Source organism: Pholcus phalangioides, unplaced genomic scaffold (genome assembly GCF_987345545.1).
Source record: "Pholcus phalangioides strain wild (caught in Gottingen) unplaced genomic scaffold, Ppha-v1.0 ptg000014l_1, whole genome shotgun sequence".
Taxonomy (NCBI): domain Eukaryota; kingdom Metazoa; phylum Arthropoda; class Arachnida; order Araneae; family Pholcidae; genus Pholcus; species Pholcus phalangioides.
In genome coordinates, this window is record NW_028301607.1 from 25243014 (window position 1) to 25305523 (window position 62510).

The following is a 62510-nucleotide window of genomic DNA, read 5'->3' on the forward strand; positions in this document are numbered from 1 at the left end:
GTCACAGGGTGAAGGAATGAATGAATGAGGTACATTCATTCTTTCTTTATTTATTTATTTCTCTCTCTCTCTCTCTCTCTCTCTCTGAGTATCAGAGGATAATCCATCCCAATGTGTCATCATTTTCAGGCCCGTGGCCAGAAATCTTGGCCGGAGGAGGAACCAAAGTAATAGACTATAGATTTGGCCAACTTTTTCCCTTTATTCAGTCATTTTTTCACATTTCGGAAATCCCCCGTGCGTCCGTCCCTCGCTACGATCCTGATCATATTTAAAATAAGACATTTTCGACATAGGACATGATGTTAAACATAATATTGTAGGGGAAAGAAAGGGTGGATAAGAGTAAGTTTGTGTTTTAAACCTATTATCGATAACATCCTCGATGTCCCCAACTTATTACGTAAAATTTGATTTTGTCATGGTGGTATGCAATTTTTCTGCGAAAGAATCTTCATTTTTTTTTTTTTTTTGTGGATAAAAGATTGATGGAAACTTTCAAGGTGTAATTTAAGTTAAATTCTCTTCTGAACAATATGTGTATATATATGTGATGACGTTAGAAATAAACTTCAACTTAGTATGTTGCTATCTGTGAGTGACAGGGGCATGGCCCCCAGGGCTAGAGCCCTGTCAGCCCCCCCTATGTGGGGGGCCATGGACAGGGGCGTCGGAAGTGTTTCGAACCTGTGGGTGCTCTTGAGTTCCATGTAGGATATTTCGATTTCTGAATCAATTCTGCGGGTGCTCGCGGACCTGTTTTACAAACTTCCGTGGGTGCTAGAGCACCCATAGCACCCCCGGCTCCGACGCCACTGGTGAGTGATGTAGAAAAACAATACACCGGCGTCTAAGAGCTCCCGCACAACAGTGATGCGAGTTCTATCATTCAAAAGGAAGTGAAATCTGGAAGTAAAGATAGGAAAAACCTATTGAGCGTATAAAAGGGAAGAAATGGAGGTGATTACACATTGCAAAAAACCCTGAAATCACAGGAAAAAGACTTCAAAACTCCATCGAAGAAAGCGATTCTCTCTCAGGCTGGGGTTATAGTGGAGCGAAGAGATAAGCGGTATGAGAATTGTGACTAGGAAGAAAGAAATGCATAGAGGTAGAGAAAGAGATGTCCGCACATTGTAAAAGAAGAAGGGGGATAGAGAAAATGGCCGGAAGGGTTCTGAAATGTAAAGGCTGTGATGATAACGATGCCTCCACAAAAGAGGGAAAGAAAAAAAAGGGGGGGGGGACCAATCAGCAGATAGCGAAAATCAGCAGATCCAGGTGAAAACAAGCACACATATGTTTGTTGAACTCCCGCACCTCTCTGAGTGCTCTCTTTCTGTCTTTTGTCTAGCTCCTCTAGTATGTGCGGTGTGGAACAAAACAATACAATTGTTTTCGTCGCTAGTCTCTGTCATTTCACCCTCATACATCTTGGTTGCCTCACCAAGTGCACAGCATAAGTGACCTGAAACGGCACCCCAGGTCACTTAAGTGATCTGTAAATGTGCCTTGGATCACTTAAGTGATCTGGTTGAGGTCGCGGGCTACTCCAGATTACCCCAGATTAAGAGAGAGAGAGGAAAAAAGGACCAATCAACAGATAGTGAAAATCACCACCTCGAGGTGAAAACAAACATGGTTGTCCGAATCCCGCACCTCGTTGAGTGCCTCTTTCTTTTACTCTCGAGTATGTGCTAAACAAAACAACACAATTTGTTTCGTCACTAGTCTCCATTATGCACTCCCGTACCTCGTGGTTACCGAATATGTGTTCGGCCTCAAAGAGCTTCACCAAATCACTAGAACATTCTTTTGCACAACTAGTGTACTGCTTAAAATTCTTGCATGATTACTATTGATGTAACCCGAGAGAACACTCGCTGCTTGAGATTTCTCTTCCCGCTGAAAACTAAGAAAGGTCGGCGTTTCCGCTCTTGTCTAGCTGGTAGTGGGAGATAGGCCCGGTAGCTCAGGTCGATAAGATGCGACCAGTCACGAGTTCGACACCCGGCTCGTCCTTGTCAGAAACTTTCCTGACACAGAGGTACAACAGAAACGGTGATATGACCACAGAAAAATATTGCTACCGCGGGGTTAGTGCACCAGTCTCTCGGTGAGTAAAATATAGGCTGCCGTTCGGAATCGACAATAAATTGTAGATCCCGGTCTAATAAGCCTTCTTGCGCAGAAAATGACCGTGGTGCGGCACAAATGAACAAATGGTAGTGGGAAATAGTTGGAAGGGCCGGCACAGCCATCTTGATAATCAGTGTGCTTCAAGTGTAGGTAAGGATCTCACTAGCGAGTTCTCGTGTCTCGTGCACTAGCTAACCTATCGAGTTCTCTCAGGTTAATAAACCATGTTTCATAAAAGTTTTGGGACTTTATCTCTTCAAGTTCCGTTTTTATCGTAAAACATTTACCAAGTTCCTATCCTCCTCCCCGTCCCCATTATGAATAAGATCAGTAGAACTGCGATTATAATCAATAATTATTGATCGACATTCATAAAGACATCAGTACCAATCAAAACAGCTACAGTATGCTTATATTGATTTCATCAGTGTTGTTTATTTGCTCATGCGTACCAATTTCCGGATAATTGAGACCGCTGATACGACGACATTGCTGTAATAACTAAAAAGGAGAAGAAGAAGAAGAGGTAGGTGAGTTACAAACCTTTGGTTCACCAGGACCGACCATCACGACTTTGAGAGACGGATTGACAGATGCATGCCGAGCGGCTGCTGAACCGAACAAACCAGCACCCACGATACACAGATCGTACAACATTTTCTACCTACACAAATATCAATGAGAAAATTCTCCTCTCAATTAACAAGCACAACAAGTGTAAAATCCTCAAGTGTAAAAAATAGTTTTCTGAAACCTCTTTTCTTCTTCACCCGATGCTGAATATTCTAGATAAGAATCAAGACCAAAGTCTGAAAATAATCACTGAAATTTAAAATCTAAAGCGGCATGACACAAGTAAGAAGTGTATCAGAAGACCATTCTTCTCAAAAACAAAGACACGATAAAAGAAAAACAATAGAATTTTATGAAAACACCAAGAATTTACTGTATTACGCGATAAAGGGATAGGGCAATCCGCCTTTTACCGTACCTTCGTGCAACACAGTAGCTACAACTTATCCATGAGATGAAATCTTATCTATATGAAGTTCATGGAGAGAAGTATAGGCTCGACAGATTCTAAATACAGTGAAACACCGCTAGAACGATACTCGATACAACGATAAATCCCTCCACGACGATAAATCTATCGTCCAATCAACTTTGGAAGTATATGCCCACCAACTGACGTACGTAATCACTCACGCAGAGGCGGATTTATAGTTTCTCCACCTGTGCGCTAAACAAATTTTTCCACCTTTCTCGCATTCAGGCATAATTTTCCGTCGTGGCAAGAGCGGATCCGGAGGGGGGGAGGGGTGATCGCCCTCCCAAGAGCCGAATAAATGTGTTCGAAATTTGTCTGTCCCGTCAAGTAAGGGATGACAATGCACCTACACAATAAGTCGCTTCTCCGATACATCACCCCTGCCTTCATTCGCCGCTGAGGATGTTGGCCTTCTCTCCATTCGAAACTGAAGATATCTGCCTCGGCTTCATTCGCAGCTGAAGATGCCAATGGCAGAACTTCAACAAGCATTACACAGAGGCAAACTTCTCGTCAGGTTCACAACACGTACACGCACGCACATTCCAACATGTACCAATTCATTAGAAGTTCCGGAGAGGAATATAGACGAGGTCCATGTGTGTGGTTTAGTACTAGCTGAAAGTGCCTGCTTTCGCTGCTGAAGATGCTCGCCTCGGCTTCGTTCACAGCTGAAGATGTCTGCCTTCGCTTAGGCGCAGATCCAGAGGATGGTGATAGGAACGGTCGCCCCTCCCAAGAACCGGATGATGTAACGAACTTACACAATTCACTCCCTGCCATGTAGTCATGAATCCACACCTGCGCCTTGGACCGCTCAGCCCCAGCCCCTGTAAATACGGCTCTATCTCTACGTCACTCTTTTGGTCACTGTGCTCGCACACTTTCTTAGTTACGATTTTAGTCGCTCATTGAACTGGCTCCTCGCTCTCTAGGTCAGTCTTTTGGTCACTTATTGACATGGTCCCTCACCCTCTAAATCAGTTTTGGACAGTCACATGCTTGCGCACACTTCAAGTCACTCTTTTAATCGCTCACCGACTTGGTCCCTTGCTCTCTAGGTCACTCTTTTGACCACTCACTGACTTGGTCCCTCAATCTCTAGGTCACTGTTTTGGCCATTTACATGCTTGCAATTGCTATAGGCCACTCACCGACCTGGTCCTTCACTTATCCGGGTCTCATCACTCTCCTGCCTGCAAACGCTCTAGGCCACTCACTAGTCTTTTGCTCCTTACCGAGGGCTGGAACTGGAGGCGGGGTGGCAATTGTAAGCTTTAGTTGGAAACAAATACATCATAAAATCATCAAATTTCAGACAGCACACAGCTATCTTGACTCATGGGCTCATCCAGGTGCCTCATGAAAATGAGATCTGGTTAAAACTTCCGTGTAAGCATGTAGATTGGAAGGCACAAATTTATAACCATAAAATATTGTTCTCCCACACACACATACATACAAATCCTAGTTACGACCCTGCGGCTACCATCTTCAAATACTGTAAGTATACAGATAAGACTTGGTAGATAAACCCATCAAGAGTTTCCAAACCTTTTCGAAGTCAGGAGGACTGTTCATGCCCAGCTACAGAAGCGCCCCCAAATAGCAACTGACAAATATCTAAACTGAAATCAGCACGGTCCTTGAATGAGATGTTTAAATATGGTGCTGATAAAATCCCTCACGAGTTCAAAATTAAGTACTTTTTAGGGGAGCTCAGCGAGAACCAGAGCTCGCAAACAACAGGCTGAAGGTGCCTGACCTAAAATGTATAGTAACGGCACATTGAAAGTTGACTTATCTTTCCAGATTTAAAAAAAAATAAACAGAATAAATCTACATTTATATGATACTCATTTTTATTGATCAAAATGTGATGCGAACATGCCTCGTCCAGCATTTTGTGTAACTACAACAAAAGAACGGTACCGATTCCACACAAACATTTCAACTACAAAAAGTGTGACTGACGTACAAAATATGTAAATTAATTCTGCATGTCTCGCCCACCACATCAAAATAAACATTTTTATACTTTTCGAAAACAAGAACATTTAAAAACATGGAAAATAATCAACGGGTTTCTTCTTTTAGAATCATTCACATTGTTGAGAAAACATTTCTTCCTACCCACACAGAAAGCCTTGATGTATAAGTTACTCGACGAATGTTCTAGTGCAGCTTTTCTCAACCTGTGATCCGTAGGTAGACATTTATAAGGTTTGAGATGTCTCTCAGCCCAATAGATGAAGGAAAGACATTTATTTTCTGCATATCATGCGAGGTGAACTCTGAAAGAAAAGTCTACTTGTTTCCGCAGGCATCGAACCCAGTCCTTTTGCGAACCGGGCAAGTGGGCTATCCATATACACCACTGGAGAAGCAACCAATCCTTCCTCATTTATGGACTGTGGCGTAAGGTATGGTAGCCCCCCCCCCCCAGTGATTACAGCAGCATCGATAATGAGACATCTCTCAACCCAATAGATGAAGGAAAGACAACCCCCCCCCCCATGCCTACATCGTAGTGCGTAAATAAAAAAGGATTGGTCGCGTCTCCAGTGGTGTATATGGATAATGCACTTGCCCGGTTTGCAAGAGGACTGGATTCAATTCCTGCTGGAGACAAGTTGAATTATCTTTCCCATTTCACTTCAGCGTGATATCCAGAAAAAATTGTCACTCCTTCATCTATTGGGATGAGAGACATCATCTCAACCCTGCCGCCAACTGGGGGCCATTGCCAACGTTAAGGAAGCTACTGTGTTTCTACATCAATGTCTCACACCAGTGTGTGTAAGGAAGGATTGGTGGCTTCTCTAGTGGTGTATATGAACAGAGCGCTTGCAGGTTTGCAAAAGGACTGGGTTCAATTCCTGATGGAGTAATTTTTTTCTAAACAATCTTGCCCCCTCCTTAACATTTCCTTACTGACGAATGAAATTTGCAAATGCGATTGTATGATGAAAGTTGAATGAAGTTTGCATAGCTGGATTGTATGCAGGGGAAAGCAGTGATTAGTGTACAAAATGTAAAATGTATGAAATGTAACCTCGTAGATGCTTTTTTTCTCGATTTAAAAAAAAATTAGTTAGCCCAAGTTTACCATACGTATCTTGCACAATAACCCCTTTATCGCTTTCAATCTTGTAATCTTGGTGCAAAAATATCTACCATAATGAGCTACTGGAAGGCTGCCGAGTCTGTGAATTCTAGAGATAATTGAGCATTTTAAGAGTTTGAATTGATCAACAACATATAAATGTATATTAAAATTTTCAACTCGATACTCACGATTATAACAACACATATGCATGATCAGTTCTTAGTACAGTGGACTCTCTATAATCCAGCCCGTTAAATAAAATCTGGCATTTCCAAGCTGACTCCCTTCATGTATGGAAGAAGAAAATATGTTACTGTGTGTGTGTGTGTGTGCAGCGCCCAACTTTGATATGGAGGGGGGCTGTGACAAAAGTCTGAAATGTTTGGTTGGTCCATCAGAGTACGCAAAAGGAGGGTTTTAACTTCCCCCCCCCCAAGCCAAGATTTTAGTGTTATTTTCCAGGAAAATGCGTGCCCCTCCCTCAGAAGGGAAAAAATTTTGACCCACCTTCCTCGAGAAAATTCTGCTGTACACCTATGGGTTGGACAATGAATATATGTTCCTCCGTGACAGGTCCTGTCATGGAGGTCCTTTGCTTGTCCATATACACAGAAGTTTATGAAATTTAAATGGGTTTTTTTTTCAACTGCTTTCCAGTAAACTGGTCTGATATGTGCTGGATTAATGAGGGTCTACTGGATATGTAATAGAATCTAGCATTTATATGCTACAACAATATCCCCTCTAAGTTGCACCGTGAGTGGCCGTACACATTGAACTTGCTCCAGCGCATACAAAATTAACACACACATCATTGCTGAATACTGCGGCACTCCCCCCCCCCCCCCCACTATATTATCAATACCACGAAGAGCAAAAACAGGTTTGCACATGTAAAAAATTTTAAAGGAAACATTGCTCTTGAACATAAATTTTATCGATAATATAAACTTCTCATGAATTAATCTGAACATTGAAAAACTGCAGAGTTTACCGGGAATCAAAAATTCATGTTGCGAGTGACAATATATCAAGCATGATCTACATGGCCATTGTGAATATTCTAAGAAAAAATAAAACAATTTTGTAATGCCAAACACCAGTATGACTAGAGACCAAAAAAAATCTTCTGGTATTTGGACAGAAAATATCAACTTTTAAAATTAAGAAAAATATCATTCAAATGCAAGGTATTACAATGGTGATAACAGAACACATATTTGATCAACAGCAACTTATTCCACCAGGTTAGAAATCACAGGCTAATAGGAATGGCAACTATGATAATAATCAGAGCAATTTTCACACATATTTTCCATGAAACGTCCTCAGTCTCTTATGCCCCGAATATGTTCTTAGAACATGCATAAGGGGAAAAACTATATACTTTCTCTGTACTTTGATTAACAAAAGTACTTTGGATGATATTTCACACTCAAGAGCATAAAAAAATGCATTCGTTTGAAAATTGTGCACACAGAAGCGGTTCATCACAGATGCATAGAAAGTAAGAGAGCAACAAATCAGACGTTAACATGGAGATTTTGCATGGAGTTTTTCAAACGGAATCCTGAGCGTATTTCTTGTAGAAGCATTTCGTGAACAGATAACTGCTGTGGATCCTCCGGCCTCTGCATATCTTGATTTTGATGTGATTTGGAAGGCACCGACGTAGATGCTTCTATATCTGACAGGGGAAGAGTCTGTAACTGGGTGCAAAGCTGATCTGGTGTAGTTTCAGAAGATGATAAAGCACGTTTCTTCTTTTTCTTTACGCATTGGCTGGAAAGTATGAATACAAATATTTTGATTGTATATATCTGGATGTAGAGAACTATATGGGTTGCCAAAATGAAACATAGCGAGAGCTGACAAACAGAAATAACTGACAAGTAGCACAGCATTTGGTCAGTCTGAGACATTCACCCTCTTGGGAGAATATTTGCTAGGCAACAGTGGCAAATGCATTATAACAAGTACAGTTAAACCTCCCATAACATTCACCTCTGTACAACAACACCTCAGATGTCACCGTTGTACTGAATAGCGGTCATATTTTCTCGGATCAGAACATATTCCATTAGATTATCATTAAGTTTAACTTCTAAACAAAGATTTCACAATAACAGCCACTTTTGGACATGAAAATTAGTATGGATTCTTCTCTATGTTACATGGGTGGCTCAAGACATTGTTTTCAGCACCTCAGGCGTATAAGCAGCATCAGTAAAAATGATGATGGAAACCTCCCAGCTAGATAAAATGCATCAAATTCATAGTATGAATTTCACAAATAAAACATTTCTTTCCAATTTTCTCCGCAATTATTTTCCCCTTTCGGTAAAGAGAAAAGGAATAGCCAGTATGAGAAGGGGGGATGCCCTTCTTACAATGACACCCAGATTGCACAGACGTAGAACCACTCCTTGCTATGTTAGGGATTTGCAAAATGAGGTCCTCAGCCTCAGGATTTCACAAGTACCTGCAGATGCCAATGGGTATGCAAGATCTTTGTACTAAATTCAGGCATTTTCATTACACAACAAACATCAGGTAGGAGAGTAGAATGGTTTCTTGCAATTTTGCATGAAATCAAGATTTTTTTCCTTCAGAAATATTGAACATCTTAACAATGGCAACCTCCCAATAACCACCACATTTTCTTTGTCTTGCCAGTGGCCATAGTTAAGAGGTTTCACGGTACAACGTGTCACCTAGATTCAATTCTTGTGCTAGGGGGAAAAAAGTGTTTCCTAATCTTTTTGTCTCTATGGCTTCCTTAGGACCATATTTTCTTTTCATGCCTCTCCCCCCCCCACTCCCCAATCCAGAAGCGAGACCCACCCCTCTCCTTACTCATTGATTTGATTTTTTTGATATACTGACCAAAAGTTTCAAAATATGGTCAAGCAAGGATATCTCCAGTGCCCTGGGCTGGAGTGTAGTGAGCTTTCCCATAGGGGAAGGGGGATTTCTATGCAGGGCCATCTCGAAACCAATGTTTTTCAAATATTTTAGTCAGTATCAGCTTTGTCTATGTTTCATATGAGCAACATAAATATGTGGTTAATGGAAGCAGATAAAAGCTATCCTTTGGATAGGAATGCACTAAAAATAGAGCGATAAATACCTATTGCTCTCTAGGGAGTCTCTGCTGTCAACGGAAACAGTTTCTATGGTGGACATGGACTGTGAGCGTTTGTTTTTTCTAGAATTGAAGAAAATTAAAAGTTTCTCCTTAAGTCCTTTAGTTTAAAAAAAATTACAGCAAGATATGATAGCAAAGAAATCTATATTTATATTTTCAAAAAGTAGCTGTATAGCGGGAATAAAAATCCAAATACTTTTTAGGTCTTTGACTTCGTCTTATTTCCTTTAACAGGGACTTGGCTCGCTGACTCACATTTCCTCGGAAAACAGGCTAGAATCAAAAATCATATAGTGACTTAAATTGGAAAAAAAAAAGTAAAATGAAAATGTTGAAAACTGAAAAAATTCAGAGCAAATTCAGTGCCATTTAGTGAAACCTGTGTATAACAATATTTTCTATAACAATAAACTTGCCTATAATGATAAATCTGCTTATAACAATATTTCTTTGGTTCCCTCCCTTTGGACGGTATTCCTATTTACTCTATATTTTTTACTCTGTATTTTGAACCTACAGCGATAATCATTTTCCAGATTATCTTGAAAAATGACTCCCCATGTTTTAGAATATGAGATAACAAAAGATTACAAAACATGAGAGATAAGTAATGACTGTAGGGGAATCGAGGCAGGGGCTAGAACAGGCCTAGCAATTGGAATGTGCACAGGTGTTTGTTGTCAAACCAGTTGAAGCAAAGAAATCGGGAGGATAGGTTGCTTCTGTCTGCAAAGTGGGCACTTTCAAACCCAAAGCTGGTTGAAAGGTAAAGTGTTGTGAATTCTATGGAGACACCTGTGGTAAACTTGAGTGCCAAAGGGATTGAAACGGTGGGGGTTAAAACTATATTTGACTACCTTTTTTGCGTGGCTTCTGCCATTACTTTTGTCACTAGGCAGTCTGATTCCTGAATGCCCATATCGAGGAACAACTGCGCTCTGCATGTGCAGTATGAGCTGGTACCCAATGATGTTAAAACAGAATGGACCTTTGAAAAAAGTATTGATGCAGTGTGACCAGAACAGTGCTATCCACGGATGTCACAGTATGATGCTGCAGTCAAAGTGTCACACACAGAAATTGAAAGGCCAAGTTCAGAAACTGCTGCATAGTTACTGATCAGGTCCACTAAATTTTATGGGTTTCCGGATACTTCTTGGTCAGATAGAATGTATTTTACAACCTCCATGCCCATCTCAACCTCTTAAACAATAAATAACATATAATTGAACCCCAGCCAGTTGCTCTAATGAAATTTAGCAATAAAATTCTGTGAAATGTACCGTGAAATTGAAATTTAAAATGATTAACTTGTTATTTGATTAACTTGTTATATCAAATAACAAGTTGATAATTTTAATCCCTGTATCTGGAAAAATTGTTCATTGAAAATTTCTGGTGCTGAGCAGGACTGGTACTAAATTAGGATTTTATTCTATATTGTCAGCCATAGAATTGTCCATCCTATGCAGCTGAATATGCCTTTCATGATTATATATAGTTTTTCATTAACATCTACTGAGGTCAATTACAATTACTTTTGTACTATATTTTATCAATGCTTTTTCTACCCAACAAAAATTGTAATAAGTTATCATGGGAAAACTTTTTTTAGCAGACATCAGCAGGAAAAAATAAAATTGTCTGTAAAAGAGAGGTGACAGTTAAAAGAAAAAGGGGTTCTTATTGAAGCCATTAAAATAAAACTTAATTACTATTTGGCTGTAAAAGAGGGGTGACCGTTGAGAGGGGTTTTACTGTATATTTATGTCTCTCATTTTCTTATTCATAACATTTTATACTCAGCAAACATGATCAGAACAAAATACAAGTAGAAAAATAAAAACATCTTACTATTGGCATGTGTGACTGTAATTCTCTTAGATCGATGTGGCGGAAAAACTCCAGCCCCGCTACCTGAAATTATAGATTTATATTTTCATTGCAACTGAAATTGTTCATGTTCATATATATATAATTCATATCATTCTATATATAATTCATATCATATATAATTCATATCATTCTATATATAATTCATATCATTCTATATATAATTCATATCATTCTATATATAATTCATATCATTCTATATATAATTCATATCATTTTATTTATATTATGAATCCCCGGGCAAGGAGATGGAAAAAAAGATTGCAAGTACTGTAATAAGATTGTGAGAAAAATACTCAGTTCTGTAATACAGTGATCTCTCACTTATGTGTCAGTGCAAGGGAATGGGGGGGGGGGGGGAGAGGGATGCATAAATGAGAGAGGCATATAATTAAAAATAGATTTACCTCTATCTTTGACCAGGAGTGCAGAAAATCATCTTTTTAATGAGAGAAACGGAAAAGTGAGAGGGTGCATAAGTAAGAGATCACTGTACATTTGTCATGTCATTAATATTTTTAAATCAAACATTTTAGAACAATGCTCAATGATATGGAGTTAGATATGGCTGTGAACTGATCGCCCCTTTAAAAAGTCTTCCCACAGAGAGCAACAGGCCTACAGCAATAAAAATATTCAATTATTACACTTCACTCATAGTTCAAAAAATAGATGGCAGCACTATAACCATGCATTGCATAGAAACTAACTTAACATTAGGTTCACAACACAGACACATACATTCCAACATGCACCAATTCATTAGAAGTTCTGCAGAGGAATATGGACAAGTTGCATGTGTGGTTTAATAATAGTTGAATATGGTTGCTATATGTAACAGAAAGACCACAGCCAAATAGCGAGTAAGCCCTTATTTTCAATAATGCTCAATGATTATATTGATTGGCGATTGACAAAGTTATATTAATTGACAATGCTTGATGAACTAATTGGGCTGAATCACAAAAACCATTCAGGCAACAGACAAATATCTCAATTTCTTACTCATTTTTTACAGAAAAATAGGCTAGTATAATCTTTCTTTTGACTTTTAAAGGAACTAATGACCTTTTCCACCCTCCGCTGCCTTTTTCATGTAACTACTACACCTAAAATGCACATGCACCTCGTAAATATTTCTCTGAGGAACTTCTAATAAGCCGGGCATGTCTGAATGTGCTGTGTATCTGTACCTAATATGAAGTTGGTTTCTGTGAATGCCTGTTATGGGTTCAAGGAAATCTACATCTGGATTTCACGTTCAGAAGCAAACAACTCAGCAGACTATTTTTGCCTGATGTGTAATTGTGTGTATTTTCATTCATTTACCCCCTTTCCATGCTGGTAGATAGGCTGGCATAAGTTCCAAAAAAATTTCATTGTCCTTAAACTCTATATAGAAAATGTTTGGAAGCATTACCAATGTATTAATCATCATGGTAACCTAGCAACCAGGAGCAATCAAACCCAATTATAGATTACATTCATCTATGAATATTTCTTAGGTAATGCAAGAATATGTAACAGAAGAACATAAATGCTTTCAAGTCCAGCACAATTGTAGAAGGAATCGTGTTTAGCACTACTGTTAAAAGAAACAAACATAAGATACTCACTTGTCGTAATGATGGATACTTGTATTTTCCTTGATCAAAGATAAACTTCAAGACCTGTTAATTTTAATTGTGATAATTATCATAAGAAATATCTACAAAAATAAGATAGAGAGAGAGAGAGAGAGAGAATTAACACTAAAATAAAACTACTCAAGATTACTTATAATGCTGAACTTACAAATCGTCTTCCCCCCTTACATAGATGCGATATTCTTTGGAAGCTTCAGAGCAGGTTAATGGTCTTTAACCCAATCCGTGGTTTCATAAATTTTACTGATTTACATTATAAGTGGTGCAGTGGAGATAACCAAAACTCTCTGTAAAATGCCGGTTTTGTTTTTTAAGAACAAGACTTTTTTCAGATTTTGTGCAGGTGATAATGCCCACCCCCAACCAACTTTGAGAAAAACAAACAGTGGAAGTGAAATACTCTACATTCTACATACAACATTTCTATAATATCAATATTTAAAAAAATATTTTTTTTCTAGTATTTACATGTACGCATATTGCTATACAAAGGGAAGGGATAAAAGGTATATTTCAAACATAGTCTTTCTCCTTCTGTTTATCAAGATGGGAACAAAAGCTGTGGCCATGCCCGGAAGTTTATCTGACAGGATGTTCTTAGGAGAAGCAAAGTTACAAAGTATCTAGGATCGCCATTGACAAAATAAGAGGGCTTTAAGAATACAAAGCATCAAGTTAGGTGAGATATCACATATATGCAACTCTGACGATGTTAAGGCTTCTCCCATATACATAGCTGTTTGCTTTAATATTAATAAAAATTATGTGTCTCAGTTAGGTAAAGGAAAGAAATCGGGACTATGACGATGCTAAGGCAGGAATGTATTTCCATGATTTTTGCAAGCCACTTACATTTATAACTTGAGGATAATGCTCCAGTTCAGCATAGTTTTTATCACTTGGGTGGAAGGTATTGAGCTCATTTCCTGTAGATATCTCAAAAATCAAATGTCCTAAGAAAAAGTAACTATATTATTATTTTCAATACAAATTGATATTCTCATAATAGCAAACAAACAGCCAAATAAAAAATAAAACCCTTCAGTTGATGGGATCAATCAATCAATTTCAATCCTGTTGATTCAAAAAAAAACTGAGCATATTTTTTACCAAAACAAATTATTTCAGCAGATTCCTTGTCACAGTATACTTTTCTTGGTATCACCGAGGAACAGCATGAACTATACCCCAACAAAACATTCTCCAGTCCTGAAAGCCTATGATGAAAACACAAGTTTCATTTTATATTTAACTACATACTATTTTCAGGCAAGATAAAAAAAATCAGAATGAGATAGTAATAAATTTTTCAAAATAGTTTGTCAATCAATAATAATGGTTAGCTGAGAATCTGAAGTGGGAAGGGTTAAATTCTTCCCTCTCTTTGTCTAATCAGATTCAAATGTGATGAAAAAGTTGTACGGGTCTCTCTCGCTTCACACAATCAATTCCATGAAATAATCGCATCGATTAAGTTGAATTTAACATGGGTAAGATAGGGTTTTTCTAAAACAATAAAAGAAATCACTTTAACTCCTAGCAGTAAAATTAATTTTTCTGAATGAATTAATTATTAAAACTGATAGAGAGAGATAAATTAATCATATGAATTCGTGCTGTATAAATGAATTTAATTTATCATTTTTATCATCAATCGGATGATGGACTGGCTATAATAAGCATAAATCTTTTTTTTTAGTGAAAGGCCTGGTATGATAGACTGATAACTTTTGGTACTTTTCCCATTATAACCATACACTTGACACTTTTTTTTTTCCTGGCAACCACTTCTCAGACCAATTGGTGCTTTTTTGTTTAGGCAAATTTGCACCGCCAGTTTGGACACATGTACGACAATTTTCTTAGATTAAAACTCTGATGTCTTTGTCAATGTGTTAGTATAGTCCTCCTACCACGAGATGAGATTTGGCTATGGCACGTCATGTCACGTCAAACGATTCTATTTTATCCTAGAAGGACATGCCAATCGTGAAAGCTCAGTCACTGATGAACTTTTCTCGATGTGCCATCGTTTTACCAAAAAAAAAAATTGAATAAAATCACCCGACGTGACGTGACATGACGCAGCGAAAATTTATCTCGTGGTCGGAGGACTATAAAAGACGTTCATCAGAAAGTTGGATTTGAACATTTCATCCACAAATTCACATTATCTTCATCATTACATCTGATAGATTTTGTAACTTTTAAAATGAGCTATCAAATTAGACTCCTGGTAAAATTTTGCAGGTTGTTACATATGCCTTTGCGAGCTGGATTGAAGCTCTCTGTGGGCAAGAGGTTGTGTGCCTTTCCAATCATTGGAATGATTTAGTTTGTGATTCAGACAAAAGTTATAAATGAAAGTCATACCTGGCCACGCCATTCTGCAATATCACATTTCCTGAGTGGAGGTGCACAAATGGTGGAAACCTTTGATCCCTCAAGAATATTAGTGCTTCCAAGATCTGACATCCTAGTCGTTGTATCTGAGACAGCGGCAGTCCACATCCCTGGTGCCTGTATTTTCTCCCCCAATCATCTTGACAGTGGCTCTAGGAAAGTGAGTTTATTTTGGGCGATGGTTAACCTACAGAAAACTATTATATACTGGAAATATCCATATACACAACAAACTTACAAACTAGACTTAACATTTATCCCCTTATCCTCCACTGCTGTCACTAAAGCATCAATTGCTGAAGCTGTTTCATTCTGTAAACATTGTCATTGATAAAACAACAAGTGATTCAGCCTAACTGAAAATATATTTCTGTATCTTTACTTTGAAATGAACTATGCATAGAAAACATCTTGTACATGTTCTAATATATTCATACACAACATTAAAACCTGCCCCCTCCCCTACAGTCAAAATGGAAAACTTTCCAGAAAGTATATTTAGCACATGTATATAAAAGTGTTCACTCTGAAAATGTGTCCATACAATCAAGCGAACCTCAAAATTTTTAAGATAACACTTATGAAAGAATTATTTTCAAACAGAAAAACTGAAATTCACTGCATTAATTAATATTTTAAGTTCGGCCACTCGATTTTGTAACAACAAGCTAATGTATAAATAGGAAAAACCATTTAGAATGAAAAGAATTTTTTTTTACTCACATGATGGATGAGGTCCTTCAAAGTACCGCATTCATTATATGGTATAACAGATATCACATACTCTTTTTCCGAAATAAACTTCCTGTCTATGTCCAAAACAGGATAAATGTAAGGATGCTGGAGAGCAAGGAAAAGTTCTAACAAAACAGGTTGTGTGGCGGCATTGTATCTCACTTCACAGTTTTCTGCAACTGCAGTCATCGTCAACAGCCGCTCTGTTTTTGTTGCAGTGTCTCGCACCAAAAACCAATGCTTGTCGATTCTGCCACCTGAGAGAAAAATTCAAAGCGAAATAAAATTTGAGTCAATGTTACAAAGGAACAAAAAAAAAATCGCTATGGGAGATTCATCTTTATTGATAGAATCTAATTTGACATACATTATTCCAACAAGAAATCTCTCCAACCAAACAATAATACAACTAAAAAGATGATGATCAGTTTTCAACATCAAATGTTAATTGATACTTTACTGACCATTCCAAAACCATGATCTTAACTAACTATTGCCTTTGATGCAATTTGCTAATCGGTACTTAGCAGAAGAATAACATTTTCGGTAAGTCTCCATGAAGAGAAAATGTTATAAATCTCTATAACGTGTATATGTTATTGCAAATGTAATAAATCTGGTTATTAGGCCTATACATAAAACAGGATTGCATAATCCCTGATCATTTTGGTAACTTTGATAAATTTCCCTAAATTTATCACTTCTACCGGCAATTATGCATAGTACCAAAGCGGCTGTTGGTAAATTTGATAAATTTTCCTAAATTAATCACTTTTACCAATGATTATGTATAGTACTCAAGCAGTCAACAAAATATTGTTTGAGACCAGATAACTAGCTTTTGTAAAATCCAGCATATCAACTGTTGTTAAAAATATATAAAATCGGACCCTGATTTAACGAATCAGCTGAAACCAAAATTTTTATCCATTAAATTGAGGAAAACCGTTATATCAGGGTTGAGATTAACATATAGAAACTTCTAAATAAATCGTTGAATCAAGGAATTATATATTTTACAAAAGTTAATCACTTGAGAATTGATACAATATATATTTTGCTATTAAATGTCTATGCACTGTGCAATATCTAATACAAGTAACCTACCCATATTGGCAAGTTGGCGGATAAAGATATACCGCTGAGTTTCTCTAAGATAATATTGGCAATTGATAGCTGCCATGTCTGTAAATAAACAAAAAATATATAATTAACACAGGAGTATGTTTGGGATAAATCTGTCTTTCACAAACTCACGAGCTTTCACAGCAAACAATAAATGCAACAAAAGAGTTATTATAAATTACTAGATCTCTCTTCTCATGGCAATAAAGTGCAGCACTACCACAGCTAACTGGTTTTTTTTTTGCAGATTTTCAGTCTTGGCAAACAAATACGGATTTTGCTAACAAAAATTTTGATTGATATGATATGAATGCACATGCTAACCTAACAAAGCTATGTTTGTGAGCTGAAATTTTGGTTCAATCATCTTGATTACTGATTTTTATCGAGCTTAATTAATTTATGTGCGCTTCATGGACCCATATACACAGTAAAATCTTATTAAAATTTATTATTTAAATACAATTTTTCACTTTATGTGAATTAAATACTTTTCATTTTGGACACAATCAAATTGCTGGTCTGTCAGTTAATACAGGGCTTGACAAATTGAAAAAAAAATTTAGGAGGCAACAAAATTTTATAGCCACCAAGCAGTGTTTTCTCCTGACAAAATTGGTCCAAAATAGTGTATTTTTTACTTATGCAGGACTTAGAGAACCCCCCCCCCCCTTCCCTTTACATGCTAACAGACTTGCTGACATTATTTCAGATAATTTTGTGCTGTCCTTCAACTTCAATTAAGTTATCACGCACAAAAATATTAGGTACCGATTTCAATCTTTTATTTGCCACAGCAACGTGGCGCCTAGGATTTGTCAAGCCGTGATTTAACATAAAATTTGGTTAATATGATCTGCTTTCTGTTTCTTTAACTTCATCTTAATAGAAGTTACATATGTACTCATATACACAATATGATTAACTTAACTGACATGAATTTGTCAATGCAGTCTTACGCTTCATTTAAAAGATTTTAATTTATAGACACAGGGTTCTCAAACTGTGCGCCGCCAACCTTTGTAAGGGGTGTTGCAGACAGTGGCCTCTCCCGACAAAGGCATTTCAAGGAGATTCTTTGTTAAACTGCTCTGGGGAGCCGCAGATCAGCGTTGATTAGGGAAAGGGGCACAGAGGGTGGAAAAAAGTTTGAGAATCCCTGATTTAGATCCTTCATTAGCAACACCGAATTAGAATTTTCATAACAGAGAATAATTTTATACTTCTGGAGATGTCCCTATGAAACTTCCTGTCCATCTCCAAACGGTCTTGTAAGAGAGCTTCATCTTCCAAAGCTGAATAGTCATACCTGGGACGTCTTCTAAATTGATAGATGGTGGAAGTTTGATCAAAATAAAAAATGAAATAAGCAACACACAAATAAAGCACTAATTTATGAAATCACTCATCCTTAAGAATACATACCTACAACGACGGAGATACCATATCATGATGCAGATGAGCACCAAGAGAACAACAACAACGAGAACCTGTGTGTTAAATGAATGAGATATTGATTCAAGATATACAGAAAACTGGCGATATGTAGAAATACTGATTTTTTAGAATTCATCCCTGACTCGGAGAGGGGGACCGTTGTATTATTTAAAAGAGTCCCAGTTTTCATTTATAATCCAGAATTTTTATTCCGTGATCATGTTTTAATTAGTAACCCTTTGTTAATTTTATAATACAGTAGATTACCCTCTTATAATGTTTCCCTGCTTTTTATAACCTATTTTTGAAGTCTCAAATCTTACTATTTGTCATCTAGATTTCCCGTTTGCAATGTTTTTTCATGGCGGTTTTTTGAAAAACATTATAAGCGGGATACTGCTATGTTGCTGTGTACTGATTCATTTTCAATCTGTATCTGGTCAAAAATGTTATATTTTCAATCTTGATTCCTTATTTAGTCTAAAAATGCTGATTTGTTTGTTGTCATTCGTTTTTTATTATTTTTTAGTTTTAAAAGCTGTAGTATAATTTTTTTTTTTGGCAATGTAATGAAAATTTTTTCATTCTTGTCGGGGTTTCGGACAAATTTCTCCCCAAATAAAAAAAAGCCACCAACATATTGCTAAAAAAGTTATTATACTATACCAGTTCCTATCTCTGAGTAATTGCATTATTTGCTGCATATAAAGAGATTATTATTAAAATATAAAAATTGATGTTTGATAAACCAAGACCCGAGCTGAAACTGGGTGGGGGTGGGTGGGCAGATGGGGTCTGATGCCCTGAACAATAGGGAGCACAAATTCACCCTTTGATCGTTCTTTCTACATTACATGGGGGGGCGCCCAAACTATGTGTCCGCACTGACTGACAAATTATAGCAAAACCTATCTGTAACAATACTGTAGGAATCTACAGTATTGTTGTAGACAGTTTGAGCATTTACGCTATTGCCTATTAAAATAGAATTCCCCACTGGATCCTTTCTTTTTTTCTTTCTTTCGCACCAAGCACAACTCAGGTCTATCACCATAGGCAATTTATCACCTAGTGAGTTGTGATTTTTCAGTGCTGCCATCTATATCCCTCGGAATCAAAGAAAATATTGTTACAGACAAAATATTATACACGGGTTTCACTGAATATAGTTTCGGCTCCGCCAAAACTTAAGATTAAATGGCAGTTTTTCACTCATATTAAAAATCATTAGCTACTCAAATAATTAAAATGGTGAGTTTTGTATCAAGGAAATGTGTAATAAATAGATATACTCATTCATACTTACTATGATAGTCACATCACGGGTGGATGAAGAATCAGATCGGAGACTGCTCATCCTTTCACCTCATCTCACAATAAAAGGCACAGTAAAAGGATGTATTTCCAACTGAAATAGTCATTAAATATCATTAGTTCATCCTTTTTTCCTCAGCCTTCAATAACACAAATGAGTCATGTTCCAGAAAAGCAAATGATGTTTACAATTTCGTTGCGTAACCCGAGACGCGAAACCTTATATTGCAGCTCTCATAATCATGGGACTAGGCTACATACGGACGGCCTTAACTATCGACAAAAATCATGTAAATAATGAGGATAAACTGCAAAAAAAAATATATTGAAATGTAAATTCAAAACCAATACATTTATATGAAAGCTTTATTGATTTTTTCATTTCTTTTATTCAGCTTAATGATTTTTTTGAAGAAAGAATATATTAAAAAAAATAAAATCAACATTTTCGATAGATACAAGTCAAAGTCGTCCATAACCAGAAAATCCACTGCTGCACCACGTTTGGCAATTTTGTGAACGTCTTGTTCAACATTAGCCAGTATATCGAGATGGGTGACAATCTCATACCAAGTAAGACAAACATTTTTTTGTCAAGTGGATTATAAAAATCATGTATTGATGGGATCTGTAGAAATATGGCCCGCCCACATCCTTGAAGAGGGGGAAGGTAGTCAGTGGCGTATTTACAGGCCCAGGGTGACAAATTATTAGAATGACAGATGCATGGCCCCACCTCCCAGCGTCAAAGGTGGAGTCGACTGATCTAATGTATATATGAGCTGACATCATCATCGTGTCCCCCCCCCAGCAATAATGACCTTGCCCCCCAGACTTCCAAGTCAAACCCGCCTATGGACAGAACGCCAGTAAAAATTTGTACATCCCTTAAAAAGACCGCCCCTGCCCAACAGCAAGGGAACTATGGGTCAGTGAGTGACATAAAGAGTAATCTAGAGAGTTTGCAAACGTATAAGTGAGCAGAAGTGTGACTTAGAGCATGAGCAAGTAAATGACTAGACGAGTGACCTATAGGGTGGGTGAAACAGCTTGGGTATAAGGCGATTTTCGGCTCCAAACATGTCCGACGACCCGATCAAAAGTCGCCAAGGCCGTCAGACACATTACGGGTGCCGAAAACAGCTTCGGTATAGGGGACAGGTTGGCGATTTTCGGTGCCAAATATGTCCGTCGACCCCATCAGAGACAGGTTTATGGTGTTGCCACCACTCCCTGCCCCTGTGAGCTACACAAATTTGGTCACCTTTCTCCCTGACTAGCTCTTTGATCTGTATGTCACTCTTTCAATCATTTAGATGCTTGCCCACTGTTTTGGTCACTCGTATGCTTGCACACTTTCTACATTACTCTTTCGGTCACTCACTGATCGGTCCATCAGGCTATATAAAATTTTGCCACTCCCATGCTAAAAAAAATTTACTCTTTCTCCTCAAATTCTGCCCCGCTGAACTTATGTTTAGGCTATAACTATTCCCTCACTTGTAAATGTCTTTGGTTGTTTGTATGATTTTAATACTAATGGAGTTTTTTGTTTTGCAGGTAGGAATATTTCGGAGATAAAAAATAAACAGAAGCGTTCGGAAGAGTATATAAAATTGAAGCGTCAGAAGCGAAAAGAGAAAATCGAATGCAGGAAGTTGAAGAAAGCTGCCAAAGAACTCGGTTACGAAGTTCCTGTCAAACCGCAAAAAACTCTTGAAAACACTCGTGAACCAGATGAGACGTATGTTCAACAAGATGACCTTGAGGTCCGCATGGATGCAGAGTCTGACACCTTTGCTTCGATATTCAGTGGTTCGGTAGCTCCGAAGGTATTGATCACGAGTGCTGAAAATCCTCATACCTGGACTATTCGTTTCTGCAAGGAGTTGAGAATAATACTGAATACTGCGATATATGTGCCAAGACGTCGCAGCAGTATTAAAAAGATAGTTAAAGCTGCTATCAAGAGAAACTTCACGAACATCATCGTCGTCAATGAAGACCGTCGTCATCCCAATGGCATGCTCGTCATCCACTTGCCCGATGGCCCTACCGCTTATTTCAGATTGAGTGGGTTGAAGTATCGTAAGCAAGTGAAACGTCGTGGTGCTGCAAGCTACGAAAGGCCAGAAGTTGTAGTGAGCAATGTCCGTACTCGTCTAGGTTGGAGTATCGGGCGTCTACTACAATCATTCTTCGATATCAATCCGGAGTTTCGTGCTAGGAGAGTCGTGACTTTCCATAACCAACGGGATTATATCTTTGTTCGCAATCACCGCTACGAATTCAAAGATGAGAAAAAAGTTGCATTGCAAGAAATCGGACCGAGATTCACTTTGAGGTTGCGTTCTCTCCAGAAAGGCACCTTCGATTCGAAATACGGAGAATATGAATGGATCCTCAAGCGTCACGAAATGGAGACCAGTAGAAGGAGATTCTTTTTGTAATATCTAATGGAAGTTTATGAAGTTGAACGTGAAGTTTATAAAATACGAGAAAAATAAAAAGATTTTTTTGTTATTTGCGTCAAATTATTTTTTCTTGGTTTAAATAATTTTTTTTTTCTAAGTTAATAGGGAAATTGTGTGTACTATTGTAATGTTGCAGAAGAAATAATTTTATTGGATGTGTATTCAACACGATACCAACTTTCATTGATAAACAACAGGGCTTGAAAAATCGGCAAAAAAAATCTTGGCACCAAAATTTATTTTAGGAGCCAAATGGCAACAACTGTTGTTTAAAAAAATAATCATGGTTAGGTTCTTTTCCTGAACATGGCTACCTCCTTCGATGTTGATAGATACGCTACAATAAATCAGGAGTATCTACCATCATATGAAATGGGAAAGAACGTCACATATTTTTTAATGAATGGAATTTTTCAGATTTTCCCAGTAAAGTTGCTGTGCTTGAATTTATGGTTGAAAAATCATGGTCCCACATCAGGCATCCTATTGAGAAAGCATGAAAGACTGTGGCCATTTGAGTCTCTCCATCCCCAATAATTGAGTACATCAAAGGTCTTCAACCCTTTTCTAGTCGCAAGCACTGACTGTACCAATCATCACAGTGCGACTATGGCAAGTTTGACACGTGAATGCGTGAAATCAGGATTATACTCCTTCAATGCAATTTGTATAAGGTGTTTAATTGGAATGTTGACCAAGTGCTCGCAAGCACAAAATCTAACACAAGAACTCTGTATTGGATGTTTCTGAAAGCGCACGGTGCACTCTAGCAACGGGGTTGAAGATGCCAGGAATATACGATGCATTACACCCTTCCTCCTCCTGAGTATGTGTTTGAGTCCCATATAGATATATGGAATGACGCAACTTTCAGTCCCCACACTAATGTTTCCTTTATGTCGGTGCCTCTGTGGTAGTTACCCTTGATCATGCAGTTGTGTTCGACTAGAGATGGTTTTTATGTAATGAGAGTCTGTTTCTTTTTATTTTTTTATTTACCATTTTAAGTTGTTATAACGAGGAGCAGAAACTGGATCATCGATCATCATTGTGCCGTTAAATCTTCAAAGTCATGAAATGAGTGTTCAATTGCTAATGTGTTGCCAAATTATCAAGCGCTAAGTCGCAAATCTAGTAAAAGTCAATTTTTCTTTGGGTGGTAAATACTCTGCTATAAGAGTTGATACTTTTCCTTCAACATTCATGGTGACATAGGATTTGTAAATCTCTGGTAAAAGTATTTGCTTTCTGTGAAACAAATCATGATTGAGATTTCAGTATTTTGAATGAACCCTGAATAGCACAATGATGCTCATGAGTAGTAACAAGTTTAAGAAGTTTGTCTAATTTTCCTCATTGACCCAGGGTCATCTTAAAGGCCTCATGGGCCTTCGGGCCAAGTGATTTTCCTGAGGCCCTACCTCGAAAATTCTCAAAAAATTCAGTTACTTCCCATTTCTCAGGCCCCGGTTGGGCCCATGTGTTAGGATGGCATTGTATTGACCCCTCACTCAGAAAAAATTAATTCCTAGGCTCCCCCCCCCTGCCGACTAAGTCAGCCCAAAAAAATCCCATATTGTATCTGAAGCCTTCTAGCCGAAGAGGCCATGTCAGATGTGTATGTGTGCACACAGGAACGTTCAGAACAACATAGCCAAACTGAAAGGGCAGTTCAGGCATACAATAACAATTCAAACTCACAAAGGAACATAGGTGAACAAATGCCATCGGAAGCTGTTACAGGGAGTTGTTGCGCCACACACTTTTAAAGCGATTCCGAACTGAGCAAGCATGAAGTCGCAATTCCGACAATGTAAATACACTAGGGGTGCCACACATATACTTAGAACACACATTCTGGCATGAATGGATGTGTTACAAATTCCATAGAGGGAATGTGTATGAGGTGCATGTACGGTTAAGCAATAGTAGCAGGCATACAGTCCATGCAGAATTTTTGCACATGTGTGGGCCCCTAACGTACTCGTATTTATGTTGTCAGAATTGCAACTTTTCATGCTTTCTGAGTTCGGGATTGCTTTAAGTGTGACGTAAGAACTGTAACAGCTCGTATGCCTGAATTGCCCTTTCAGTTTGGCAATGATTTTCTGAATCACCCTGTATACAGTGAAACCTTGCTACAATGGTATTTGATATAACGATAAATCCCTCAACAACATTTCTTCTTGGTCTGCAGGTTATCGTTATATCAAAGTTTCACGGTGTGTGTGCATTATATTTTAGCTTTATTTCATCACACATCTCGTAGCCCCCTTCCCTTTTAACTAATTTTCATCTGTGGACCCCCCCCTTGAAATATCCCAGGACCGCAGGGGGGGGGGGCATATGGTACAAAATTGAGAACCACTGATATAATATACATTTAAAAATGTGTGTTGACATCATTATGCATACCTTCCCTCATGCACCTTCAAGTCCATCTTTCCTACGATCGCTCCACTTCTCGTCATTTGGTAATTTTTTCGGAGATTTCTGTCGTAATTAGCTGTTTTGTTTACCTATAGCATCACATTCTTGGCGATTGTTTTCCCTGAATTTGCTATCCTGAATTCCATGAAAATAAACAGCCATGTAATTTAACGTCCATGTGAAAAAAGCTGAAAATTTCGCTGCCATCTACTCATAAGTATGAGGATTTCGTAGTTGAAATGAAACATTCATGATTTGACACAAGGACGGCAGTTTATTATAAACGCATCGCCATAACCTGATACAGACTTGTCAAATGGGAAGGAAGGGTATGAAAAAAGACTAAGGCTGGGGGGTTGTCAACCTCCACTCCGATGCTAATACAATTTTTTTTAGTGCAGGGCTCTGTATCCACCTATGGATGATGAGAGGAAAACCACACAGGCAAGCCTTTTTCAGAGGACTGGGCTCCACAAATTGTAAAAAAAAATTAGGTGCCAGTTAAATTTACTAGTTAGCGCCTGAGTGATGTGGTGGTAAGATGCTCGTCTATCTATCACCATGGAGGATATAGTTAAGATATTTTCCCTAACAAGCTTGCGACGACCACCGATAGACAGCGCCTTCATTTCAAACCCATCTCATTAAGGGCAGTAAATTGCAATATAGTGATATGGTCAGAGTTGGTTGTTTCATATAAAGTAGTTAAATTTACAAGCCAAGCCAATTTTTTTCCAAGAAAAATGACCGAAATAATATTTTGGATCCGAAAATGTTTTTGGCTCTAACATTTTATCCCCGGATGTTTTGTTCCCAACAAAGTCAAGTGAGTAAGTTCCTACGAGTGAATGTGTGAGTGAAAACATTAACCATATCAGTGATTACATGAGCAAGTCTTGTACGGGTGCTCACTCTCAGTCAGTAACTAACCCAGTGGCGTCGGAGCCAGGGGTGCTGTGGGTGCTCGAGCACCCACGAAAATTTGTAAAACAGGTCCGAGCACCCACAGAATTGATTCAGAAATCGAAATTTCCTATATGGAACTCAAGACGAGCACCCACAGGTTCGAAACATTTCCGACGCCCCTGAAACTAACCCACTCACTTGGTCACTCATGGCCGTATTCACCGACATGGTTTAAACCTGTAGTTACAATTTTTGGATAAGAGATCAACATAGATTGGTTAAAACCCTGAATTTAACCAATCCGTGTCGATCTCTTATCAAAAAATTGTGACTATAGCTTAAACCATGTCAGTGAATACCGCCCTTAATCGCACTCACTGACCCCATAACTTGACTTGGTTTTCCCAGGCCTTGTGACATTTTACTATGTTGGTGGAAAAGCTTACATAAATTCAGGGAACAGCTGCAGTATGGTCCGCCATAACGTTTTCCTCACGATAAGTCACCAAGACCATCATAATGGGGCTCTGGGTTGCCAAATTTTTCAACATCTTCCCAGTTTTGCTGGGCGATACCAGGTAGCGCTTGCATTGCCAAACAGGTTTTCTCTTTTGTTCACAGCGTTTTTTTTAAAATTCAAAACAGATATTGTTCCATTTCCAGCACGTATCTTGGATTATTATATTACTTCCTTCTGTCGCTTGCGTCACTTGGATTATCAACTAGCCAGGTTGTATCACTCCATTTTATTATTTCGTTATATTTATTACTTATTTATCCATTGTCATGACTTCTGTCTCATCAAATTATTTAAAAGGAACCCATAGAAACTTTCATACCCCGATCTATTTATTATTTTTTTTAAAAAAAGTCCGGGTTTTATTTTTTTCATACTGACGTTTAGTCCAGAAAGTTATATTTTTTCCTATTATTATTATGCTTGGTGATTTCTATCACTGCTTTGTACACTGGCTGGTGATTTTTTTTTTCTGGTACCTGTAGTGTCTGACGGTACCATGTTTGGCACCAAAAAAAGTCACCATGTGCCGGAGAGGCGGACCATACAGCAGCTGTTTCAAAATCAGAAAGTCTAGCATTGTCCTCAGGGCTGCAACTAGATATTTTGGCACCCCTTGTAATGTAGAAGCAGTTGAAGGGTGAATTCGGCACCGCCTTCTGGTTCAGCGCACGGGGCACCAGCTCCACCTGCACCCCCCCTAGTTGTGGCCCTGATTGTCCTCAGACTATAACCGAGTCATTATACATAGAAATTAGAAAGTTTTGGGCGCCAACTGCATTTCTTAGGCAACCTGGTGCCTGGGATTTGTTGAGCCCTAAGGGAAGAAGCAGAAAATTTTGGAGACTTGGCAGGTTTGTTTTATAGACCAATGACATGAGAAGAAAAAACCACAATTTCGAATAAAACCATCAAGATTTTATAGGTTAATTTTCAGATAAATCGTGTCTGAATACAAGAAATCATAGTTCCATGATAACAATATTAACTAATGATGCATCAACACATTATATTAGTTATAACAAATTCCGTCAAACTGAATATATATATACTCCATTTCATTTGAGGGAAAAAAAACAGAGTTCCAGAATCTATTTGATTTTGACGCTCTTGGTCACGTAAGGATGGATTCCGCTAATTTCTCCCCCATACCTAGTGGTCTCCGTTCTCGGTTTCTTGACTTGTCCTTTACGTCTTATCTCTGCTTTCCTGAACTTCATCCTGTGACGGACACGGGGATTCCTCAGCTCCTTCTTTCTATACGGCGTCAGCCCCTTGTTTTTGACGATCTGATAAGTCACGGAACGTTTCTCTGTCTCATTCTCGATACCAGTCTCTTTCTGTTCTTGGACTATTGCAGTGTTCTCTTGTTGCCTGGACGCGTCAGCCCATTTCACCTTCTTCTTGCGTTTTGGCACAGCAGCTTTCTTAGACTCGAGAGAGATCTTCTTGTCGAGATCTTCAAAAGAGTTCATCAACCTCTTCATCGTTTTGATCCTCTTAGAAACCGCGTGAGCGGTCTCGGCACCTCTGGCCTTCAAGTGCAGATAGAAACTCAAGTTCATTAGATGGTGCACGTACAGCTGCTTCTTGACTTCGTACAGCTTCGAGAAAATGTCGGACTTGTCATCGGAAGGGTTTCCGGCTGGATCGAGAAGCTTCTTTGTTTCGGGTAACTTGGATTTGAAGTCCCTCATGAACTCTTCAAGCTCCGGCCACTTCCTCTTTATTATCTTGCGCTTCTCACTCTTGCTAATGGACTTCCACTCTGGTACAGCGATGCTGTCGGCCTCTGTGATATCCGAATGCTCTTTATTGGTGAATATGGAGGTTCCGAATGCTGAGGAATGCACGTTGACCAAGTATTTCCTCTGTATTGCCAGAGCATCCGTTTCTTCGGCTTGCGCTAGCTCTCGGTCCTCTTCCCTGTAGGTGCGACCCCTATCCTCATCGACGAAATCGGCATTGAAATAAGTCGACTTCTTCTTACCCCAAGCTTCGTCTTTCCCCTCGTCATCATCTTCGGCTTCTTCATCCTCACTCGCATCGCTCTCATCCTCACCCTCCCCCAAGGACAACACTTCTTCCACTTCACTCACGTCGGAATCATTCCAGTCATCCACTTCATTATCATCCACGTCGCTCAAGTCGCTCTGGTTGTCGGAGAAACTCATTTTTACTCCACTTACTTCCGCTGTACCTGTTTATATTGTGTTCTGTTATTTAATAAGAAAAACGTGGAGGATAAAAACCACATCAGCACACAAGATGCAGAAACAAACGAACGGCCGTGACTTTTGAAACAATCTAAACGGCTTTGACTGGTGAAGACGATTATTTACGCGTGTGACCCGGTTATTAATTTCAAGCACTATCTGATTAAAACAACAATTTAAAATAATGAAAACCAAGAGAGAAGAGTTTAAAAACTGGGAAATATTCATAATATTTACCTATTTATCGATAAAAAGAAAAAACGTAAACAAAGCATCAAGTTCAATCTTTAGTACTTGTGCTGCCATCTCGTAACGATAGTGGCACATTAAAACAACCTTCGTTCACAATCTTTCCGCTAGATACCTGCACAAGCTCCCATTTCTAATGAAAATTGAAATCAACGCGCCAAATTCAAATCGATGAAATTCACGTCAGCATTGTCCGTTCGAACCAAGGTGCCTCATGATAAAAAAAAAATACACTATTCATTGCTCCATGAACACACCCATATTATCTAGGTTTCTCCAGTTTGAACTAGAACTCTTAGTGGGCCCCTACCTGGAAAAAATATAGTACAGGTGCCCTGGTTCGAACCAAGGCTAAGTTAAAGGCAGAGACGTATACCCAAGAATTGAACCTATGGCCCCCACAAGGGTGGGCTGACAGGGCTCCAGCCCTGGGCCCCGGGACGATTTTCATAATTTTTTTTTGTTTTTTCACGTTATAAATTCATCATAAAGGGGCCTGTGAAAATCTGGATTCGGGGGGCCCGCAAAACATTCCAGCCTAGGGGCCCTGCTCCAGGATGGAGGGGGCATGGTTGAACCCCTATGTTAATCAGCATAGGGAGTCTTTCGCTCGCTAAAAATGATCAAAAAATTAGAAATATTTTTAAAATCGAGGAAATTCACGTCAGCTTTGCTTTGTCCATTCGAACTAAGGTGCCTCACGATGAACTAAAAAAATACACTATTCATAGCTCAATGAAGTCACCCATATTATCTAGGTTTTTCCAGGGCCTCCAGTTCGAACTAGAACCCTCAATGGCCCCTACTCAGAAAAAAAAGTAGTATATAGGTGCCTTGGTTCGAACTAAAGCCTTGTTAAAAGCAGATATACGTACGCAAGGTGACTTAGCATACGGTAGGGAGGGAGGGAGGGGGGGGGGGCGTAATGCTTTTGCTTGTTAAAGACGATCAAAAATTAGAAATATTTTTAAATATTTTTGTACAAAATTAAAACGAGAGGAAAATACCTTCATATGCTTTACTCTAATAAATTCCTGTTAATGCAAATGCTTTTACTTGGAGGTTCGTAAATTTCTCTGTAAAGTTTCTTTGTGCAGAAGGGTGGCTCTTGGGCCGTGCGGCCGCAAGGAAACTGCTCTAGGAGAGGCGCAAAATCTGAGTTCGGAAGGGTGAAAATAGCTTTCTCGACCAAAAAAAAAAGTGGGCAGTGGGGTGCCACAATAGGTTTCGCATAGGTGGAAATATTTTCTCGAGCCGCCTTTGTTTGTGCACCCCCGCTCAAACCTTTTGTAACCCCTGCAAAGGTCAATACATTGAGCAGCCCCCTGATTAAAGGCACGTTATTCTTCAGGGCTGTAATTAGGCAGGGGCAACCGGGGCACTGTACCGGGTCCCGAGCCAAATATGGGGCCTCACAAAAGATGTACATTTATTTTACATAATTTTTTCCTTTTTAAGGGCGATACCCAAGAAAATGTCTACCCCGGGAAGGTACATGGCCCCGGTATTCTTTAATACGAGCTGCTTCATTCATGGCTCCCACATCTTGTAGCAGGAGTCCCCCCCCCCCCCGGCTACTACTCGTAACCATACATGCATCTCGTACACGTTAATCTATGGAATTTCTAACGAAGGCGGCTTCATTAACTTTTTCTTCTTTCTTTCGGTAAAAGAAAAATACACGTTATTTAATGTATTTTTTTATTGTGAACGAAATACGGGAGGGGTATATTCACAGTGTATATACAGATGGGGAGAGACAGAGGAGCCAATATGAAGAAAACATTGGGGGTGGGGGCTACTACTACTAAACCATACATGCACCTCGTCTATATTCCTCTATGGAACTTCTAACGAATTGGTACATGTTGGAATGTGCGTGTCCGTGTTGTGAACCTAATGTGAAGCTTGAAGTAATGTTTGTTATAGTGCTGCCATCTGCCTCCTATTGTAGGCTTGTTGCTCTCTGTGGCGAGACTTTTTAACTGGGAGATCAGCTTGCATTCGCACTGAGAGGGGGGCTGAAAATTTCCATTCGTCCCGTATATACGGGATTCAAGCAGGTACGAAAATTGCGAAAAAAAAATGCGTAGGGGTGTAGGAAGAGATGTCTGCGCAAAGTGGAGCAAAAGTGGAGGAGAATAAAGAAAATGGCCGGAAGAGTTCTGAAATAAATATAAGGATTTAGTGGTGATGATGATTCCTCCACAGAAAAAGGAAGGGGGGAAAAAAAAAGGTAGAAACGGACCAATCAGCAGATAGCGAAAATCAGCACATCGAGGTGAAAACAAACCGGATTGTTCAAGTCACTCATCTCGTTGAGCGGCCTCTTTCTCTTCCTCTCGAGTATGTGAGGTGTAGAACAAAAAACAATACAATTGGGTTTTTTTTTCCGTTCACTAGTCCCTATAATGCACTGCCGTACCTCGTGGTCGCCTGAATATATGTTTGGCCTAAGAAAGGGGCAGAGGCAGATTTATGGTTTTAAATCCCCCCCCCCCTAACCTCCACTCCTGGTCTAATTTTCTTGATCACCACCCATAAAAAATTGCCATCATGTGCAATAGCTGCTTAGCGCCCCCCCCCACCTCCCCAGTCGAAAATGATCTTGCAACCTATAGTTCCAATTTTGCTATAGCGGCAATAATTTACTATCGCTTTACCTCCCAAAGATCCGATCAATATTAAAATTGTGCTTATTTACCAATCGATTGGTTTTCGCGCATGTCATTGTCAATTTTATTCGATTGTTGCTGTCACCTGCCTCCTAAATCAAAGTGGGGGTGGGAGACTCGTACATCGAAAGAATTTAGTGTCGTGTTCGGTTTGAAAGAATACATTTTCATTTCATGGTGTGGGTCGGCTGGAGAAAAGCATTTTTTTCCTCCATTGGGTATAATCATGATTTATTTGGTCGACATCCCTTTATACGAAGTTTCAAGTTAAGCCTTATAGTACGAAGGGGGACTCGAGTGGTTTTATCCTCCAGGTTCTGACGAATATGGAAATACAGTATCACTGGGATTCTTTAACCTTTCTCAGCCGTGACCCAACAACAGGGGACGAACAACAACTTCAAAGTTGTTGGGACTCCCCCCCCAAAAGGACGTTGTTGGGTCCCTTCAACAACTTGAAGGGACCCAACAACTTCACGACCAATGGGACTTTTTGCTGACCGAAATTAGTGAAACCAGTGCATTTATAGCAGGACTGTGAGTGGATTTGTGCGACTCATCTAGGAAGCCCTTGCTAATCAAGTTTGGGTCGGGACCCATAGGTTAAGAACCCTTGCAGTATATCATTAAGAAAACAGAAAAGTAAAAGACTAGCATTTCATATCGCTTTATTAAAATGGACAGCAGGAAATAAAAGTAAAACAATAACGGGTTTTTTAAAATCAACAATGAGAATAACTAAAGTCTACTTCAAAGAGATCACAGTCGGAGGGTATCATTTCTTCTTCTTTTTTTTGTTTTAAAGTAAAGACTTCTCTCTCCCCCAGGTGAAATAATACATGATGTCGGCATGTTTCCGACTCATTCTGATGATGTGCGACATTGAACTGAAAGTTAATCTTCTTTATATGTGAGATCCTTCGATTGGTCAATCAGTCTCTTAATTTGGAGACAATCATTACGTGATTGCGAAATGCATGTACGTAAGTTGCGTAATAAATTAGTTAGCATTTTCGACACCAGGGCGGTATACCACATCCTCATCCTTGAAGAACGCCCTCGTTGCGAAGTTTAGGCTATTAAAAATTTCTCCTTTTTAAGGACTGGATGAGATTTTGGTTGCCACATCCTCGTGGATCGATTCTGGGGTTGATCAGTCAAGTCGCATTTCAAAAAAACAGAAATGTATCACAGTTGAGATTTCGATCGGCCACCATTGAAGATGTACTTTTCAACCTAAGTAGTAGTACCATCGGTATTTGGTCTGCTCGGTTCGACCTCTGATTCAGAGTCGCTGACGTAATAGGAGTCCCTCCACCCCATGTTGAGGTAATCGGCGAACATGATCCTGGCTTTCTTCAGCACTTTACGGAGATTGTGCTTTCGGACCATCTTGTCGAAGTGCATGCACAGGTCGTTGACCTCCATCTTCCGGTCGAGTATCACTTTCCTCTGCTGGATGATCATAGCGGCGCACATGAACAAAAGGAACGGGTTCCCGTCGCCCAGTTCGTGCGGGGGCGGCAGCACCTCCCTCTTCCGGTCGAAGTACAAACGGGCTTCTTCAGCTTTCTTACCGACCATGGAATCGGCTAACCTGGATTTGTAGAAGTCTTCGTCCTCGGACTCGTTCTCCGAACACGACGACGACGAGCTACCGTTGTCGCCCGAGGAAGCGTTCGACGTCGTGAACACTGTATCCGACTCGTATCCCTCGCTCCGGCTGTGCATGACGTGGCTTCCGTTCCTGACGGAAGCCGTGCCGTGGAATTCCAGATCGGTCAGTAGTTCCTCGGAATTCGTGCTGTAGTTGGAATCGCTGCTTCCGTGTCGCTTCCTGATCTGGGGTGGCGGCTCGATGTGGTTCGGATCGTCGGACTTGTTGCCGCCGCTGTCCGTCCACCAGTTCCTGTACAGCCAGTTGTTCAGCTGCATCTCGTTCACAGTGTTCGAATAACACCACTGGGTCCTTAAGAATTCCCTCGCCGACAACAGCGCGGTGTTCAGCTTTATCGGCTGGTTTTCGACCTCTTCGCCACAGGCCCAGCTCTGGCAGAACACGTGGTCGTTGTCCTTGGTGGATCGTATCTTCGGGGTCAACATTGTGGTGTCCTGTCGGCTCATGGAGCTCGACAGCAGGGTCAGCTTCCTTGCCATGTAGGAGCGGTATTTCTTTTTGCGGTAATGTACGGGGAACTTGATCTCCTCGTTGTCCTCGATGGAACTGTCCTCGAAGAGTTTCTTGAGTGCCGACTCCCTCCTGGCTCTGGTCGCTTTCTTTTTGGACATGAACGCGACAGAGCGAGCTTTGTTTGGAGGAGGAGGAGGGCTGAAATGGTCGTTTATCCACACGAGGTTGTTATCGAGAGAGGACGTCGTCTTCATGCTCGAGATCAGATCTTCTTTCTGGGCGAACGTCTCATCGTACAGCACCAGCTGTTCGTCAGGCGGCTTCGGGGGCAGCGACGCCCACACGACCTCCAGCATGTGCAGCGCGTCGTTGTAGGCGAACTCCCTCTTCAGCTCCAACAGCAGCCACCTGTAGGTGAAATACAAGTCCGACGCGTACTGGCTCCTCAGGAACAAGAACAGCTCGATGTCGTAGAAGCACAGCATGCGCCTCAAGTGGTTGAACTTCTTTTTGATGGATCTACCGTCCGCGAAGAAGTTCACTTCGAGTCTCTTCATCAACCCGCAGAAGGCGACGTACGCCCGGGCCTCGTCCTTCATGACGTAGAAGATCGGCGAGAGCAGGTCGCTCATGCCCTGGCAGTAGCGCACTTTCGGATGGTAGACCGCGTACGTCGTCAGAATATTAAAGAGGACCTTGGCATTCTTGTCGCTGTCGGTGCCGCCGTAGAATTTATGACCTTTGTCCGTTCGCGCCGCATCCTTCTGGACGAGGCTCGTGATATCTTTCAGCTTCTCGCAACCCTCACCTGAAGAAAGAAATAATGCAGACGCGTGTTATTTACCTCATAAGTAAGAGAAAGGAGATTTTCCTCTCAAAGAAGCAAATAACAAAATACGTTCAGAGGTGGGTTTATGGTTTCACCACCCGCGGGCTACACAAGTTTTGCCGCCTTTCTCTCATTCCAGTCTAATTTTCTCGAACCACCCATTCTTCAAATTTGAACCCCTGGGCTATAGCCCATTTATCCCCGCCCCCGGGAAAAACGCCTCGGCCTATAAGAGAGTCACCCTTTTGGTTATTATCATGCCAGAACACTTTCATTTTTGGTCTTTCATTTTGGCCTGGTGTCACTTCCATGCTTGCACACACTCTCTAAATATCACTCTTTCGGTCCCTCCCATACTCACACACTTTCTAGGTTCTTTCTTTTGCATTGCACTCACATGCATGCACAGGCTCTAGGTCACTCTTTCAGTCACTCATCGATCGGGTCCCTCACTTTCTAGGCTAATATCTATGACACTCACACGGTTTCATACTGTTTTGGTCGCTCACATGCTTGCGCACACTCTATTCTAGATCACTCTTCTCGTGAATGACATGCTTGTGCACACTTTCGTGGTCACTCTCTTGACAGAGGTGGATTTTTGGTTTCACCCGCTTGTGACCTACAAATGTTTTGCCACCCTTCTACCATTCTACTAATTTTCTTGACTACTCATTTCTCACGTTGCCGCCCTAGGATATCACCCGCTTAGCCCCCCCCACCCCCGTCTTTGGAAATACGCCTCTGTCTCCAAGTCACTCTTTTAGTCACTCTTATAATAGAAAACGTTCTTGGTCCATTTTGGTCGTCTATTGACCGGGTTCCTCACTCTCTGTGTCACTTGCATACTTGCACGCTCTCTAAATCAGGGGTTCTCGAACGTTTTCTACCCGTTGTGCCCCTTTACTTAATAAACGTTTATCCGCGGCGTCCCAGAGCAGGTCAACAAAGAATCTCTGGAAAGAAAGAAAAACCTTTGTCACGGCTCCGTCAAGGGCGTAGCGAGGGGGGACTTGAGGGTCTGGTCCCCCCCCCCCCGAAATGTGAGAAAATGACCGAAAAAAAGGGAAAAAGATGGCTAAATCTATTATTCTATCCCTTTGGTCCCCCCCCCCCGAAATGAAAATGGGCCCCCCCCTGAACGAAATTTCTGGCTACGCCCCTGGGCTCCGTGGTGCCTCTGACAAACGTTGAGAACCCGTGCTCAAAAAAAATCGCTCTTTTCAATTTCCCATACTCACACACTCTTTTGATCATTCACATGCTTACACACTTTTTTGGTCGTTCACTGTCTTGATTCATCGCTCTCTCGGTCACTCCTATGCTTACACATTGTTATGGTAGCTCACACGCTTGCTAACTGTTTTGATCATTCACATGTTGGCACACTTTTTTAATCAAGCACATGTTGGCACACTTTTTTAATCAAGCACATGTTGGCACACTTTTTTAATCAAGCACATGTTGGTACACTTTTTTAATCAAGCACATGTTGGCACACTTTTTCGATCATGCACATGTTTGCACAAACTCTAGGTCACACTTCGGTCCCTCATCAACCTGATCCCTCGCTCTCTAGGTCAATCGTTATGTCACTCATATGCTTTCACGCTGTTTTGGCCATTCACATGCTTGTACACTATTCTGGTCACTCACATGTTTCCACAGATTTTAATCACTCAAATGCATGCATACACTATAGATCACTCTTTCGGTCGCTCATCCACCTGGTCCCTCACTCTCTAGTCACTCACTCATTATGTCACCCAAATGCTTTCACATTGTTTTGTTCGGTCGCTGACATGCTTTCACACTTAATCTCCAAGCAGAGGCGGATTAAAGGTTCTACCGCCTGTGACCTATAAAATTTTGCCGCCCTTCTCCCGTTCTGCTAGTTTTCTTGACTACTCATTCCTCAAATTTTCCGCCCCGGGCTATGGCCCGCTTAGATCCCCTGTAAATACGCTTGCGTACTCACCTTCATTTAGGATTTTCTGCCATTCCCCTCGTAACTTGAAGTATTCATCGGATTTCTCGGCGAGGTGCTGTTCTCTTTCGTCCGCCGTCAGTCCCTGCGGGAAAACGTTCAGCAAATGCATCCAGACCTGAGGACGGATGTGACAGTCGACACCGGAATCGAACACCGCCAGGCGGAACTCGTGCGGTCTCACCAGGCGTCCTTCGCTGTCCAGGAAGTTCTCGAACTCGCCCTGGGTCATTGGGAAGTTCCCCTCGGGACTGTAGCTGTCGAGGCTCAACGCTCTGGAGACTTTCACGACCGTTTTCTCCATCTGATATAGAATAGCAATGGGTATCATGTTGAGAATCGAATTTTTCGAAGAAAAAAATAGTATAGTTACAACATAGCGGCGAGGATCATTTTAAGAATAATGAACAAGGGGGTGACGGGGCCATCTTAACATCATGGACCACCGGGTCTTGCAATGCACTTGTTACTCCCTACAAGTCTTAATAGTAACAAAATTTGTTACTATTGTTATGCACGGTCATCAGAGGCCGCCTATTCCCCCACCCACGGGCATGCTCAAGTGCGCCCACGCATTAAGACGGCCCTGGGTAGCAAACGAAATCGGATTTCCATCATTGAAGCATGCGCGGACCAAGAGGGAGGCTATTACTCCCTCCTTCATGCGCGGACCAAGAGGGAGGCCCCCCCTATTACCCCCTGCCAAGAGCCACAAAACGAGGGGTTGAAATTTATCTGTTCCGTAAAATACGGGACGATTCGATGAACCTATACAATCAATCGTTCCTTCCAACACATCACCCTGGATCCGCGCCTGCCTCAGTTTCATTCGAACCTGAAGATGACGGCCCTCACTCCATTCGATGTTAAATATGTCTGCCTTTACTCCATTCGCAACTGGATATATCTCCCCCGGCTTTATCCGCAGCTGGTGATGTCTGCCTCCACTACATTCTGCCTTCAGTTTGAGTCGTTTTAACGCATGGGACCTACTTGGCCATGGCCCGTGGGCCTCAAGAGAAGTGGGGAGGGGGAGGGGGGCTCACAAAAATTAGATCTGATTTAAATTTTCGAGAGTTAGCAATTAAATTTATAGGCAAGCATTTTAGCCAGGTAGGACCCCAGAGAACTCATTTCGTCCGGAGGGAGTGATCTCTGCCTTCACAGCTGGAGATGGCAGCTTCCGCTGCATTCGAAGCTACAGATATCTGCCTCGGCTTTATTCGCAGCCCAAAATATCTGCGTCTGCCTCAGTTCCAACTGAAGATGTCTGCCTCTGCTTTTTTCGCAGGTAGAGATGCCTGCCTCGGCTACATTCTAGGCTGAAGATGTATCTCTATTCTATTTAGCACTGAAGCTGTCTGTCTTGGCTCATAAGCAGATCCAGGGAGGGGGGGGGGCAATCACTCCTCCCCGGAACCAAAAAATGAGGGGAAATTTTTTCTGTCCCGTAACATAATGGATGAAGGCCGATCATGTGGTGAAGCGACCACAAGGTACGGGAGGGCATAATAGCTGCTAGTGACAAAAAAAATGAGGGGGAAAATAACCTAGAGGGCTGAGGCTGTTTGAGGACCCCTCCCTCTCCCAATAAACTTTACGAGAGGCCTGAGCCCCCTCTCCCCAAATAATTAATGAATATACAAAAAGAAAACACACCAATCCCCCTCTTTAATAAGAGCTCGAGTCCCGTATGTACGGGACAGCTGGTGACTTTCAGCCTCCCTCAATGTTTTCTTCATTTCGGCGCCTCTTCAACTACTGCCATGGAGTGTTCGAAACATCTGAAGACTTAACGGAAGCAGTAGCCTCAGCAGAATGAGAATTTCTCGAAACTTCGAAACACGACAATTTTATAAACAGCGATATTCCCCACAAGAGAAAATGACAGCGTGTGCGTTACAGATGGAATAACTGGAAATGGGGACTCGTACAAACTTACCTGACTGATAATGGATCCGATCAACGAATCCGATCTGCTCAGAGAATCTGCATCGTCTGGATGAGGAATATCACCAGGTCCGATTATGTCCCATTCGTCAAAGGCTGTGGAAACCAAAGGACCCATAGTTAATCAAGCACAATAAGGGGGTATGACCAGCACCTCCTCCGCACGTTGCTTGTGACGTCAGTAAGTAGTCAGAATATTCAGGGGAAAAAATTCCCTGCCCCTGCCAGCATCATCGTTGTGAGGAAAAGAAATGATCGGGGTCAGAATTGGCGATTTCTATGCCCCCACATTCAATCACTATGCGGTATTTGTGAACCAATCAGGAAGATTCTACGCCAAAATGAGAAGAAACGAAAGAGGATGCTGTGTTTCAAGATGTGGCAAACTTGCTAGGTGGACTGAATGACATTTATGGCAACCCGTGCGGAGGTCTTCTATCTGTAGGAGGTGCTGGTATGACTCAAAATTGCATAATTATGAACTGGAAAATGTATGCGTATGTCACCTAAAAAAAAAAAGCAGGGCTCACCTTTCTCAAGTGGCTGCTCTTGAACCATGAGACATAAAGAAGAGTCAACGGAATCCGAAATGGCGACATCTAGGTCCCATTCCGATGACAGTGGCAGAAACTCGTTCTTGCTGTTGCGGCTATTAACCGTGAATTCCCTGAAATGAGACAGAAACGGAATTTCAGTCAATCGTTGATCAACATATGACACACTGACAAAACATAAAATTCCAGCATCTGCTACTATCAATTCTAATTCGAAAGACAGATGGCAGCACGCGGGGAACACCCAACACGCATACCTCCAGACGTCATAAATTAGAGCGAACACGCATTTAAAGTGTCTCAACATGGTGCTTTTAAGGAAAACCTTCTGCAACGTTTTACTGAGTTTTTTAACCGACCTTGACCTATGCTAACCAGCAAAGGGAGGAACTATAAAATGTGCCCCTTTAAAACAATATTAGGCCGAGTCTACTCGTCTACGTTTGAAAAAAACCAGCGCGTATAATGATAATAATAATTTGATAATGTTATAATATTTTCTTGCCAAAAATTAAATAACAAGTCCCTAGACCCCTAACAGTAATCTAGGACAAAAGTAGGGGCGTCAAAGTTTCTCAGGGAAGGCGAGAGAAGTCCCCCAAGTTTTTTTAAAAACTCTTTCTCTCAGGAACAGTAATATCCCCCTTCCCACAAGTACAGTAAAACCTCCTCTAACGGCCACCTCCGAACAACGGCCACATTTTGTTGGAACCGAACGCGCCCCGTAGACAAGAAACCTCCGAACAACGATTTCCGAATAACGGCCACTTCAGACATGCAGTCGGGGAAAAAAAAAAGTACGCATATCGCTATGAGGAAAAATAATTTTCAAGCTGATTTTAAAGCGAGTTTTTCCGCTCCCCGAAATTTATGGGGAGAGGGGGGAGATTATGTATGCGTTCTTTCATTGGGTGCAGATGCTAGATGGGTATATCGAGAGGAAAAAATCTAATCTAGAAGAGATAATATAGGGGACAACAGAGAAGAGAAATGTGGTCAGCACTCTCAATGACTAGAGCAGGCATCTTCAACCCGTTGCTCGAAGAAGCATCCAGACTGCTCATCTCAATGCTTGTGTTCGATTTCGTGCTCGCGAGTACTTGATCAACATTGCAATCAAACCATCATGTACAATTGCGTTCTAAGTCGTATGTCGAACTTGCCGAAAAAGGTGCTCTTCTTTTGATGATGGGTTTTTTAGTGCTCGCGACTAGAAAAACGTTGAAGACCCATGGACTAGAGGGATATACAAGTTCACGGCACCCCCTAGTCCAAGGGATGGTTCCGTCCAAAAGAAATTGCATTCGCAAATAGGAATAGAAATGTCCAGGGTATTAATTTTTTGAGAGGGATGTGTCAATCTTTTTTTCCTTTTTAAACAAAAGTGTATGTCAGCTCAGGAACGCCCTGGAAAGGTCCGGTTCATAGCTTCCCAAACTTTTTGTTCCATCGTGCCCCTTCTTCAACATTTTTTTGTTGAGCCCCAACTCAAGCCAACCCATAGAGTATATCGTTCCTTGGATAATTCCATCTTCCCCAGGGGGCGATATCGCCTACTTTGGGAAACACTGGTCTAGTTAGGGTCCAATGTGATCAAAGAACTACTTGGGATTGCTGGTACACCGTCTTGGTACATATCAGTTTTTCTTGCTTAATGTGTTCTACTTGGGCACTGCAAGCCTGAATTTTGGAATGTCATGATAGTGTTTTAGATCGATTAATCAATTATTATAATATTATCAAAATAAAATCATATATTTTGATATAATCAATTATGTAACTATCATAATCAGTTACAGAATGGATTGTCATTTCACATACTATGTACATGCATCGCAAATTTTAGGGGTTTTTTCCCAGAAATAAAACTATTTCTTCCAATAACAGCCACCTCCCAATAGCGGCCACATTTTCACAGTACCGTTAGTGGTAGTTGTTGGGAGATTTTACTGTATTTTAATCATTGATATGATACTTTAGGAAATATGGAGTGGGGAGAGAAGTTTTGGGCTCTCAGAAGAACCTCTGCTAAAAGTTTTGAAACTCCTAATCTATGCAACACAACAGTCAGTTTGAATAATGCTCATAGATAATGGCTTATGATAGTTTTCAAGGGGTGTGTGTGATAATGGCTATATAATATTGTTGAATTCATAATGAAAATATCTTTGAATAGTGCTCAGTTGACTATGATTTTTAATTTTTTAATAGTTGGCTATGAGTTGGCAATCCAAGTTGGCTACGAGTTAATGGTGCTCAGTTGATTACGAGTTAATGGTGCTCAGTTGATTACGAGTTAATGGTGATGAGTTAACTAGGAGTTAATGGTGCTTAATTGCCAACGCCTTTGAATATCGCTCAGTTGACTACACGAGTTAGTGGTGATCAGTTGACTAAGAGTTAACGGCAGTGCCGTCATAACACGTGGGCCCACTGAGGCAGGGCCCGGGAGCCTCAAGAGAAGAGGAGCCTCAGAAAATTGAGAATTAGTTGAATTTTTTGAAAATTTGTCAGGTAGGGCCTCAGAAAAATCATTTAGCCCGAAGGCCCATGATACTCTTAAGACGGCCATGGTTAATGGTGCTCAGTCGACGACAAGTTAATGGTGCTCAGTCGACGACAAGTTAATGGTGCTCAGTCGACGACAAGTTAATGGTGCTCAGTCAACGACAAGTTAATGGTGCTCAGTTGACTACGAGTTTGGATAATGCTCATACGTCAACGACGTTATGCACATAAGGACGATATTTATATTATACATAAGGACGATATTTATATTATACATAAGGACGATATTTATATTATACATAAGGACGATATTTATATTATACATAAGGACGATATTTATATTATACATAAGGACGATATTTATATTATACATAAGGACGATATTTATATTATACATAAGGACGATATTTATATTATACATAAGGACGATATGTAGATATTTATCGCAATTTAATATTTAATAGCGAGATTCTCAAATATTGCTGAAGAAAAACGAAATCCTAGTCCATATAATCACCCAACTGCAAATGCATATGCATTTTGAACGCATGCAAAAAAAATGCATATTCTAAATGATTGAAACTGTTCCGCCTTTGAAGAATAAATAGTTTTCTAATTCTCTTCTTTCAGGAAGTCTTTCAACGTCGCAAGAGTTTACGTTTTTATCTTCAGCCTTCAACAATATTTGTACATCATAGATTGTGCGTGCGTGTGCGGAGCTCTCATCTTATCATTACAATCTCTCTCTCGTGAAATGATCGATATCAGACATTCAGAAACATTGCTTCACATGTTAACACACATGTTCCGCTTCGTGTGTGATTTTCAATCGAATCTGAACGAGACTCAATCGTACGCATAAATAACTTTAGAGAATGTTTCTTTGAGGAAAAATTGTTTGATTTGTAACTTAGCACGGTAGACAAGTTCATCTATTTTACATTACAAAGCAAAAAAATTCAAAATAAAGCGGACATTAAAAAAATATATATTTATGACATGTTTGATGCTCCAACTTGCCCATTAACGTATACGCGACCTATCCGTATTTCCCGAGTGGCGTGGTGGTAAGATGCTCGTCTGCCACTGTGAAGGTTGCTGTCCCGGGTTTGAATCCGAGGGAGGATATAGATAAGACGTTTCCCCTAACGAACCTGAGACGACCACCGATAGACAGAGCCTTCATTTCCAACCCATCTCATTAATGGCAGTAAATTGCAATATAGCGATATGGCCAGAGTTGGTGAAGTAGTGATTTTTAAAAGATAATAAAATGTCCCTTTTTTTCCCAACAAAGCTTGCTTTAATTCACAATCTTTGATGGAATAAGGGATGAAGGTAATTTGCATAATTTACAGATTGTGTTATAATAAATATGACTATAAATATTCATCTCAGATGTTTGTCATTTTTAATTTTTTCACCGTTGAAACTGATTTCAAATCACTGCATTTCTCGCCAAGGGCTGTTTATAACAATATTTGACAACTGTGCCGACAGTTGGCAATATTTTTGGTGAGAATAGGTGATGCTCCGTATCCCATGCCATCCCGATTTCCTGTATTTTTAACGTTCAAATATGGTTACTCTAATCATAATGAAATAACAATTTCATGTACAGTATTTGAACAGCATCCGATTATATTTTTAATTTAAAAAAAAAAGGTCTTGAAAACGTCAGTCTCTGTTATAACGACAAAACATCCAGCAATCTTTGATGTCGTTATAACCGAGTTTGACTGCATTTGTCGTATGTTTATGTACTGAATATATATTTACCCGGAGATACCGAAGGCCTTAGCGATTAAAATTCTCAGAAGCTCGAACGATGAGTTTTGCCTTTTCATACTGAATTTGCGGCTTTCGAATTCCATTCCGCCATCTGGAAGCATCTGCCAGAAAAAAAAAATTAATAATTTATTCAAAGTTAAAAATATGATATTTTACTGTTATACTCGAACGCGTCATAGTCATATAAAAAACTATTGGGTGACTTAACCAATCAGATCATGCTGTAATTCAAAGACAATTGATTTCTCATAAATTACGAGGCCTCTATAAAAATTATAAGTAATTATAAAAAATATTATAGGGACAATGTATCTGACAAAAATTTATACGCATAGTTGAGCATGGTTATAAAGCCAATAACTGGCGGTTCTGACTAATTCTCATAGAGCAGCGATTCTCAACCGGTGCTCCGCGGTGCCCTAAGGACTCCATGTGAACTCCCAGGGGCTCCGCGGCCACTCGAGGAAAATAAAAAAAAACAGTAAATTTGAAAAAAAAAAAAAAGATTTTAATATGCTTGTGAATAATAAAAATAAGTCAGAAACTTTGATGAATAAACAAAAAATATGCCTCCGGGACTCCGCCATAGAAATTACATACCGGAAAGGGCTCCGTGGGTCAAAAAAGATCGAGAACCGCTGTCATTGAGAATAATGTTAACGAACTTTGCCCATAACGTCAATGAAAACGCAACGACCTTGGAAGGGGTGGGAAGTGACAAAGTCCATTTCGGAGCAGCAAAATTCAGGATTCGGAGCAGTTTTGGAGCAGCGAAATTAGCAACAATATTTTCGTTAACCCTCACCCCTTTTCAAAATGAAACAACTGCACTGTCTTTTGTTATCAAACATCTTTTCATCAGCTTGTTTTTTGTTTTTGGTGTTTCAAGCTTTTGACACCTTGTTTGAAAGAGCAGCTGTCATAAAATTTTTCGCACCAGTCTATTTAAGATGATTTTTTCTTACTGAGGGCGCTATTTGCTGTCTGGAACAGCAGCCCTTCAAATGGGCTAAATATTTTCTAGTCTTTATAGATATTATAAATTTTCTATATCAAGTTTTCAATTTGTTTATACTCAGAAAGAAATTGTTGCAAAATGGGAGAGAATTTCGGAAGAATCATCACGATGGTTGGCGATTCAACACTCGTTATTTGGCGATCTTACTCGTTACTTGGCGATTTAACATTCATTATTTGGCAATTTAACACTCATTATTCATTTAACACAGCAATTTAACACTCATCGGCAACATTGGCGATTTAACGCTCGCTATTCGGCAAAGTTTCTAAATTAGCAATCATAATTCGGCGGACATGCTCTTTTCACTCCCGGAATATTTTTTTCGCGAAACATCGGGATTTGACGCAATGACGATCGACTACAGTAATTTCTGCTGCTTCCAGTAGCGACTTTTTTTGAAAACGGAAACTGACTCGCATTTGCGCTTTAAAGCTGAAAGACCATTGCAAACCATCCTCAGTTGCACGATCAGGGATATTATTGGGGTTTCGCGATGGAAAGCCCGATAATGGGCCGATAGTTTAAATACGGCGATAGTTGAAGTACAGTGGAATAAAATAATATCTCTTTTCGTAAAGAATCGTTTCGCGGCCAAGCAGGAACAAAAACCTTTTGACGTCCTTTCCGAAATTCCGGGCATACTGAAGCAAAATTCGCTATTTGGCGCAGAAAAATACGAAAATACCCTATTGGAGCAGGATGGCGCAAGATGTTAATTTTGGCGCAGTGCGGCGCAATTGGCGCAGAGTTCCCACCCCTGCCTTGGATACAATAAAATATTTTTTGTCGACATTCCCTATTATTTGTTATAACTAGGGTGATAATAAGACACGTATACCGAACATTTCGTAATTGCACTCTTCTTGACATTTTTTAAATTTTAAATGGCCCCGCCCCTTCTTTTCAACGAAGCTTCATTTAATTCATAAGCCTTACTAGAATCGGGTATGATGAGCATAATTCATAAATTATATTACGGTAATTATAACTATAAATATATTAATTTCACCTACACTATATAAACGTTAAAAGTGATTTGTAACTTTTGCAAAAAATATTGTACTAATTTTGTGCAATACTTCCTAGGTGGAAGTGGACTTGGAAGTCTGGAGGGCACGGTCATTATTCTGGGGGGGGGGGGACTATGATGATGATGTCAGTTCATATACATATACACATACATTAGATCAGTCGACTCCACCTTCGACGCTGGGGTACGGGAATGTTCCCACGCCCCCCCCCCCCGTATCTCTACCCATGCAATACTTGTGTGTGCATTTTATAACACGTGGGGTTTTCTACCAATTTTTATGAAATTCACCGGAAAACCTGGCACTGTACATGAAATATCACGTGTTGAAATTTAGAATTCGATGATTCCTTATTCAATGAAACATGAGTATTTTTCTAGTAAATAATTTTTAATTGTATATGAGCAGGGGAAAATGTCTATTTCATTTTTTTTTTTCACAATTTGGTTGCCAGATATACAGGGTGATTCAAAAAAGAGGGGAAAAACTTTACTAGGTGATAGTACACACCAATACAAACAATTTTCATCAAAGAATGCATGGTCTAACATGAATCGCAAACGCGTTTCGACATGGCCGCTACGCAAACATTAAAACGGCGTTCCTGAGAAAAAGAACACCATGCATGCAAATGTAACCTGAGGAAGAAGAAGAAACCGTATGCAAATCTGCGTCACAGTGAATAAAAGGCTCGGACTCAGTTTTACTAAAGTGCGCCATTATCCCGTACGTTGCCAATGTTAGAACGCGGTTGCACGCTGGAATAACTTCACAGGGCTGGCGTCCGCGCCTTCTATTCACTGTGACACAGACAGTTTCTTCCTCTTTCCCAAGTTACATTTGCATGCATGGTGCTCTTTTTTTCTCCGGATAAATTTCAACAGGAATGCCGTTTCGAAACGCGCGGGCGCGTTTGCGTTCCGTGTTAGACCATGCATTCTTTGACGACAATTGCTTGTATTGGTGTGTACTATCACCTATTAAGGTTTTTCCTCATCTTTTCTGAATCACCCTGCATATTGCAAGTTATATGAAAATTCCAGTTGAACGTCGTGAAAATTCAAAAAGATACACGCGATATCGTGAACTGTAACTTAGGTTACTGACTGATAGTACGTGGATGATAAGGGATTTCCCCCCCCCCCAAATTGGTCTTTCGATTATTTTTTGTCATTTGATTATTTTAGTTCACACACAGTTTCTTCATTTTGACACAATATACGTGCGTTATGTTCAGGCATTTCTCTCATATAGCATCAGACACATGTCTTCGCTCATTCGCATAAAGCTTTCAGCTTATTTTTTTTAACAAATCAAATAACATAAAATAATTGAAATACCAATTTGTGGGGTAAAAAAACCCCGTATCATCCAGATACTCTCAGCCAGTCATGGCCCCCACATCCTGGAGCAGGGCCCCATAGGATGGGATTTTTGGCGGGCCCCCCAGACCAGACTTTTCATGGGCCCCTTTATAGTGAATTTATGGCGTGAAAAAACAAAAAAATGATGAAAATCGTCCCGGGCCCCAGGGCTGGAGTCCTGTCAGCCTCCGCCCTGTGGGGGGCCATGCAGCCAGTAACTCAAATTACATCTTAAGTTGCACCATATATATCTGACAATCAAATTATAATTTTTTGCGGTCCCCCCTAAATGCACTCGTGACTAAATTTTCACCGGAAATCATGAGGGCAAGCATATGATTAACATGGCCGAAATTTCAGAATGATTTGCCTGGAAATTTGAGAAAATGTCTAAACTCCTAAAAAGACACAGACTTTTGAAAATGCAGTGTATTTACCGTGTTCAGCGTTGTCTTAACTCATTAGCCTACCCGTGCTAGCCCAGGGGCCTCAAGTCAGCACCTCTTAGAGATAGAAGGCCTCCGCACTCAGCTTGTGACATCAGTAAGTAGTCCATTTTCCCTCAGAATATTGAGGGGAAAAAAATTCCCTGCTCGTGCCAGTATCATCGTTGTGAGGAAATGAAATAATCGGGCTCAGAATTGGCGATTTCTATGCCTCACATCCAATCACTATGCGGTATTTGTGAGCCAATCGGGAAGATTCTACACCAAAATAAGAAGAAACGAAATAGGATGCTGTGATTCAAAATGTGGCAAACTTGCTAGGTAGTCTGAATGACGTTTATGGCAAACAGTGCAGAGGCCTTCTGTGTCTAGGAGGTGCTGCTCAAGTGCAGATAGCGCCTTTACATTGAGTATATGAACTGGGTGGCAGTGATTTCTAGCCCCGATTTCCCCATTAAAAAGTCTCGCCACAGAGAGCAACAGGCCTACAACGATTAATTATTCAATCATTACACTTCACTCGTAGTTAGAAAAACTGGTGGCAGATGGCAGCACTACACATAACAAGCATTACACAGAAACAAACTTTACGTCAGGTTTTACTACACGTACACACACATTCCCGCATTCTAGCCAGGTGGGGGTGGAGCAAAATACATCACTTTTTCCGAGAGCCTGTAATGCTGTCAAGAATGCCCTGGCCGTGTTCAACTTTTTTTTACGTGAAATACATTTTAAATTGCTGCACAGACTTGCTGCAGCACTGCATTTCTCGCCGAGAATTATTTATGAGGAATATAACTGCAATTTGACCGACAATATTAGCAACATTTTTTATGAAGAATCGGTGATGACCCGTTTTTGTGAGCTGAATTTCCTGCATTATACCTGATATATTCACGCTAATTATAATGAGGCAAGAACTTCAAGTACGCTATTTGATTGCATATGATTATATTTTTTTATGCTTAAAAGGTCTTGAACACGCCAACCTTGGCTGTAATGACATCTCGGTTATAACAACAAAATATAAGAGTTTTCGATGTCGTTTTAACCAAAAGTTTGACTGTATGCGAGAAAAAAAAACTTATACTCGCACATATTTATTTTCCTTTAGAATATCAGTTTGAGTACAGATGTCCAATGCGTGTCAATCCATCATCATCATGAGAATCAGGTTATTAGCCTATTTGACTGATAAGATCTTTCCGAGAGAGAGAGACAAACCAGACAACTTATTTTCCATTTTTTATCGCATAGATATCGCATTGAAAAAACAAAAACCACGAATATTCCAGCATCGAAATATACATATTTAATCTTCAAGTATAATCAGCTGAAAGGTTGTAATCGAATGAAAAGATTATGCAACGGGTTTTATAGGACGGGGAGGGGGAGATCCTCACAGGGGCAGGTGGAGAAAATAAATCATCCGTGCAGGGCCACGTGAGGGTGAGGGGGGAATGTGCCACCTATACAGACTAGAACGCATTAAATGTATTTTTGGCACCCCGGCCAATACCGTCTAGAGCAGATTTGGCTCCCCTCCTAGAGCGGCGTGTGGTCACACGGTTTGCGTGCCTCCCTGGGTCCGTCCACAAATCGGAGACTGCATATCCTTAGCATCGGAGCTCCCAGGTCCCATTATACCTTTCGGGCCTTGAAAATCAATTATGAACAACACAATAATGATAATGATAGAGATATAACAGCCGTTAATATCATACAATATAGTCATAAAAACTTCTCTTGCACACTGTTTTGGTTACTCGATTGGTAGCACACGCTCTAGGTCACCCTTTAGGCACCCAGTATCACCCTAGGTTACTCTTTTTTCACTCAGATGCTCACATAATCTCTATGTCACTCTTTAGGGTGCTCACTGACTTTGTTCTTTGTTGTCTAGGTCACTCTTTTGGCCATTCATATGCTTGCACACGTTCTGGGTCACTATTTTGGCCGCTAACTGACCAAATCCCTTGCTTCCTAGGTCAGTTGTTCCCAACCCGTGTGCCCGGAGTTACTATGGTGATAAATAAAAAACCTATGACAGTCCACACTTAAGGTCTTACTAAAGTCGAATTAATTACTTTCCTCTCATGCATGACAGACTCATCGCATAAGTCACCATCTGGTGGTAGTGTCAGCAATGTGAGCTTTGGCCTGGGTTAGGTCTGGCTGTCTATGTACGGCCCCGTTCAGCCAACATCGTCTATAGTAAGGCCTGATTTCAAGTATCTGTGCTCTAAGCATCAATCACAAGTTTCATAATAATGATTAATCGAACAAATCTTTATTGATGTATTTTTACTCGGTGAATTTTTGCTGCAGTAAACTGCAATTTGTATTCAAGGAAGGGTGCCGCGAACTTCAAAAGATTGGGAAACGCTGCTCTAGGTTATTCTTCTGGCCACTCGCGTGCTTCCACACTGTTTTGGTCACTCTTTTTGTCACTCATTGAGAGCTGGTCCTTCGCTCTCTGAGTCATTCATATGCTTGCAAACTCTCTAGGTCGCTCATTTGGTCACTCATTGACCTACTCCCTCACCTGACCTCAGCAGAGGTTATGGTTTTATTGCCTGCGGACTATGCAAATTTCACCGCCTTTCTTCCCATTCTACTGATTTTCTTGAGCAATCATTCCTCAAATTCACTGCCCTGGGTGGGATACAGCCCGATCAGGGCAGTCTCAAGAGCATTATAGGCTTCCGGGCAAAGTGATTTTTCTCAGGCTCCTACGTGGTTAAAAATTTCCTCCAATGTTAATTTACATGCTACCCACTAAGACCCCCCCCCCTCCCTGTAGATACGCTTCAGCAACGGTCATATATTCCCACGAGTCAATTGGACTAAGGCCGGTATTACACTGGTAAAAGTTTGATAAAATTTGAAAATACAACCAAAACGTGTATCGTAACCTTATGATGGTTTTTTTTTCAAGTTTGTAAAAGATCTTTTATCAACCTTTTATAGTGTAACCCGGCCTAAGACAACCACCGCTGTGGTGCTTGAGGGGGTCATAGTGGCGGACTGCAATAGTAAGGTCTCACCACAAGGAGCAACAAGTCCTACACAAAGCTACAATTATTCAATCATCACACTTCACTCATAGTTTGAAAATTGATGGCGGATGGCAGCACTATAATGAACGTTACACGGAAACAAACTGCACGTTAAGCCAGGTTTTCCTAGGAGCAGGTTTCTACAGCGCACGCAGCGTGAAAACGCTGATTGGTGAAAAAAAACCTGAATTTCAGGTTTTTAACCAATCAGCGTTTTCACGCTGTACACGGCGCAAAAGTTCTACTCCTATGGTCAGGGAAAACCCGGCTTTTTAGGTTCACAACACATACAAGCAAGTGTAATAAGAAGACCCGGGAGTCATGCTAGAAAACACATACAAGCAAGTTTTCTAGCATGACCCCCGGGTCTTCTTCGACCACCTGCTTTATATCTCTTCATTGAGACAGAGCGGCGGACCATGGTCTGGTTAGGAGGAGGAAGAGGCGTAAGACGCCTTTAAAGCCTCATTGGCTGTAGCGCTAGTACTGACGTCACAGTGCACAGTAACGGCGGATGACGAGTCGGGCCACGACCTCCTATATAACCTTTAGGTTATCTAGGTGGTCGTGGTCGGGCTGGACCTTTCCGGTGGCTATGGATTGGACCACGATTCGAAAAATTGCAGAAGATTCACGCACGCATGGAAACAACGGGTCATTCTCTCCTCGTGTTCATTTCGCACAGATTTAGATTATTTACATCAGAGAAAAAGAGTTCAGTTTCTCGTCTTTTCCTCCTTAAAATAATAAATAGGATTATTTTTTAATATATAACAATAGAAAAGGTGGGGGGAAGAGAGATATCGTTTCCTTCACCCTTTTTGATTAGCGATCGATCGATAAACTGCGCGACCCGCGCGAAAAGGCAAAGTTCTATCTTATCTGGCTCCTTTTTTTCACACGCCACTTCTTGCTAAAAACATGATTTTGAACTGTTCTTTCGAAATCCACAAGGTAGGATGATCAGCTCTTTGAAGGTGGGGGGGGGATCCGAGTTCGATCCCAGCGACCTCTTTTGTCGTTCTGAATTTGAAGGTACAAACTTCCCTGTCTGATCTTGAGGCATCACGCGGCGCCCGCAAGCAAAATTTCGTCATTAGCTCTGCCCCTCCGAATCCTACCGCATATTGGGGTGGGATCAGAGACGTACACCGGGGGGGGGGGTAAAATTGGGGGCTCGTGACCCCCCCCCCCTTCCCCCCCGATGATCAAAAATTTATTTGGCGGAACTATGAGTTTGTTGAAATTTCTTGAAGAGACGATATATTTTTTTCTGTCGCTCTCTGTTTAGCGTATTTCGTCAAATCGCTGCTTGTGCATACATGTACACAGTTGTTCTGTAAAATAAATCTGTGTTTTCCTCGAAATTGATTCGTGCTCTGCCATCTCGAGTGCTTGTGAGAGACAACAATATGGACGCCAAATATAACCAAAATACAGCAATCCAATATAAAAGTATATATCAAGAAAGAAATTATGGTGGACATAATTGTGTGCCAACAAGAGCACCGAAGCTCTTCTCTGCAACCTCCCAACCAAGTCTATGTCCCTCTGTAGGTATGGTCTAAAATATGGACCATATCATACTATCTCACAGTCATTTGTTGTGATCTCTCTCTCCTCGAAAGTCTTTAAATGGGAAATCAAAACTACGTTTACGTTTTCGCGTTTACCAGCCAAATTCTACAAGCACAAAATTTAAAACATGCCTAAAAAATAGCTTCATGTTGTTAGGGGGGGGGAAGGGGGAGAGTAAACTCCGAAGAGTCAGAAACAAGAAAAACACTCCTGGTAATAGACTACGTATAAGCAAGGTTTTAATCAAAGCTGACATTCTTGAAGTCTAGCACTTGACTGCTTAGTTATTTAAAGAGAGATAGAAAGAAAGCTGCAATGTCAAATTTGCTTGTCAATTTCGCTATATATGGTGTATCGTCCCGTGGAGGCTACAATGAACTCTTGACGAATAGGAGCCATAGGAATGCAGATTTGCTCCTTCTATCTTGTTTTCTTTTTCCATCTCTCTCTCTCTCTCTTACTCTACAAGGTTTTTATGTCTGTGTTGTTGTGCCCTTGGTACAAGTTATTATACACACAGAATAAATACCCCTTTAGAGAAAAAAGAGAAGCGACTGGAGACAAGTTCCTCATTCCATCACGGATGATGCCGCCTCGAGAAATGGTCAGTAAATCTTGTAAACGGAAGTGCAATAGGTTAGGGTTATTGAACTAGGACTGGGTTTTGACATTGGTGAACAGAAAGAAAGAGATTTCAGCTAATCCTTTTTTATATATATATTATATGTTTTGAAGGTGATTGAAATCGAAAGATGAAGAAGAAGAAGAAGAGCTCGATAAATAAATAAAAAAAAACACACATGGCGGAATCTCTAGCAGCTGGTCCGACATATCTAGAGGCTAAAGTAAGAGCGGAAGGTAAAGGAAAACCCCATCGTGGTAAGCTACTAGTGTCCGGCAATGTTACTTTCTCGAAAGGATTTCGCAAAAGCGTGAGAAGAATCCTTAATACTTCTTCCTCGGCTACGACTGCTGATTCACACGTGGAAATTATTTTCAAATTATTAACACAGAGAAAAATGCCTTAATTAAATTAAACCATTACCAACGAAATTTAGCAATTCGTCCCAAAGACTATAGAGAAACTTTTTTTTTAGTAACTGAAACATTATTTTTACGTTTTGACAAATGATTTAGTTTTATTTCAATGAGCTTTTAGGCGAACGATTAAAAGAAATTATTATTATAATTATTTATTTCTAGATATAACACACCCGGCGCTGCCCGGATTTTCTTCAATTTCTGGGAGGATTGAAAAAATGACAAAAACCATTATACAGGAATAAACTGTTATGCATGTACCGGCAACATTAAAGAAGTGACAAACCATTATAAAGGCATTTATACATGTCTAAAACGCATTGTTAGGGAACTAGGTAACCATAGTAAACATTCCGAAAGTCATTGTTAAGGCCTACGAACCATTGTTGCCGACGGTTTTTTGCACATTTCAGGCATTCGTCCTGCTCTGACGAACTTTTAAAGTAGCCTATTCTTCAAGTCGGGCCCCGTTTGGTATATATAGAAAATTTTTCTAGGGGTGGGACAGCAATATACATGATTGATATATAGAAAATTTGGCGGCGATCGGTCTACTATTGTAGATTTTTATAGAGAACATACACAGAAACACACAGAAAATCAATTTTATATACATAGAAGACTATAATTTTTTTTTTGTCATAAAACTATACTAGTTTATTGGTCTACAATTAATGAGACTCGGCAATGTCCACGATTTATAACAATTTCATTATGATTTTTTACGAGAGGAATTGACATTGGTTGTACAAATGGCGAATATACAGTAATATAATGTCAATTTATTAAAGGGTACGAAAAATTAACAATTTTGAAAACTACTATGTAATAACGTTCTTAAAGTGGCACTTCGGCATTAATAGGACATGGGGAGTCACGTGAATAATTTTCAAAGCTCACAAGTGAGTTGCGTGCAGATTTTTGAAAAACAGAAGTGTGTGCAGAGATTTTGGAAACTCGGACGAGGTGCATTCAGATTTTGGAAATTCAGGAAAGTTGCGTGAAGTTTTTGGAAGCTGGGAAACTTGCGGGCAGATTTTGGAAACTCGGATGAGGTACATACGGATTCTGGAAACTCGGATGAGGTACATACGGATTCTGGAAACTCGGATGAGGTACATACGGATTCTGGAAACTCGGATGAGGTACATACGGATTCTGGAAACTCGGATGAGGTACATACGGATTCTGGAAACTCGGATGAGGTACATACGGATTCTGGAAACTCAGGAAAGTTGCGTGAAGATTTTAGAAGCTGAGAATGTTGAGTGCAGTTTTTGGAAATTCGGGGAGATTGCGTGCGGATTGTGGAAAGTCGGAGAGGTTACGTGCAGATTTTAGATATTCTGGGAGATTGCGTGCAGATTTTGAATATTTGGGAAGCTCGCATGCGGATTCGGAAATTCGGGGAAGTTGCGTGGAGATTTCGGAAACTTTAAAGACGCGTATACAGGAAACCTCGATTGAGGTGCATGATTATTTTGGAAACTCGGAAAAGTTGCGAGCATATTTAACAATATATTTCACAAAAAAGTGTTTGATATTCATATTTTTATAGTTTTAAAATTATTCAGCTTATCTAAATTCAGAATTTCAATGAAGATGTTGAATTCAAATTGGCTATATATTAAAATTACGGGACAAAAAGAGAAAATTTTATAAGAGAGACCAGGAAGGGGACGTACTCGAGTGTATTAAGAATCTATAGCAATATTTGGTTGAATTAACACTTGAGATGGATATCGATTTATCATCCAGAACGGATATAAGTAAATTTTACTAGAATCGATCGAAAAAGATACGGCCACCTGTGGTAGAGGGAAATACCCTTTGATCTGTTGCGAATGAACCTAATCGATCAAATTATCGTTGTTATCAATCGCTTACCCTCTTGACGTACAATTTTACGTTGGATGACTAAAGTTCGTTTAGCAGCCTACCTTTAAACCCAATATTTCCCTACGAGATATTAAAAAAACCTTAATGAATTACATTATTATTTCATAATATAATCTCGGTTATCTCTCACGTCATAACGCAGTTTAAAAATGTGCCGTTATACCCCATTACGAATATTACAAGATTTATTTTGTGAGAAATTTACAAAAGTATTTCTTCTAAATTACAGGGTTCTCATAAAAATATGCTCGATCATTTTCCCTGACCAAATCTCAAAAATCCCTGACTTTCTCGGACGGAAGTTAAAAGCATTTCCCTGACCAATTTGAGTTTCCCAAACCAAAGCTCAAAAATTTCTCTAACCAAAATTCTAAAATTACCCTGACGTTCCCTGACCAAAGCACAAAAATTTTTCTGATTTTCCCAGACCAAAACTCTTGAAGAAAGCGATTTAATCCATACACAGGATCCAAACAGAGGCATACCAGAGGCAAAAATAGTCTTCTGAAAAAACGTCAGGGAAAATGAAAAACATTTGGTACACATGACGGGGAAATTTGCAAACATGTGATAAAAGTATCACATGTTTGCAATGATGTTTAAAATGATGAAATGATAAAATTATTGAAATAAATTAAAAAATAATAATATATAAATATTAAAGCATTTTTAATAATTACAATGAATAAAAATAATTATTAAATAAATTATTAAATAGTTATAATTAATAAAAATTAATAAATAAATACATTAAAAATTGTTATAAACTTATTGACATGAACTAAAAATTATGATACAGGAATATGAAAACATGCTTTTAATTAAATAATTATAATTAATAAGAATAGTTGTTAAACAAACGGTTAAATAATTATGACAAATAAAATTAATTATCATTAATTAAAAATTATTGAAATAAATTAGCAGAAAATAATATTTAAACATGAAAATATTTTTTTATTAAATAGTTAAAATTAATGTGTGAAAATTAATAAATAAACTGTTATCGAAAATAATCATAATCAAATTTTTTGTAATAACCGAGTTCAATTGATTTAAGTTATCGCGTTAAAAAATCATAATTATAAAGAAACTAAAAATCATAATTATAAAGAAACTAAAAATCAAAATTGCCCTAAATATAATATTGTGTCATAATTATTATTGATAATGAATAATAATTATTATTGATAATGAATAATAGTTATTATTGATAATGAATAATAATTATTATTGATAATGAATAATAATTATTATTGATAATGAATAATAATTAGTTAATTCAAATGTATGAGATAATTGTCTTGGTTTTTTCAAAAAAGAGGGAGCAGGGATGTTGCACTTCAGGTTATTGTATTCATTGTTATTCATTGTGTCTGTATGTTTTACGTAGATTTGAATAGTTTTTAAAATTTCATTTATTGTTTGCCAACATACTTTTCTATTACTTTTCAATGAATACACAGCAATATGTCGTACAGCAATGGTATTTCCCTCCAAAGGGTCAAACGTTCTTGCTTGGTTTGTCAAGAAATAGAAGACATGTGTACCTTTGTGCCACATTGCTATGGCTGCTGGTAGTTATAGAAACTTCATGAACAGCTCACTAGTAAAAATCGACTGTTTAGGAGTTGCATAGAAGCATCAATGCCAAAACGAGCTCAATATAAGAAACTCATATATTGCTCTCGAGGGCAACACGGCCAAAGAAAGGGTTAAAATCGGAACGCAGGTTAGACTGAAACAATTCTGCCCAAACAAAAAAATTAATAACAGTTTCCACAAATACTTATGAAATGCTGAATAACATGCATATATGCCAATGATTGATGGTCTTTTATTTACAGAAATCATTCGACTGTAATATTAAAGTTATATCTCACATTATATATATATATATATAGAGAGACTGAAACAATTCATCATAATAAATGTATCAAGGGTCAAAATGGTAATCGGTTACTCTCACAAATATGTGACTGACTATATAACAGCATTACGCGATTCGATACGGCAATGCCACTGGCATAAAAAAAAAAAGCTTTCACCTTGCACAATTAATAATTCACTTTCTCAGTTCCGGAAAATAATAAAGAAAAATATTTGCCCCCATTTTGTTATGGTTTTCTCTCTTTTCCCCCCTTCTTCTCCTTCCATTCGCAAAGAAGTAAAAGTTGCGCAAATGCCCCATTTTCTTCACGGCCTTGTTGTGACCCTCAGTATAACTCTTCCTCTGAGATCACATTATGTGCAAGTATGTGACAGACTTAACTATTAAAGCAATCAAACTACCAGCACGTAATGAAAACTAACAGCTATCTTTCTTTCGTCTCACGATTTGGCCCTTTTCATGGAATTTCCATTTCGCAATCGCTACCAGTAATGTTTTCGAGTATGGTTGCCACCTTTGCTTAATCGAACTTTGAGAGGTGGAAAAAGAAATATTTTTTTTTTGAATGCAATTAATGTTGTTTACTATTTGGAGTCCGATTCCGAGAAGAATAATAATTGTTAGGCAAGTTCTTCTCAACTCCCCTAATGCCTGATAAGTGCCTAAGGACATTATTCCAATCATAGGTGTCCGTTGTTTTTGCATACATCCTCTCCACCAAATGATATGAAAATAATTTGAAATACGATTTTATGATTATCTAATTGAACTCTGATCATTATTTTAAATTTCGATTATTCAATTATTGTTCATTAAAATTAGAAAATGTTAAATTTTTGACAGATTTGACAAATTTCAAAATGTGTTCAAATTTAAAAATAATTTCTGAAAAAATGGAGGAATAAGCAAAAAATTGTTTTAAAGGTTTAGATTTTAAAGTTTCAAAAATTTAAAACCGCATAATTTTCAACACAATTAGTAGTTTTTATACGTTAAATGATGCACAGTAAAAAGAATCACAAAAATATAAGTTAATTTTTTGCCCTATTTTTTGTGTGAAGTATATTAATTATTTATAAATGGAATTAAATTATGAATTAAAAATAGTCATTAATTTCAAATAAAAATAAAAACTAATTTCAACAAAAACAAATTATTGATATCAACTAAAGATAATTATTAATGTCTACTAAACATAATTATTAATGTCTACTAAACATAATTATTAATGTCTACTAAACATAATTATTAATATCTACTAAACATAATTATTAATTATAACTAAAAATATAATTATAATTTAAAAATTTTATTCACAGATATATATGGGCATACTGCATTTATTTATCTGAAAATAAACATTTACTTCTCTTTCAAGTTCATAAACTTATGATATTTTACGTAGTTTTACGATTTTTTTGATTTTGGTCTCGTGCTTTTATTTATTTCTATATTTCGCTCATTGCTATGATGATTTAAAATGTCTTTTTTTTTTATATTTTAATACGTTTTCAAAACTGTTCATTATTTGTTATGATTTTTATTTATTTTCATAGTTTTGATTTCTCACCGTTTCACGATGTGTTTTTCATTTCGCCTTTTTATTTTAACTATTTTTTGGTATTTTTACGACTGTTGTTTGATTTTCTTACCTTTTCTAAAAAAATTTAATTTATTTTTACAATATTTTTTCTTCTGATTTTTTTTCTTAATTATTTCTTACAGCTTTTTTTCTTTTATTTTTACAATTTTTTAATTTTAACACCAAAATCAGCTCAGCTGATGAAGAATTTATTAAAAAAGAACAAGTTACTGTGTAAAAACTATTATGTATTGCAGTTCTAATGCCCGAATTATAAAATATTATGTCATGTAATATATACTCTGAGAAGTAGAATAGAGCCTAATTAATATTTTTAATACAAACAAAAATGAATCCAAAGAAAATTTCCGAATTCAGACAACAAAATGGAAACATTTATAAAAACTTAAATATGTGTTTTGTTTTGATTTAAGTTTGTACTTGATGTAAGTTCTAGGAAATTTCTGAATTTATTTATATATTTGGGTATTATAATGAATGAACTTTTATCGTTAAAATCGCAATAATCAATAAAAAAAAGAGGGAAAAATACTTTAACTTTTGTTGACACAATACTTTTTCATGTTGCAATGGATTAATATCATGATAAAATATCTAAAGTAAAACTCAATATACTTATAGTATTTATTTTTTACGAGATTCAACATCTTATATCTTTATTGTGTAGTATATATTTTAAGAATATGTATGAAAAATGTTCAACCTCGGATTGATCGTTAGTAAGAATAATTACTCTTGATAAGTGATGTTGCATCATGTTACAGAAACATGTAGAGAAAATTACATTTAATTTCATAAATGTAAAGTTTAAGCATAAACATTAAAATTTTTGAATGTATTTTTTTAAAAATTTTCTATTGCATATAAATAAATTTGTACATAATTTTATGCGCAGTATCTGTTGAAAATTTTGATAATATTTTTTTTTTTTAGTAGTAGAGTACATGTTTTTATTTTATATTTGGAGAATTTATTTCACAATAAAAACTATAGTATACTTTTATACGATTTTAAGATTTTTATTACTTATTTATTCATTAATTTTTGTTTTCTTTTTCATTCATTTATTTCTATTTACTTTCTTATTAATTTTTATTTACTTTCTTATTAATTTTTATTTACTTTTTTAATTCTTCCTTTATTTCTATTTTTTAAAAAGCGGCATAATTTAATATCAAAAGTAAAATTTTTCGAATAATCATGAGAACAATAAATTTTTAAAAAACTAAATTAATTGATGGCTAAAGACAATGTTCTTCTGAAATATTAGGTATCTGCAATGAGCTAATTTTTAAAGTACAATAGATTCTCGCTAATCCGGCTTGCATCAGACCAGGGCATGCCGGATTATTCCCATTTAAATAATATAAACTTCGCACACACATGCAGTGGCATGTTTTTCTCTTCCATGCTCGAAGAAAACCTGCCTAAAAACACTTAAAAATACTGGACCGGCCGGATTATCGAGAGTCTACCGCACCATAAATATGTTCTAACATTCGAGTCAGTTTATTGTAAGAAGCATTCCTATTCATGTTTTAAATAAAAAAAAAAGATGAATATCATTCAATGATCGCCTTACACAACCCAAGAAACAATGTTGATGCTCAACCATATTTTTATGGGCATCTTTTTATCAGCCACCTCGTTGGGCATTTTGCCTGTTGTGGCGTTGTATTTGTATTTGTATTTGTATAACGCAAATACATCATGTCCAATATCCGAACCTGTAAATATGAAATATGTAATATGCAATGAAGACATATTACCAAGAAATTTTTAGAAATACAACTCTTCCTAAATTCTAAATAAGTACAGACTTCTTTTAAAGATTTATTACATGAGCAGAGGCGTGCACAAGGAGGGACTTTTGGGGCACGCGCCCCTCGAGAGAGAATTTTATTCACAAAATTTTTGTCCCGTGCGTATATTTACTCAATAAAAACCTATTCTTATCACAAAAACAGGTATAAATTAAAAACCCATTCAATACATGTAAAAGGTCTGACTCCTGGGTGAACTTGAAAAACTCTGTGCAAGATGGCAGCCACAAAAAAAATTTCCGAAGTGGGGAGTCACAAAAAAAGTTTAAGACACACATTGTTAGGATACCATATTTTAATTATAAGTGCAAATAAATATTTGCTCACAAAGAAATTCTATCAAAATATCTCTCCAAACATTACAGATTTGTCTCCAATTAAATAGCGTTGCCGTTCATAATAAATGTAGTTCATAATAAATAAATATGTTCATACGCCGTCCATAATAAATGTTCATAAATAAATGTAGATCAAAGAAAAATAAGTATTGGTTTTACCTTGTAGTGCTTGGCTCTGATTCTAATGATTGGAGGTAAATGAAAATCGATGACATCAGACATTATTCGATGATGACTTGCCGTCTTTGCTGCTGCTCTCGAAGAATAGTGTGCAGCAATAATGAACAACGCGTAAGAGAAAAAAAACTGCAGATTTGAGTGTTCCCGCTAAGAACAGAAACTATTTCGATTTGAAGACGAAACATGCCGGAGGGAGGACTAGTTCTCTATTTAGTAGTGGTTAACGTAGCAAAGAGGCCGAGCATGTGCATCATGTTGATATCCCTCCCACTAAGCGCCTCCCAGTTTTTACGTGACGTATCACACGTGTTTAAATCGAACTACGAGAAAGAAAACAAAAGAAAAATTAAAAAGCGCCATCTATCGTGCGGTAGCGCAGAGAACGTCTTTTTTTATTTGTTTTTTAGATATCTATGTAAGATAGCACACACAAGCTAAATACTACACCACAATAAAAGGAAAAACAAAGCCTTAGCAACAAGCCGCTATTCAAAATGAATCACGTAGCGAGTAAATGGCAGTTACACCGGGCAAAATATTTCTTATTTATGTGTAAACAGTCAGCTGTGAGGACTGATGATGATGATACGTACGCACCTTCATTATGTTGTGGGGGCGAGGAAACGGCTCAGATGGACTTTGAACTTCTCATTTGTGTACACAAAAAAAAAAACAACCTGAACGAAAACATTCACGTACGAAATTTCAAAATTGTGAATATTGTACTGTATTAGCTTCTAATAATGATAATAATAATAAATTTATTAATTCTCTCTCTTGGATGATAAGTGGGATCAGGAAATTCCGTCTCAACGTTTCGTTCCCCCATCATTTCGCCCCTCGTACGTTTCGTCCCCGGTACATTTTCCCTCCCCACGGAAATTTCGCCCGAGATTTCGACCCGGACATTTCACCTGCCCTGACCGTATGAGTGACAAAGTAAGTGACTGTGTGAGCAACAAAGTTTGTTACAAAAACAAATCATTTGTTTTTGTAGTTGATGATGTGGTGGTGTCACCTGTTTTTACAAGTGTCACAGATACAATCTTCCTCCTCTGCCCTAAAACAGTACATAGCAAACAGTGGCGGGAGGGGAAGGGGGGGGGGTATGGCATTTTAATGGCGATCCGTTCATTCCAGAGAGGAATACTTTCAATTAGAGAAAGTTTCCAAATAACTCGTGTACTACTCAGATATGTCATTCATGTTTCAAGGGTTGTTAAGTTATAGTTATTAAAATTAAAAAAAAAAAATCAACTTTTATACAGTTCCCGTGTGCCCCCCCCCCCCCCACAAAACGCAATTATAAAGTTGTCGCCCTGTCCATAATGATGCCAAGGAAAGCAAATTCCAGATTTAAAAGTGCAGTACTCACTGAGATATTCGAATTCGAAAAAAACAGAAGAAATTCGGGAAAGAACAGCGTTAAATGTGGGTAAAACGGGTTTTCCCGCATTCAGAACAGTTCTTTTTTTAGTGGGTGGACATCTAGGACAGTGTTTCTCGAAGTTGGCAATATCACCCCCCTGGTGGGGGATGGAACGGTCCGGGGGATAGAATATACAAGTATAACATAGGATCCTATGGGTTCGCTTGAGTCGGGGGCGATGAAAGAAAAAGATTTCTGAAAAAGGGGACGATGTATAAAAAAGTTTGGGGAAACTATGATCTAGGACATAGTCTCCCAAACGTCGTCCCCTTCATCAGAAATTTTTTCCTCTCATCGCCCCCCAACTCAAGTAAACCCATAGGTTCCTATGTTAAATCAGTATGTTCTATCGCCCCCTTGGACCATTCCATCGCCCACCAGGAAGCGATATTGCCCACTTTGGGAAACACTGATCTAGGACATAGTTTCCCAACCTTTTTTGTACTACCGCCCCCTTCTTCAGAAATTTTTTTCTCCCATCGCCCCCAAACGCAATCTAACCAATAGGATCCCATGTTATACCCGTAACTTCTATCGCCCCCAGGGGGCGTTAACGCTCACGTTGGGTATCACTGATATAGGACAAACGG

At 39.0% G+C, this 62510-nt stretch overlaps 5 protein-coding genes across 6 annotated transcripts in view; 1 reads left to right on the forward strand and 4 right to left on the reverse strand.

Annotated features, from left to right (window-relative positions):
• LOC149078332 (uncharacterized) overlaps window positions 1–3331 on the reverse strand; it is an 11167-nt gene extending 7836 nt beyond the window's left edge. Inside the window, exons 1-2 of one of the 2 annotated variants that reach the window (XM_089241985.1) lie at window positions 3131–3331; window positions 2683–2803 (exon numbers count right to left, since the gene is read on the reverse strand). In XM_089241985.1, the coding sequence (XP_089098111.1) occupies window positions 2683–2796 (114 nt within the window). In that variant the 5' untranslated portion in view covers window positions 2797–2803; window positions 3131–3331. Of the gene's footprint in view, window positions 1–2682; window positions 2804–3085 lie in introns of both variants that reach the window. The other variant, XM_089241984.1, reaches the window with a different exon arrangement.
• A 3882-nt stretch (window positions 3332–7213) lies between these two features.
• Window positions 7214–20253, reverse strand: Slob (Slowpoke binding protein). The gene is made up of 13 exons (XM_089241986.1): window positions 19990–20253; window positions 18672–18736; window positions 18470–18567; window positions 17229–17306; window positions 16110–16378; window positions 15357–15538; window positions 14094–14200; window positions 13836–13936; window positions 12954–13007; window positions 11299–11361; window positions 9641–9717; window positions 9427–9504; window positions 7214–8078 (listed from the first exon to the last, which is right to left on the reverse strand). Exons 1-13 carry the CDS (start codon window positions 20038–20040, stop codon window positions 7820–7822), a joined length of 1482 nt encoding a protein of 493 aa, XP_089098112.1. The 5' UTR covers window positions 20041–20253; the 3' UTR covers window positions 7214–7819.
• A 205-nt stretch (window positions 20254–20458) lies between these two features.
• Window positions 20459–22520, forward strand: LOC149078334 (ribosome production factor 1). Its single transcript, XM_089241987.1, has 2 exons — window positions 20459–20570; window positions 21558–22520. Exons 1-2 carry the CDS (start codon window positions 20549–20551, stop codon window positions 22445–22447), a joined length of 912 nt encoding a protein of 303 aa, XP_089098113.1. The 5' UTR covers window positions 20459–20548; the 3' UTR covers window positions 22448–22520.
• Window positions 22521–27227: 4707 nt separating this feature from the next.
• Sas10 (UTP3 small subunit processome component Sas10) lies at window positions 27228–28615 on the reverse strand. The gene has a single exon (XM_089241988.1). The coding sequence runs from the start codon at window positions 28496–28498 to the stop codon at window positions 27416–27418; it is 1083 nt and encodes a 360-aa protein (XP_089098114.1). The 5' UTR covers window positions 28499–28615; the 3' UTR covers window positions 27228–27415.
• Window positions 28616–32115: 3500 nt separating this feature from the next.
• LOC149078336 (TBC1 domain family member 25-like) lies at window positions 32116–60727 on the reverse strand. Its single transcript, XM_089241989.1, has 6 exons — window positions 60471–60727; window positions 43203–43315; window positions 38892–39028; window positions 38354–38457; window positions 36403–36715; window positions 32116–34403 (listed from the first exon to the last, which is right to left on the reverse strand). The coding sequence occupies exons 1-6, from the start codon at window positions 60531–60533 to the stop codon at window positions 32701–32703; spliced, it is 2433 nt and encodes an 810-aa protein (XP_089098115.1). The 5' UTR covers window positions 60534–60727; the 3' UTR covers window positions 32116–32700.
• Window positions 60728–62510: the final 1783 nt, after the last annotated feature.

What these genes read in the sequence shown, in the direction of transcription:
- Sas10 (XM_089241988.1), bottom strand. Translation starts at nt 28,498, where the DNA reads ATGAGTTTCTCCGACAACCAGAGCGACTTGAGCGACGTGGATGATAAT.
- LOC149078334 (XM_089241987.1), top strand. Translation starts at nt 20,549, where the DNA reads ATGGGTGACAATCTCATACCAA. An exon ending in GGGTGACAATCTCATACCAA is followed by an intron (nt 20,571 to 21,557) that starts GTAAGACAAACA and finishes TTTGTTTTGCAG; the next exon opens with GTAGGAATATTTCGGAGATA.
- LOC149078336 (XM_089241989.1), bottom strand. Translation starts at nt 60,533, where the DNA reads ATGTCTGATGTCATCGATTTTCATTTACCTCCAATCATTAGAATCAGA. An exon ending in TCAGAGCCAAGCACTACAAG is followed by an intron (nt 43,316 to 60,470) that starts GTAAAACCAATA and finishes TTTTTCTGGCAG; the next exon opens with ATGCTTCCAGATGGCGGAAT. An exon ending in AGAGCAGCCACTTGAGAAAG is followed by an intron (nt 38,458 to 38,891) that starts GTGAGCCCTGCT and finishes TGGTTTCCACAG; the next exon opens with CCTTTGACGAATGGGACATA.
- Slob (XM_089241986.1), bottom strand. Translation starts at nt 20,040, where the DNA reads ATGAGCAGTCTCCGATCTGATTCTTCATCCACCCGTGATGTGACTATC. An exon ending in TTGCAGAATGGCGTGGCCAG is followed by an intron (nt 14,201 to 15,356) that starts GTATGACTTTCA and finishes TTTTCATCATAG; the next exon opens with GCTTTCAGGACTGGAGAATG. An exon ending in CGAAGTCAAAGACCTAAAAA is followed by an intron (nt 9,505 to 9,640) that starts GTATTTGGATTT and finishes CTTCAATTCTAG; the next exon opens with AAAAAACAAACGCTCACAGT.